Genomic DNA, 50894 nt, shown 5'->3' on the forward strand with positions numbered 1-50894 from the left:
ATTATTGTTTTAAGTCATACAGGTGGAAGTCATATTGTTTAATATTATTTTGACTGTTATGATTCACTTCAATATTTATTATTATTTCCTCTTAGTAATTCGGATTGGCACGAAGGAATTGGAAAATTTGAAAAATAGACAATATTATTAAACAATCAAACATCAACATTACCTAACCTCCAACAGTCAAATAACGCAAAAGAACTACTTCAAACTTAAGAAAAAGATCGTGATAAGAGGATAAAGAAAGAATCAACAACTTTGTACCATGAATATTATTGTTTCAAATTATAAATTAGAGGGTACAACAAATCAGTTCTATTGTCATCTGATTGTTTGCTACAACAATTTGTCATTTATATGTACATTAAAATTGAAACATCAAGATTTATATTCATAAAATTTTCAATTTAACATGTTTTAATATTTTGATTATTAAAAATTTACTTAAATTTGCATTTTTGTGGTCTAAAACTCTTGTGCTTGGCAATATGAAATCGATTCGTTCGTGACAATGCATAGAAATTTCAAATCTAATTGAAAAAAAGCGGATAATACTGGGAATCCGGATAAGTTGAATATTTTAAATACCTCCTTTAAAACTTATCACTCTTGTAATATATACTTTAAAAATATATGTGCATAGTTGCGAGTTGGATTTTGTAAGTCGTTGGATTATAGTTATAAACATTACACAAGTCATATGTATAATGTGTTGTAAACAGGAAAAAAGTTCTACAAATATAAACAAAATTCTATCTATTTATGGTTAAAATTTTGAAACATGATAAATTTAATCAACTGGGCAAATATGGAACGCACGTTGCTCTTGTTAGTATATATATAAAAATATATATATTGATTGTGTCACCTAAAAATGATGTCTCCCAATTAATTAAACCAATGAGAATTAATCCACGCACGCCCGAGTCTAGGTCATGATGTGGGTCGGTCATGCATGCATGCCGGTGATGCATGAATGCCGGCGATGCATGATTTAATCAATTTGAATTAATATTACCCGTTAGTTGGGCCATGCAAATACCACTTCTTCCCTCATCGATTGCGGCCACATGTTTTGACTACACTTGGTCAACTACTGGTTAATTTTGCATGCAGTATTGGAAGGAGTACTACTTCGTTTACCTTCACCAAACCTTTCCACTGCAGCGCTCACTAACCCCCTCGTCCCCTAGCTCTCATCTCCTATATAAGTCCACCGCACCTCAACTTCTTCTTCACCCTCTTCTCATCTCTCGATCTCTCCCATATATATAGCAGTCAAGCTGCGCTTCCTAAGCTTTGCCCTTTTTATCTCCAGATTAGTTCATTATTTCTTGCCGTTGATCACCCCCTTTCTGTCTCTCCTATACACAGATCATTCACTTAAAATCTTAACCATAGCAAATTTTCTGCCTTACTAAGGATAGTAGCTTACATCCATCATGTCGCCTGCAATGATAAATTTGGCAGTTGAAAGCGAAACCAAAGGTGGAGATGATTCGATAGAAATCGAATTCCAAAAAGGAGTGAAACATTTATGCGATAAAGGAATAACAGGAGTTCCAAGCAAGTACATATTGCCGGTCCCTGACCAACCAAAGTCATCGAACGGAACTTGGAGTGTTAGTAACCGGAATTTAAAGTTGCCAGTTATTGATTTTGCAGAGTTGCAAGGCTCCAGTAGATCTCACGCTGTCAATTCCCTCAGAAAAGCCTGCGAAGAATTCGGGTTTTTTCATGTAAGTCTTCACAGATTTATTCCTAATTGGCATGCCAAAAATGAAGCTTTTGTGTTTTGGGGTCTCTCTTAACTTCTTAATAATATTTGGATTGGTGCAGTTAGTAAACCACGACATTCCAAGGGATTTGATTGAAAATATGATTGACGTTAGTAAAAGGTTCTTTGACCTCCCATTCGAGGAGAGATCCAAGTACATGTCAACTGAGATGCGTTCACCGGTCAGGTATGGGACTAGTTTTAACCAGAATAAAGACGAAGTCTTTTGTTGGAGAGACCTCTTAAAGCTAAGCTGCAATCCCTTGTCCGACGTTCTTCCCTTTTGGCCTTCTTCTCCTGCGGACCTAAGGTGATTAGTTCTACTCTGCCTCTCTCTATCTCTCTCTTGCTCTCTCACATACAAAGACACATGCACCAGTTATTGTTTACTTAAACTTCTAGTTGAGCTTGATTTTCTGCCATCGGTTCGATCTGGATCGATTTAGGCTTAGACACGTACGTACGTAAATAAATATGTTAACCAATATATGTTCTTGCAAGAGTCAATTATGTTAATTATCATGCATCAATTAATACCTTGGATTCAAATGTTTGAACAGGCCAGCGGTGGTTAACTACTCAAAGAACACTAAATTATTGTATCTGATGCTAACGGAGGCCATCCTAGAGAGCCTAGGAATATTGGTGGATTCAAAGAAAAATGAGAACGAAAATGATGGGTTAAGAGAATTCGAAAACGGGAGCCAACTCATTGTGTTGAATTGCTACCCAAAATGCCCTGAACCCGATTTGACATTAGGCATGCATCCCCATTCGGACTATGGCTTCCTAACACTGCTTCTCCAGGATGAAGTTGAGGGTCTCCAGATACAACATGAAGGAAGATGGGTAACAGTGGAACCCCTCCCTGGTTCATTTGTTGTCAACGTCGGTGACCATCTTGAGGTTAGTATTTAATCAAAACAATAAAAAGCTGCCATGGATACATCATGTAATTATTCTGCTTAACATAAGAACTTTACGAACAATCTCTTCTTAGAATGTAGATTTCCAGATTTTCTTCAGATTTCTACTAACAATACATGATTAATATTTGGTTCTGTGTTCGTAGGTACAAATTAATTAGATGAAATATTAGTACTAGTTTAAGGCAGATAGATATATAAGGTTAATACACTAATTCATAATTAACACTTGATCCAGAAATTAATTTTCTGTATAAACTGATATATTCCAAAGTGGAACATGGTATGATCAGTCAATCTGGCCAAAATGAAATATTAGGTTTCCTTGAAACGCATGCAACATGATGATCTGCTTCATTTATGTATACATATATGTATAAGAGTTTTTTTATTTAAACTCTATATCTCATACACCCATATCTAACGGGTTTAGATTAGCTAAATCTTATCACTTAAATTAAATGAGTCACAATGCAATTATAATACATCTATATCTAATCACAGTATGACAAAAAGTCTCTAAATTTCATTACGGTCAAAAGTCTATAAATAGTATTGAGGGAATAAAGGGTTTTCATTTACAACATTGTTGTACCTCTAGCTATCGGGAGATACTCAGAGGTAAAATTGTTAGAGCGATTATTTTCTCATATAGATTTAGGTTAGATTCATTATCAAACAGTAATATTAGAGGGAGGTACATTTTTTAATTATTATTATTTATTATCGTAGATAATAAAAAATCAAAGATCCTTATATTTAATATTTTATGTTAAAATATTTAACAGTGTGTGTCTATGTGTGAATGTATGTGTAATGGTCAGGTATTGATGATGATATATATATGTATAGTCAATTTTTAAATTTATATTCTTTGACTTGTTATGCAGATATTTAGCAATGGTCGATACAGTAGCGTACTTCATCGGGTTCTTGTCAATTCCGCGAAAACTCGAATCTCTGTTGCTTCATTGCATAGCCTGCCATTCGAAAGCACGGTTCAGCCATCACCAAAACTAATAGATGAAGCCAATCCGAGGCGTTACAAGGATACAAACTTTGCCAGTTTTCTTGACTATATGTCTTCCCGTGAACACAAGAAAAAGAGTTTCCTTGAGTCTAGGAAATTGACTTGATCGATCGAGCTAGAGCTACCCAGGCATGCAACTATATAGCTAATCAATCGAATAAGAGCATGCATATATATATATATATATATATATTTCAGAAGCACTTTTTTTTTTTTTTTAACTTTTGAATTAACATATAATATATTAATATAAGATTAATTGATCAGGAAAGAATTACTGGCATTAATATTCTAGATTACTATTAAATTTTGAATATCATGGTACGATAAATTAAGCATATTATATTATATAAATTTATGATCCAGTTCGCAAGATCATAAATCAAACAAAAAAAAAAAAAAAACCTTATGAATTGTACTATTTTCTTCATATTTGACCGACCGAATTCATCAAGTCAAAAACTTGACACCGCGTCTTTCTAGATCGATTTTGTTAATAAGCTGGCCGGGGGTTAATTTCGCCATTTTGATAATGACAGCTGTCAAGACATAAGTAGTTGTTACACTCACCAATAGAATATTCTCCTGCGTATTATCGAGCTCGGAAAACACGACTTCCTCCTTAGTTCGGGCTATCAAGTACATGATCATCATCACGGTTAATATCAACGCCATATTTCTCAATTCAACTCAATTTATCATTATAATTTTTTTAAATTTTTATATAAAATAAAATAAATAATTTAATTTTTTAAATTTTAAAATAAAAATAAAATAAATAATTCAATTTTTTTAATTTTAAAATAAAAATAATATTAAAAATATATATTTTAATAATATTTTATTTAATTTTTAAATTTATTCTCAGCTTATCTAAGAAAACAAACGAGGTAGAGGTTGCAGTCATTTAAGTCCGGCATGCATTAGCAAGCACCCTAGTGCAAAGATACTAACATCATGGAAATTTCGTTTTCTAGACGTAGTTCTCTTTGACGAATAAATCAAACCAACCAATTAATTCCCAACTATTTTAGTACCAGCTTAAGTTCTGGCCATTAGAAGTTGTTAATAATTTTGTCTACATTACAAACTAACCTTTGCTGTTGTCGGGAGACCATTGAAAGGTAGCCTTTACGTCTCTAATTTCTATCTCTTTTCATTCATAATTTTGACGATAACTTTTTTGTTTCAGTGCTCCATTTTCGGTCCCCCTAAGCATATGTCCGACTCAGACAAGGCCCTTAATTTATAGAATCCATTAACCCATTCTGGCTATACCGAGTATATATAGTGCTTATTGCCTCTTACCAATTTTAGTTTTTAGGATAATTCACCGCCTAACACTCGCTCTGAGTTCACATATTTATCATTAATACGCATTTTACTAAAAGCCATCAAACGCTGCATGCGGTAGTCATGAGTCATGCATGACTTCCTGAAAGTTGAAGGGAGGGTGCAGGCAGATGTCATTGTATTTTCCACGCGCGTAGTACGATCCAAACCCTCCACTTCACACACAAGATGCTTGTGTGTGTGTGTGTGTGTATCACTGATCTATAGTCAAGGGGTTAAGGTCAATGGTTATCCCACAATTAAGTGTTCTTGCTTGTATTCTTTTCATATGGTTTTCTTCATTTTATTGGTACAGAATCTCATGTGCATATAGTCTTACCAAAAGTCACTGAATGAAGGACATACTTAGCGTCAACCAATTGTCATTCTGAAACAGTCCCAAGTAGAGCCATAACGGAAGGGGAAGGGCCAAAATAATAAACGAATGATAGATATTTTATTTACGGAAGAATGGATGAATCAACAGTGCCATTTGTTATTCCAATTATACAATGCAAGATGTTCAGTATATAATCAGAAAAACATTGGCAACTACTGAATACTCTACTTCTCTACACACAGGACCCTCGGGAGCTTCCATTTGATGCAAGTGATCCACCCCCATATTTCCTCCTCCAGATCTCTACCGCCCACTCTAAACATAATTTTATTTCTTTCTTCTTTTTTCTTTGTTAACACTTCACCTTTTTACAGTATGGAATAAGCTCGGATCACCTCGATGATTGGCGCTCTACACAATGGGCATTTTCCTCCACCACGAACTAACTCATTTGCACATTTTGAACAAGTGCACATGTGCCCGCATCTGCAAAAAGTTCACAGTTTCTGAGGTGAGGAACCCAAACACAAACAATAACAAAATGGCCTGGTACCCCCAAAACAAGAAAGAAAAACTTCAAATTAAAGCAAGTCGTTAAAAGAATATTGAATATACCTGTACAAGAGTGAATCAATGTGGCTATCACAACAAACACAGCAAGTCCCTTTCCTCACGTGGCCCCATTTTGACCCATCTTCTGACGTCTCGGCGCCAAAGCCTGCAACATAGTTGTATTTTTCATGTGAGATTTTATGATAACAAAGACAGAAGCATAAACAAGAAGCTACTTTTTGACTATGAAAAAAAGAAAACCAATGGTGGAGGTAGCTTGAATGGAAGGAGCTGCACTTACATTCTGTTCCTCCAAACAAAAAGAAAAGGCAAAAGGACATTTTTGATACATATAGAACAATGATGAATGCCATTGAAAACATAAAGAAACCTTTTTCACCAGCCGATCGATTCAGAGCTGCAGAGACTTCCTGTCTCACAGAGCGCTGCAACTCTAGTTGCATATCCATGCAGGCCTCCAACATCCTCTGCATGTGGCTCATTCCTTGCTGAAGTCTTGCCATATCTGCTCTCAGATCATTAATCATCTCCCATTCCTGATCCAAAACAATAATCACATTAGATGAAAGCATTAACAGGTTTGAAAAGCAAAAGAGGAATTTATAATCGTAAGCCCACTTCCCACTAATTATTAGTAGAATTTTCCCGGAAAAACATAAAATCATCAGTAGAACAGGTCCTATTGGCAGTAAGAATCAGAACTAAACTCCATTTTATTATAAAACTAGCTCAGATGAAGTCCAGGCAATCACACAATGAAACTGATAAAAGTTTTTTTTTTGGGTAACTTGAAGTTTTTTTTATTGGCACCGGGTATCCAAGAACATCTCATGAAATCAGGACATCTCATGAAATATTAAGTTGCACCCATAATCTTATGTATAAATTTTCTTAAAATCTTTTTTTTATCAAAATCATGTATAAATTCACATTAGTCATTTCCGAAAAAGGTAGTCAACATCACACGTGATCGTAACAATATACTGAGAGATGAAGTCCAAGCCTAAATCCCTAATATTATTGTTAAATCCTCCAATAACCCCACATCTGGAGCTATGAGAGATATTTTGTTTAGTCAGGAAGTGCCTGACATGGGAATGCAGGGGGGAATTTGAGTTATATGCAATGGCAATATTTAGCTCCTCAATTTGTAGAAGAAAGATGGCTCACAATTTCTGAGCGATGCATGCTATGCCTAGACCAGCCAGTGTGCTGCAAGCGCTGGTGCCAAAGTGGCTGTGGAGGGGGCGCCGGTGGAGATGGTAACACAAGTGAAGGTCTGTTAATGGCATCATGTTGATCATTATGCTCATCCCTCTGTCGATCCTGATCCTGGTCAGGTGAAGCAGGAGTTGGTGTAGGCAAGTTTCTATGCAAATCCCAGTCAATGGGAGCACGACCCTGCCTTTCTACATATGACTGTATTAATTGATCCAGACTTTCACGGAAACCACTACGAAGTAGATTAGAAACGCTTCTCCTACAGGATAAGGGAGACAAAAGAATCATTATATGAATGTCAAAAGCAAGGGTCCAACATACATGCGGTTCTTAACCCAAATAAAGCCTTCTAAAAATGATCAAATACCTGCTCAGAAGTTCCCTGAGTTCCATGCTGTACACATTATCATCATCAGGTGGATGAAATCTATTGAATCTTCTAACAGGAATAACACGACGAATTCTTGGAGGAGCAGAAGGCCCCTCTTGCCAATTTTCAACAGCCTCCCGAGAACCATCCTCATGCCAAACCCCCCGGGTTCCTTGGGAATGGCCCTCTTCCCCATTTATGTTCCTCAAAGTTTCTTGGGGCCAATCACTGATCGAATTGTCTTGCCAATTTGCATCCATATCTTCAACATTGCCATCTCTCCACCCATTAAATTGACCAAAGGCTGTCTGTTGCCAGTTACCTCTCTCATCTTCAGTTATTTGTTCTTGCCAATCCCCTCCTTGATTAGCAGTTCCTTGCCAAACTATATTGTCAACAGCTCTGTTGGTTTCCAAGTTCCTTGTTTGATCGGGCAACTGATTGACATCACTATCCAGACGCCTAAATTGGGATTGCTCATGATTTTCAAGTTGGATATTCAGTGAAGCATTTGTTTGAGTCCAATCATTTCTAGGATCGTTGATGTTATTGTTAGATGGTGTATCTGAATGGCTGCCTACTTGGCCACGAACAATGCTTTCCAACCTGGAGCGGAACCCATCCCTAATGAGAAAGTGAACTTGTTATTATGCCAAAAAAGTAAAGCATAACAGCTCCTAACAGCTCCATTTTTGTTTGGACAACAATTCTTATACTTCTTGAAATAAAGGCAATGAGCAGATCGTTTCACTCTTCCCAATACTGAAAGACTACTAATATAGACTATGACCAATATTCACTCTCCGAGTAAGACATTTATATATGCACATATTTTGTCTCTATCAAAAATGGATTTTTCAAGCTCATGTAATGAACATCATTTCTCTATAAAATGTTAAGAGCTTTAGTGTATGTTTGGGGTTACAGTAGGAAATATACCTTATAGTGTTAAGACTTATAGCTTATAGCTTAACTAATAAGCTCTACTCTTAAAAAATTATTTGCTGTTTGGTAACCATGTATTTAAAACACTTTCAAACATGTTACATTTGTTTAAAAAAAATTAAAAAAGTGTTTTCTGACGTAGAAAAGGCGATGATTTGATTTTTAAAGATTATGACCATATCCTTAAAAGTTTAAAAATTGTAATTATCTTAAAGTTGAATGGGTATTTTCGCCCGTTGACAGTCTTTTTAAAATTTGAATTACGTTCCACATTATTCGGAAAAACACGTTTAATGAAAATCACCAAAATCCTCAAAGGTACTTTTTAACTTAATTGAGATTCAAAAGTATTTTAATATGTATCAGCCAGACAACCTAATTTTTCCATGAAGGAGATTTTAAGGCTATTTAAACACTTTTTAAGACTCCTAACGCAACCCCAAACAGGCCCTTAGACTGTATAAGATACTACTTTAACAGAGGTACTAAAAGTTCATTCCAAAATGTTAAAATAGTTATCGTAACCTCGTTCCTCTCATTCTAAACCATTTAAACTATGCTCAATCCTTCCTTCAAGGAACAAGGCTACTAATACAATAGGCTATTCCAAAAATGATAACTTGGTCAATTAAAAAGAAGTGAAAAGAACAAGTTAGAATCATTAAGTATTAGGAAATGAATAAAAAGTTCGTGTACCTTAAACCAGAAACAGTATGTCTTTGTCTTAACTGAACTAACTCACTCGCTGCCATAGAAGGTGGTCTCTCGTCCTCAATAGGTCTTTCATTTCTCAAGAATCTACCTCTGAGTAATGACTGGAAAATATTACTGCATTAGTAGTCAAACCAAGGCTATATATGCAAGAAAAACATCCTGATGACGTATAACAAAACTCGATATCAGTCAGTAAGTATTAAGCTTTACCTCTATGGATTTCTTACCTACCAAGTTAAGAAAATATCATCACATTCTAGGCCACCATTAGCGTGAGATTATTTACAAAAAAGTCTTTAGAAAAACATACATGAAAGAAAACAATATTCTTGAAACTAGTAAAAGTGGATACAATTGGTATTGGAACTATACCCCCACAATATTATTATCATTTGCCTTGCATACAATTGATATTGGAACTCCAAAGAATTGTGCGATTGTTGCAGGTTTTGGTCTTCCCTCCACAATATATAGCACCCAGTATAATTATAACTATTTGATTACATGGGACGTAAATTGAAAGAATTCAAATAGCAATCTTTTTATACAGGTAGAATTACAAAAGAACAAAAAAATTACGCAGCCTTGACTTGGCTTCATGATAGGCAACTGACCTGAATGCGGTTTCTATGAGCAAAATCAGAGACAGCCCGATGCTCCAATAAACCCTGAAGTTCCCTCTGTCTTTCTCTCTCAATCCTCATAAGCAAATCAATCAGAGCTTGTCTTCCACGTAACCTCAACATGTCCCTGCGAATATGCTCAGGTTGGCCTTCATCATTGTCACCAACCAACCCATTACGAATTTGATCCACCTGGTTACCATGTCCAGTAGGTTGATCTTCCCTACGGCTCCCACGAGCTCCTCTCTGCTGACTTGTCATTTGCACCCACTCCCTAACATTTCTCACCCTTTCACGCTCTGTTTCACCGAGCCATTCTGCTCTGGGACTATTGTTTCTTTGAGCAACATTTGAAGAATGATCACTAACGCCACTCTCCATCCAGCCCCGAACAATGTGCCTCACTCTCTCCCTCTCAACTTCGCCAAGATCTGGAGATTGCTCCCTACTAGACCTGTTATTATCCACACGTTCATTCTGCAAACCCATCTGATCATGAGCCCAGCTCCCAAATTCATTTTCACTCTCAATTGTATCCCCCAAACTCCCTTGGTTCTCACTCTCCTGACTATCAGACATGTTTGTAGTTGACACATTGGTGTTCGACTCAACACCTCTTTGCTGCCTCAACCTCCTATTCAGCAAATGCTCATCCTCCAACTCCCGCCACCTTTGCAAGATCGCAGATGCCTGAGTGTTTGGCCTCTCCACAGCCCCTTGCCGCCTTGAGGTTGGGGACTGAGACTCCCTCAGAAAAGATGAGTCAAGCATTGAAACCGTGTGCAAACCGGCGAGAGCCATCAACTCAGACTCGCGATTTCTCCTCTCAATTGTTGTTATCATCTCCTGTGCCTGCCGAGCAGCCCACCTACTCAAAATACGAGAATGGCGACACCGTGCAGCAGATGACTCCGCCAAATCATCACCCTCCAAATCAGACCTCCTCCGCCTCCGAACTAGCTGATCACCCTCATTGTCCTCATCATCCGGAGTGCGCGTAGAGCTACACGAAGCGAATGACATACAATCATCCAAGTGCCCACGCACAAATTCCTCTAACCCGCGCTCAAACTCGGAGCAGGCATCGGTAGATTCAGGCTTCTGTTGCAGCGGTTGAAAATCAGTCATCCTTACCCAATCCCCCACCAGGGCTACACTAAAACCAGCTTCAATCCCCCCACAATGTACCCCAATAAGATTACAATGAGCACTCCATTTCGAAGCCTAAAAATAGAACATTTTCTGCTAAACCACCATTCGATCTCTAAAATAAAAACGAGAAGTAAAACGACAACGAAAACCAGATTTGGGACTCAAAGTCGCACATATAAGCACCCTAATCACAAATGAATTCACCTCCCCGTACATACCACCTGACAAACAGTCACAAAGTCAGAATCAAAATATTCAAACCGAAAACTTACAAAGAAAATATCGAGATTTATGGATCAATTTGGGACGATTAAGATAGAGCTTTAATAAATCGGGGAAACTAGGGTAAGAAAAAATAGAGGATTAAGATTGCAGGAGAAGGAAACGTACCTTTGAAGCTTTCTATGCGCGCGTGTATGTTGCTCGTCAAAGTATGGGGCAAAAATGAAAAAGGAAAAGCCCTAGCTCTTGTGAAAGAGAGGAAACATGAAAATGATGAGAGTGTTAAACAGAAATTTGGTTGAAAACGCAGAGAAGAGAGCGATCAAAGTGGGGTTTGACATGACATTTTATAAATTAAAGAAAAAAGAGAGAGAGAAGAGGGAGGGCTTCCCCTTCTATTGATTTCTTTTCTCTTTTTTTTTTTTTTTTTTTTTTTTTTGTGAGGAGGCAGACATCGTCTCTAAAGGGAAGAGAGAGAGAGAGAAGCCGATCTATTGTGGATTAACGTAGTCGTTTTGTCCTTAATAGATGGGATTATGACACGTCATATATTAGGGGAAAAGCCCTTACGGTCTACGTAGTACGTATTGATGAATATTTACGTTTTAGAACATTAAACATTTTCAATTTCAGTAGATCTTTTAAATTTTATATAAAAAAATTTGTACAATTTTGCAAATAATACATAATAATTAATAATATAGAGTGGGTAGTATTAAAAAAAAAGGGGAAAATTACATTTTATTCTTCAAACTAATATTCCTTTTGCATTAATATAACTATTAAATTATCAAATTTATCATTTCAAATCCTAAATTATCATTCTTTTTACAATTTGTCTCATCATTAAGATGGTCATATTGCAACATAGTAATAGGATAGACATGATTAAGTAAGAACTTTTCAAAGATTAATTTATCAATATTAATTCTAACTAGCTAGCAAATTATCATACAAGTTTTTTTTTGTTAGATGTCGGAAACTTCTTCAAGGTAGGATCATTCGGATCCACTCTGTAGAATAAATTCTGATCTCATTATACCGCAATTTTGAAAGTTTTTCTATAAAAGTTTTGTTAAATCATACAAGTAATGTAATTTGCAGAAACTTGATCCATAAAGTACTAAAGGTAAACAAGATGACCACTCATTTTTGCAATAAAATAAAACAAACTTTAAAACCAAGGAGTGCGAAAAGGAAAGGAGGCTAGTCATTATCTGTTGCAATTTGCTGACACTTTGGTACTGTCGGTTCATATTAATTAATTTATATAATAAGCTTTCATTGGGCGCAAAGGGGAATTGAATATAAATTTATAAACAGAGAAATAAGCATAATTTGGACTTGTCATAATCATATCTACTGACCTAATTTTAGGTGAGACCACACATTTCCGACTTATTCGGGAATTCTTACGAGCTGAGATGTGTACTACTTCACCGATATTGAAACACAATTTCAAACTCGTGTGAAAATGAAATATCCCAATAAGTGAGTCATTTTACCTAGTTTCCCGGCCCTCTATCACCTAATACTAATTATAAAATAAATAAATAAGAGTCAATTTGGAGGATACATCATAAATGGTACTGTCGATGAGGTGTAGACTGAGCAAGAATTGCATATTTGCATGTCACCTAATGTAGTAAAAGGATAAGGACAGTAGTTTATGGAAATTAGTTTGTACGGTAAAAGATGATCGATCATTTTGGCCCTATATATTCATAAACCCATGCAACATGTATAGTTTGATATTGATTGAATTGTAACCTATGAGAATGAAAGAAGAGGCATTATTCATTAAAATATATAATTTTAACGAAATATTATATATTTAAATTTATGTATATATCACTTATATCATTTAAATGGTAAGATTTAATTTAAAATATATAATTTTTAAATTTTATATTTTAAATAAAAAAGAACTGCTACATACATAAACAAATTGTATAAAAATAAATTTGTAAATTCTAATGTATATATTAAATTAAGTTTTAATTTTATTTAATATTTTTAATTTTTTTTTTTTATAAATTTTGATGAGAATCTATTTTAACGAGAATATGTGACGTTGAGGGTATGAAATGACAAAATAAAAATAAAAAGTAATATTATTAAATGATAACACACCATTAAAAAAGATAAAGCAACAGGTGCTGATCAGAAAGCACAATAAAGGTAAAGACTAGGTACTCATGTGGTTCAAAAGTCTGGGTAACAAGTACAGTAACAACGCAGAGACTAGAAAGAATAAAAGAATAACTTGTGGCAGTACCAAAGCAAGCAACTAGAAAGTCAAGAAATATAAATATATTTTAGTATTTTTTTTTTAAGAAATTTATAGGAAAAGGACCAGTGTATCTATGTAAAGGACTTGGCACGAGGGAAATATGGTCCTTGTCTTACTCTTGAAGCTTAATGGGAGTTGAGCATGTATGATTCACGTACGTTGGGCTGCCTTTTTCAACGTTACTGAGTGCTGATGTTGAGAACTGAACTCAAGAAGAAATAAAGAAAAAATAAAATAAAAATGTCTTTGAGAATATATGTAGTACCTCGAGGCTCTGCTTGGACTGCTTCTTGCAGAGTCATAAATCATTATCAGTCTTCTTTCCCTTTTATTTTTTATTTTTTCTTGGGAAGTATATTAGTTATTATTTTAGTTGCAGTTTGTACAATGAGATAATATGAGATTATTTTAAATAAAAATTAAATAAAATATTATTTTTATTTTAAAATTAAAAAAAAAATTAAATTATTTATTATATTTTATATAAAAATTAAAAAAAATTATAATAATAAAATAAGATAAAACACTACTACTATCAAAACAGGATCTAGTGTTTGTATGTAAAAGGTGAATAATATTGTGAGATCATTGGCGATGGTTTAGTCCAAAAGTTGGCTAAAGTCAAAGTTATTAAATATATTAATTCACATTAGATTATCCATTTTAAAGTTAAAATAATAATATAATATTATGTATTTTAATAATAATTTTTTTCAATAATTTTTTTTATATTTTGCAAATACACTCTATATATTAATTAATCATTTAATTTTTACTTAAAATTATTATTTTCTAACTATTTTTTATATCAACCTAATTATCTAATATAATATAACCTTGTTTACAAAAAATATTTAATGGAAAATATGGACATGATATAGCCTTCTTTACTAATGAAATTTTTAAAAATAACTTAATAAAGCCTTATTGATTATTTGTAAATAAAATATGAGTTTGATGGGTGAATAATTATGCTCTAACTTTGAAATTTTCTTTAGAGTTATTATAACTCAAAGTATAAACTGAAAGTTTTTAACTAGTCTGATACAGACTATTTATACGAAACTTAGTTATATTTAGATTTAATTGATATTTAACTAGTCTAATACTACTCTTAGAAGAAGCCCATTCTTTTAATTTTAGTACATGTTTGAGATTAAGGCTGTAAATATATTTTATAACTGTAGAATATATATAGTTTATAATTTAAGTAACAAGTTTTACTATTAAAATTTTATTTATTATTTAGTAATCATATATTTAAAATAATTTCAAAAATATTACGTTTATTTGGAAACAAATTAAAAAAAAATGAATTCTGATGTAGAAATGACGATTATTTGAATTTTTAAAAACTATGATCATTTCCTTGAAAGTTATAATTATCTTAAAATTTTATGGATGTTTTTGTATATTGATAATTTTTTTAAAATTTGAATTACTTTTTGTATTATCAGGAAAAGTACGTTTGAAAAAATAATGCTTTTCACAAACGTACTTTTTAATTAATTTAAAGTTAAAAATACTTTAATATATGACACTCAAACGACATAATTTTATTATTAAAAAATTTTTAAAACTATTTAAACACTTTTTAATATTCCTACCGTAACTCCAAATATGCCCTTAATCTTTTAATCTGTTAAAACAACCGTAGGCACGAGCAAAGGATAAAATTGTTTTAGTGTTTGTAAGTAACAGGTCGATCAAGAATATTGTCAAAAGCAGCCCATCCTTTCAATCTGAATCCTTTAATCTGTTGAGCAATAGTAAATTTACAGTTATAAAATATGTAAATATCACATATTTTAATTAATAAAAAGTAAAATTTATTATTAAAAATAAATTTTATATAAATTTCATACTTATTTATTTTTTTCAACGAGCGACTCTGTGACTGAATCTAAAATTTTTCTAACGATAATTATTCAAATTATCCACTGTAAGAACAAAATCTACTGTACAGGTATACAGCTTACAAACCCTCGTCCTCCATTTTCCCCTCTATTACAAGGTGAAGAAAAAAAAAAAAGGACATATCCAACATGTAGAGGAAGTATATCCCTTTTTTTCTTGCACCAATCTCCAAATTCTACTAGTATATAAAGAAAGTCCAAATTATACTAATATATAAAGAAAGCAAGACTTGTTGACGGTGTCTGTGTTGTTAAAAATTATAATCAGGGGAAATCAATTATAAATATGAAAAAATATACTTTGCCCATCAATTGTTAATGCTCTAGTTGACTGCTCAGCAATTTTTTTTTTTTATATTTAATGATTGAGAAAATAATTTTAAATATATTAATTTATATATATTTTTATTTTTTTAAAATATTTAAATATATTAAAAAAATATAAATTAAAAAATTAAAAAAATAATTAACGGTCTAATAGAGCGATATTACTCCCGCTCCTATAAATATTATCTTTTGTATATTTTATTATACTGGGTCCAACCAATTTTATTTTTTCTCCTTTCTTCTCTTTCTGATCAGATTCTGATGGAAGATTATTTATTCACGTAACCAGCATAGACTAGTGGCCAACTACAATAAATATTAGAAAGAAAACTCTCTCTCTCCTTCTCTCTCTCTATATATATTACATAATTTGTTATCTTCATTTACATATTCTGGATTCACTTTTAGGATGGATTTGAGTGTTGAGAAAAGTTAAGAAAAGTTGTGAATAATAATAAAAAATAATGATAAAATAATAAAAATTAAATAAAATATAAAAAATAATAATAAAAATAAATAATAAATAATAATAAAAAATATTTAAAATATCTCAACATTTAAACACAGTCTTATTTTGCAGCTATCGTATGGCATGCAAAGAGTACTGATCTCCAACATAGATTGCAGAACAAGATTCTTCAAAGATTCTTGTAAACTGCTACTCGCGCGTTGGCCATCTTTTCTATAAAGTCGATAATATCTAAGGGCTAAGATATATAAATATATATATAGTTTTTTTTTTTTGATGAATATATATATAGTTATATCAAGTATATATGTACTGGCTATGGAATGTATTTTGGATCAATTGAATATTTTGAGAGTGATGTGGTGAAAGAGTTATCTTTGAGATAGTAGTTATAACTTAATTAAACAGGACATTTCACAGAAGAAGAGTGACTCATATAGTCACGCTAAAAAAAATTACTACGTTGGTCACTCACACCTTCTCTTTAATTGAGAAAACAAAAATATAAAATATATATGACTATTACTAATAAGTTTGATGTTATGGATATTGAAAAATTATACTTATCATTTTCTATAGTATTGTTGTGTTTGTTTAAATAGAATGATAATAAATTACATGTTAATATATGGTGTATAGATGATAAGTAACATGTTTCTTATAATTATTAATAAATAATCTGTTTCTTATAAATTATTTCTCTTCCGGTCTCGTTGCTCATGTCTGTACTGCATAGGATCCGTCGCGCAGCGAAGTGAAGAATGTTCCTCATGGAGCCCACCTGTGTCTGCAGCTGCATGGCGACATACTCCGTTCCTTCCGCTTGATCAATTTATTCATATGTACCGTAACCCAATCTAATAAGATAAGGATGGGTCTTGAAATATGTGCAATATTTATGATCAAACAACAAGTGGATAAAGGGTAGATCACAGGTTTCCATTTGTCTTATCATGTCTAATTTCTTTATAAGATTTATGGAAATATTAATACATTTTAAAAAATAATCATATATACAGTTATTTTTATATATTTTTTATATATTTTATTGATATAATTAATTATATTAATTTTTTTAATAAATAATCAATTATTTTAATAAAATATACAAAAAAATATGTAAAAATTACTTCTCCTGAAATTTTTATTATTATTTTTCTCTCAGTTAAAACCCTTTAATTTAGATAACACCATATGCAAACATGTGATCATTTTAAGACCACGAGACTACAAATTAAGACTCACTGTCGTTGCAAAAACCAGACCACATCATGTGATGTGGGTACGTATGTGCGTTGAGTGGAAGAGACGTAATCCTAGGACAATTATTCATGTATATCCATTAGTATCCGGACAAATGACTTCGGTATAAGATATATAATAAGATAAAGAAGAGAGTGTACAGGTTAAGTTAGGTAGTGGTCTATCAAACGCATCCTTGATTCATCCCCATGCAATTTGTCTCCTTTGCATGATCACCCACATGATTCTCTAGGGTTTCTGCAAAACGCCATCTCCAACTCTAACGACAAGTCGGATATCATAATTCGATCTTCCTGAATCCTCACATTGATCTGCGCCTTTGGAGCTACATATATGGGGGTTTGGTATTGTATGGATCGAGAACATGAATGGGTCAGAAATGGTGGCCTCTTTAAGAAACAAAATCACATATCCATATGTCTTTGCTGGACTTTGGGGTTTACTTTTTCAAGGCGATATGATATTGTGTACAAGATTAGAATCCTAAGTACGTAGTTATTGATATTATTTTAGGAGGTGTGAAAATGAAACAACATTGTTGGGTCCATGTATCTGACACACACACACATGATATGTATATACATGACACTATTTTGGTAGGGCTTTTACTTCATTTATATATATATAGCTTTTTCAATATCCTCTCATCCACTTGAATAAATGAAAATCTACTCATTTACGACACGTTTACTGATCTTATTCATTGATCTACAGAGAGCACGTCCAACAATTTGTGAACTCTCATGATCTCCAACGACCATGGCTGAGGCCCGTGGGCCGTGTCCTCTGCAGTACTATCATGTCAGAACTGATTGGGACAGCACAAGCACACAGAACAGACTTCCCTCCATAAGTGTGACAATTCAATGTCATTTTCATTTTAGTTTGCACGTCAATTTGGTGTTGAATTTTTTATTTTTTTTCCTTTCCTTTCGATCTTATCAGAATGTTATTAGTGGTAGTGTCGTAGGTGCAAAATAGTTGTCAAAAAAGGGTGTTATCCATCCACCTACCCTATTAAATTAAGGTTGCAAATTCCCCAACTAAATAAATTAATTGCGAGATTATTGAAAATGAAAGATTATATAAAGTACATGTTTTATTTTTCTTATTTTGTTGACCTTTTGGAGTCCTCTACTTGTCTTTATCTCTATAATATTTTGGCATGTACCGATGAAGAGGAAACATCCACAGATTCGCCCAGATTGCCATGGCCTACATAAATTATAATGGAGCAATATCACTGGCTAGTCTGCTACCATCATCCTAATCAGTAATGGAACACTCACGAGCTGTTTCATATTTATTTATTATTATTATTGCTTTTACCCATCTCAAAAGATATATACTTCGGCTGTCATACAGGACAGGACATCCATGTTTTGTCATAAGAAATTAATCTTATGCTTGGGCTTGCTAATGACAAGTGTGGTGATGGGCATGCACTGCCTTCGAGTCCTCACAAGATTAAAGAAATTGGTCGTATAGGGGGCATACTCTTGGGCCTTGGCCTGTGATTAAAGAAAGTGAATCTTAATTTTTATGGTCAAAATGAATCTCTATTATCTATTTATAAAGGTCGTGGAGGCTGGAGCACCCAAAACGAAGCAGAGGAAAATATGAAAATATCCAAAGAACCATACACATCAACATGATTAAATTATTACAACCACACAAGCCAAGAGCCTAATGGTTTAATGGCGTATGATCCGATTTTCTATTTAAAAAATCTGAGTTTGAAATCCCCACCCCCTGTATCAAAAAAATATACCACAAACAATATTTTGAATCAAGTTGGGTTTACACCAATCTAAGCAACCTGGGCCTTTTCAAGAGGGACGATGATATCAAAAACAATGCGACAGGCCCTTTACCACTACCAACAGACAGTATGAATAGGTCCGATTTCAGAGTGATCTAGGACTTTCTATTATGGACCCCCAACTCACCTATGGGCCACACTAAAAAAACAGATACGAATTCACCATGTCCAACTTATTTATTAAAATATTTTTTTTATATACATTTTTTTGATAGGTAGGTAAAGAATTTTTTTATGGGCAGAGACTGCTTACTACAATACTTCCTATCCCTACCCATTTACTACTTATAAAGTATTAAGAATTTTTTTTTTATCATTTTTTAAGTATTTTTTTTAACATCCTTAGCCATTAAAAAAAAATTAAAAATATATATAATTTTACTAATAGCACTTTCTTAACCATTAAGTAAAATAAAAAATTAAAAAAAAATCCAAAAAGAGTAGTAAATTGGTAGTAAAATGATAGTAACCCTATCATTTTCCTTTTTTTTAATATATATATACATAACATTTATTTGCATCTTATTCTATGGAATATGAATATCTTAATACTTTTATCTAATCATATCTTATCACAAAGTATCATATCATTAAAATTACTTATTAATATTATAATTTTTAATCATATGGCCCACTACAATTGAATGAGTTTCACGTCTATAATCCGGTACTACCTAATAATTATTTGAACTTATTGAATAGTGTGTGATATTTTTCCTCCTCAATATGAATTCCTCAATCTCTTGTTCTGTCTTGAAATTCATAAAGATATGCTTAGCTAAAGATTCAATGATAATCTCAGCAGGCACAGTTCCTACAACCTTAGAGAGCAAAGTAATGAATTAATTGCGTGCGAACTAAGCCCACAGAAAAGTCATTCAGATGAAATGGTAACAGTCTACAGCAACACGGAGTTTGTTAATTCTTTCCTTTCACAATGCAATCCAGGGGTCACAGAAAATGGTATATAGTCTAACCATGTCCGGGGCAGTGGCAAGGGCTGTGATGTATAATCTCAAATCTGACCTGTCCCAAGAGGCTGCCTAGAGGTATCACCAGATGCCCATGCTTGATAGTCCTTCACAAGCTGACAACCAAGAATGAAAATGCAACATCAAATAAGATGAACGCGACCGTACATGAACCAGATATTATTTGCCTTGAGCAGACAATTACCAAAAATTTTAAATGCTAATGTGAGGACCAGAGAGAATGACAATGGAAGGTCATCTAACAGACTTCCACTGAATATAAGATGATCTGCATTTAATTAACATTTGAAATATTACACTGTATTGCTGTTTTTATTTTATTCTGCATAGTTACATTATATGTTCTATTACATATGGGCTCGTAGTTTATTGCTAAGTACAATCTATGAACAACCAGAAGATAGCAAAATTTGTTATATTAAAAGGTGAGGTAGAAGACACCCAATCTAATGGTGAATAAGCTTTCTCCGAAACTAAGATGATGGTTCCACATTCAAATGCTCAACAACACGATAGAGCAATTTTATTTGCATGGGACACAAACAACAAAATATATCCGATGCTAGCTGTTAATTTCCACTAGCAAATCTGAGAGAGCATGTCTCAGCCCAAGCTGTGGTAGTCTAGTAGTAGTTGGAAAACAAGTTTACATTTCTACCCACAAAATCTAAAATATATTATAACAGCAGTAGTTACCTTTTGAAAAGTTACTAGGCCTCAAGCATAAAAAGGACAAGTGGGAGATCAGCAGGATTCATGCGACCAATTCAGCACCATTCAGCCTATCTATAGTAAGAATTTACCTTTATTTCCAAGAGATCAGGTGCAAGAATTTTGGGAAGTTACTAGGTCTCAAGCATAAAACGGACAAGTGGCAGATAGGTAGCATTCATGTGACCGGTTCCGCACCCTTCAGCCTATCTATTGTAAGAATGTTAAATCAAATAGGCTTGGGTGCATTTGGTTTTTAGGCAGTACCGTTTGTTAAAAAGAAAAACTAAGGGAGGCCTGGAGCACCAAAATAGGTAGGTCTAAGCAACAGAAAATTTCCACATGGAAGCTTCAGTTGTACAACTCAAGGAGGAATTGTCGTTGATGTTGTTGAATACCAAAAGTGCTATATGGTTGTCACATCAAAAATTACAACATGCTCCAAACACGCAGCTAAATTTAAGCAGAGTGAATTATTTGAAAGTAGCAAACTGCAACTTTCCTATTTGATTTGGTAAATTGAAAGCTAACTAAAATTTCAAGAAACCTGTGCCATAAACCGGGGTAGCATAAGCCTCAGTATTTGCTCGAGAACTTGGGTGCCAGTTGATTCAATTGCTTGCACCGGAATTACACGAAATGCAAGAGGAATCTCAATGCTAACCTGGATGCCACATAATTATCCCAACACAAGCTTTAGATTCCTACAATTACTTTAAAACCTCGTATTATGAATAGAAAAGATCACTTAAAACTTGTAACCTCAATCACAGCATCTGAGGTTAGTCGTTGAGCCAATGAGTTGATTTGGTTGCTCCCACATGATATTCGGTTCACCATAGAAGCTGCATTCCCATACCAAATTCAATGTCAAAGCAGTCCTGAAAAAAGGCATAAACCAAATAACTCGACATGATAAAGATTTTTCTAGGTGACTTCTATGTCCACCTCTCCATTGTTAAATAAATAAACAAATAAAACTATTGCAAGGTTTTCATTTTTTCACCCAAAGTTTTGATCATATCAACAGTGAAAGGTTATCAGAAAACTGATAGCAGGTATTTGACACCCTGCCTCCTGTTATTGCATAGCATCAAGGTTATTGAAAGTGACAGCAGTTTACCTCTATGCCCATCCATCTCTGTGTGGGGGAAATTCCATATGTAGTTTAAGAGTACAAGTGTTAACCCTCGGTAATGCCAGCCATTAGCAATATGCTTGTCATTGGGGAAGCTGGATTAGTTGTGACAGTCTTTGATGTTGATTACAGCATTTTTGCTACTTGACTCCCTAGTTCAATTAAATCTTCTGGCCACCCCTTTTTTTCCTGGAACACACTCTCTTACAGCTTTTCTAACCAGATCCGATATATATGTTCATGCCATGTAAAATGTAGGAAGTTATTTGTTTTGACTGTACGGAAAGCTGGTAAGCCAAAATTTTGATGACCATGGGAATGTCATCCGTGTGTGGCGGAATTTGAATCAATAATCTTTTTAATTAACATGGTTCAAATGCCATAAATAGCCACTCATCCTGTTCTACAACGTACAAACTACAAAGCAAGAACCGACCATATAATTATGTCCCATTACAAATCTCACTCCATTTTATGCCAAGAATATTAAGTCATAAACTAAATACAAAATACTCACTAACCGTCAAATTTGTCATTCTGTGCAGCAACAATCGGCGAACCCTCGAGCTGCACCAACAAACCATCATCAGAACAAAAAGAGTACCACCACAAGCACGCTGCAAGATGAAAAGGGAAAATTCAGACCTTGCATGACAAGAGCCTAATGCAACACCCATTGGGCTGCTCCTCCACTCTGACAAGCAAAACAGGGCAAACCTCAAAAGCAAAGAACTTAATACTATATACATAACACCTAAACGTGTTTTCATCCACCCTCTCGATCCGTTCTGCATCCAGCACCGAGTACTGACTCGCCGGCAAGCTCATGTACTCAACTGCAACAACAAAGCCCCCCAAATCACAACCCCAATTACTTCGAATGTTAACTAAACATTAAAATACATTCGCATCCTATTATTATTACTTAGTGGCCGTTGGAGTTGCCGAACCGAAACGGACTCTCTACGCCGAGCAACGAATCGGGCTCTCTGTGTTGAATTCGCCGAGATGCGAAGCAAGGGTCTGGGAGATTTCTCAGCTGAGGAAGCTAAACCCAACTGACCATGCCTGAGGCAGAGAGATTTACCAGTGTTCGTGCCTGGATATGAAGGGGGAATCCATCCAGCCTTACAATAACAGTAAGAGCCCATAGCCATCTACCCACAAGTTAATTTCTACAAAAATGATATATATACAAAACTATTATTTCTTATCTGGAGGACCTTGAAGATTTGCGAGGGTTGGGCTTCGTGTAAGCGCGTACAGAGCGTAATTTGGATAAGCGGCGAGGGATACGAGGACGCAGGTTGCTACTCCAACCCCTCCATTATAGTGCTGGAAAGGCGCAAGTAATGAGTCACGTGATTATCTTTTCCTACTTCGGCCTGGCGCATGGCCCAATGGCAAATGCTTCCAAATGCTGATTATGAGTCACGTGATTATCTTTTTATTCAGCTTGCTGCTAAATGCTGAGATTTTACGAAGGAGTACATTAAAATTAAACTGAAGGCGCAGGTTACTCAAAATCGTAGTCGCTCTTCATCCAAAACCATGAACCTGTCACCTTCTTCCAGTCCTTCGCCAAAATGCGCCGCAGTGATTCAATTCATTATCAACTAAAATGTAATGAACTTAATCAAGTGAACGTTCGAATGAAAGGAGAAAAGTATGTATTCCGTTCATTAATGTCATCGAAGTACAACGAGAGATGCTAATAACCCAAAAAATCTTTACATTCAGGAACCATTTAACCAATTCCGAAAGTACCAAAACAATCCACTAGAACCTGAATGTTTCCCTGAAATGCTAAAACCCTAAGAGCTAGTGAACTTTGTGACCGCCTTAGTGCCCTCCGACACGGCGTGCTTGGCAAGCTCGCCTGGCAAGACCAGCCGCACCGCCGTTTGGATCTCGCGCGAAGTAATTGTCGGCTTCTTGTTGTAGCGTGCGAGTCTGGAGGACTCCTGGGCGAGCTTCTCGAAGATATCGTTGATGAAGCTGTTCATGATCCCCATGGCCTTACCGGAGATCCCGATGTCCGGGTGGACCTGCTTCAACACCTTGAATATGTACATCTTGTACGTCTCCACGCTTCTCTTGGCCTTCTTCTTCTTCTTGTCTACGCCCGACGAGGCTGTTTCTTTAGGGAGCTTCTTCTCTGCCCTTGGCTTCTTCTCAGCTGCCGCCGCCGCTGCCGGCGCTTTCTCTGCCGGCTTCTTCTCGGCTGGCTTCTTCTCTGCCTTGGGCGCCATTCGAAATGCTAGAGAAAGAAAGAGCGCTTGATTTGTTCCGAGTTTGTAAATTGAAAGAGATGAGGAGTAAGGCATGGAGGTTTGTTTATATAGAGGCCCCAGATGAAAGCTGATTGGTGTATTTTGAGTGACGCGGATACATGAGGTGGACGGTTGGATTTTTATCAGCAACAGTTGATGATAGAGATTTCATTTTAGAGGGTGGGATTTCATAAAAAAATTGAATTCTAGAGCGCGTATTTTCATGCATATTTAAGGGTCCTTACACTATTATTTATTATTTATTTATTTTTATTATTTAATATTTTATTATTATTTAAAATATATCAAAAATTATTTTATTATCCACACACAACTTTAATCTTAAATAATAGAGAAAACCTTCGAGCCGATCTGGCTGTTTTTATTCAATAAACAGCCCTCTAATAGCAGCTATCCACGTAAGTTTTCAATTTTACATATTATACGTTTGCCTACACCTGATCAACAACCCTCCATCACAGTTTCGCATCCCCAAGTACTAATATGTTGCCTTCACTCTCGTCTCTTTCATGGTTACCAAGTACTGATCAAGCTCCTCTATCTCCATCTCATCGATCAGCTCGTCCCACAAGAACTTAATATTGTTTTCCATCTTCTTCTTCTACGTCAGATTCTCATCCATATTTGCTTCCTGGCATGGGTTTCAGCTTAGAGATGTTGGTCGGGCAGTTTATTGGCTGGTAAAGAATACTGGGTTCTTTCTTAGCTGGGATAATGGTAGTTGGTTGAGCAAAATTTGTGGGAAACTGAGTGATTCCTTCATTTGGAGCTTTAATCATGATCCATACATTCGGTTGTTCTATCTGCAAGTGTTTTTACATTTGTTATCTGATTTTGAGAAAATAAAGAAAGAGAAGAAGTTTGGTTGTTAAAAAAAAATTAAGGGTGGTTTCAAGCAAAGAGTTAACAACAATTTTGAGGTTGATGATCTCCGCAAATAAAATTTTGAGGTTGATGAGCTGGGACATAGTGTTGAACATGGCGTGATGTGAGAAAGATTTTGATACTGTTTTTTTACTGCAGGGGAGGGCGAGGGGGAGGGGTACATTGGCAGGGGAGGGGAAATTCATTTGTTATGGATTTTGATATAGTGTATACTTCTGTAAGGTGTATTTAGACTACATTCTGACGTGTCTAATTATCATTGGAGGGCTGTTATTCTACCACTAACAGATTGACCGTTCGGAAGCGTTTCTCTAAAGAATATAAAAGAAAGGATAGTGTGAGCGGCAAATGAGTTGATGGGTATTATTAATCAGAAAATGATATTTAGAAGTTTCCTCCTTTAGTTATACAAATGAAATAATCTCATTTTATTTAATTATTATAATCTTTGTAAACTCTTATATAAAATATAATAAATAATTAAATTTTTTAAAATTTTAAGATAAAATTAATATTTTATTTCACTTTTAACTTTTATCCCATCTCTTCTATTTGATCAAACGAACAATTGACTAATACTTTTAGGAAAATGATAAATGCAAGCGCCTAATACAATCGGCGCGCAGCCGGCTTGTCCACGTCACTCCCATTTCATTTTAAAAATATATAAAAAATGATTGAAAGAAAATATTAAAAAAAGAAAAAAAAAAGTGCATTGAACTTGTGGACCAGTAGCTTCAGTAAAGCATTGGTCTCAATAGCAATCCCAACAAACAAATACTGGGTTTCTCGCTTCGTCTTCATTGTCTTGGTCATTCTCTCCTTCACGATCGTCCCCTATTTTCAGGTAAATTTATTTATTTGTGATTATGTTCTTTTTTTTTTTTCCCTTCCTCGTTCTCTATTTTCTTGGAAATCGAAATTGGTCTGTGTAAATCTACAGAAGTGCCACGCAGAAATTCAAGTGAATGAGCTGAGCTTCAAACCCTCATCGCCGTTTTCGATTGTGCTCGAAGCCCTTCAAAAGCAAATTGGGTTTGCCTTTTTCTTTCCCTGATTCTGTCTTTTTCCGACTTCTAATTTATTATCTTCGCTTGGTTGCTCGGATTACGTATGACAAGAATCGGCTCTTGAGACCAACTTTGTAAAGGAACGGCTCCTCTCTAACACCGTTGGTTGGCCCTTAGAGCCCCTGACGACAGCCATCTCCCCTTAGAAAGTCCTAGCGAAACCAGAGCAAGAGGAAATCTTTGGCTCCATAGTTGTTGGTCTCCTAATCCAAACCAAATCAGACGAAGACGAAGAAGAAAACCCAGCTAAAAACTAAAACCCAGCTCTGTTTTTGCTTTCATCTGTAGCTCCATAGTTGCTTTCATCTTCGACAAAACGATGCGTTTTTATTTTATTTAACCACGTCAGCCGCGCTTACATGGCGCTTACATGGGACGACTGTCCCTAGCATAATTGATACTTTTATAATTATAAACAAAAGTTATTTTTTCATTCTTTCAAATTATATTTTCTTTACTCAAAGGTTATTTTAAAATATGTTGTATATTGGAGTTTCGTGGAAATGCTATTTTCCAACTAATATTAAAACTTTTGACATAATATTAAAAAGTTATTATAGCAATATTTTAAGAATAATGCTAGTTATCCTGAAGATGGATTTTGGTAATTATTATTTTTTACTTAGTAATTAGATAAATATTTTTTAATGATATTGTGAATCTCTCTTTTTTTTTTTTTTAATTTAAGGGCATAAAAATGAATGAAAAACTCAAAAAATAATAAAAAAGCCAAATGGCCTTCTGGGGACCCATCCTCGGTGAGTGTAGCACGATTCATATTTTAACTTTATAATAATTTTGTTTAATTTGTTATCTTGTATTTTCTAAAACCTCACAAAATCTCTTAACTCTAATAATTTCATTACTATTCACAAAATATTTTACTACTATTTACAAATCATTTTATTTCATCTCATTGTCCAAATAAGACCTAAAGTAGGAATGGGCAAAAACTCCACCCACTGATTCCGTCAGAGCTCCAACAACACTCAGACTCTGTTAGTACCCTGACTCCCCTAATCAGAGTCTTGAAGCCCATATTGTCTTTGAACTCTGACTTTGAACTCCAACGATTTTTATTTTTTTTTTAATTTTCACATAAGCAAAACGACATTGTTCCATTTTAAGAAGAATGACGTCATTTTGTTTATAAGGGAGTCCAAAACGCAAACCCTTACTAAAGTAACTGTTGCCCAGATGACTAACACAAGATGATGGGTGAATTGAGTTGTATTAAAAAAAAAATAACAATTATAAATCAAATATATAATATAAAATATAAACAAAATATGAAATAACAATAAATATAAAGAGTAAGGGTAAGAGAGAAGCAAACTCAGTATGTTAACGAGGTTCGGCCTCACTGCTTACGTCCTCGCCTCAATCTACCACTTGAGGATTCCCAAATTCACTATTCAACCTCCTTCAGGTGGAGATAGAAACCTATTATACCTTTGAACAACACCGCTACAAAGGATCCGTGTAGAACACCCTCTACACTTGCAATCACCTTACACGTGGTGATTCAACTATTCTCCGTGTAGAATACTTTCTACACGCACAAGGGTTATACACACCATTTTTCTGATACAAGAGCTGATAGTGGGTAGGTTATCAGAAAACACTCCTCAATGAGTGAAATAAGAACAATAAAGCGCAAACTATATCTCTCAAAATGAACAAGGATTAAGACTCAATGCTTAGAGAAGAGAGAATGAAAGCTTTGAATGAATGTTGTATGCTCTTGGTGTTGTGAATGTGAAACTCTCAAATGATCTATTTATAGGCATATGAGACTTCATATTCAAATTTAAAAAGATTCACATGTCAAAGACAACATCATTCATTTTTTCAAAAAAATCAAACCTAATCTTTTACTTTTGGCATATAACAAAAAGAGCACACTTTCCTTTTCAAAAAATTCAAACCTAATCTTTTACTTTTTGCATATGACAAAATGAGCACACTTTACTTTTCAAATTTTTCAAACAAAATCATCTACCTTTTGTATAAGTCTAAAAAAGCATCAACTTTTGAAAATATTCAAATAAAACATGCACATGTGAAAGATGACAATCAATCATCTTTACATCTTTAATATTTTCAAAGTTCAACCCTTTAATCAATACATGCACATGTAAAAGATGACAATCAATCATCTTTCAAAATTTTCAAATTTAATTTTCAAAAATATTCATGCACATGTGGAAAATGTATTTTAATGCTTTATGATAAAATATTAATTTTGAGCATTAATCATAATTTCGAATTTTAAGAGATTTACAACATTACTCTATGACTTTAATGTGAACTTGTTCCCTTATTGCTCATACTTGTTTCCTTAATGTGCTTGACTCCATTGTGTAGACAACTTGAACTTGAGACTTCTTTATTTTTTGAATTCATTTGTTATCATCAAAATCCATGTGTAGATTTATAATCATATGAAACTTGAAACCTTGAGTTCAATAATCTCCCCTTTTTGATGATGACAAATACTTGATAGAACTTGAAACCTGTATTAATACTTAAACTCCCCCTGAAAATATGCGTTAGTTTTTCAAGCAAAAGTATAAATATAATTCCAAACATATATAACAAGTTTAGCAATTTAAACAATGTTAATATTCTAATCTAAAACTTCTCCCCCTTTTGGCATCATTAAAAAGGATCGGCAGCAAGTAAATAGACCTGAGGAAAACGGTGCGTTAGTAGACACTGTAGATAGTTAAAAATAAATAAATAAATAAATAAATTTCATCCGTCCGTGACTCGACAAGTGCGGCTGGAGATTTGAAAAAATTGCCTGATGTTGTTGACAAACGAGATTGAAGGCTCCGAATTTCTAAAAATGTCATTTTCACCGATCAGAAAAAAAAAAATACATTGTTCTTTGTCTTGGATGATAACTTGTCTTATTCTTTATGCTATCTCTATAAAATCAGTCCTGAAATTCATCCAATCCGCATCAAGTTTTCTTCTCATCTCTATAACTCATCTGCATTCTTTCAACATTCTCGTTTTAAGCCTTCTATTTTTTTTTTCAATGGCTCATTCTTCTAACATTTCTCTAGATCCATCCATGAGGCATTCTGCATCTCAACCTCCTGTTCTTTCTGCAGCTGTCATTGGTGTCATGTTGCAGCAGGAAAATAATAATCTGACTAATAAGTCAGATTCTGATACTATTTATGACTTGATGAGTCTTGAGACTCGCTACTCTTCCTCTATTGTTGCTTTTTCTCAACGGCTACAAGCCAAAAATCATGAAGTTGAAAAACTCAAAGAACAAATTATTGTACTTCAACGAATTGTTCAAGAGTCTCACACAAGGGAATGAATCATTCGGCAGAAGAATAAACAGTTGAAATTTTTATTAGATTCTTCATTCCGCTTGCCGGTTCCTATGGATAAGAATGACATGATATTGTATGAAGAGAATGAGCGTCTCAAACATGAGGCTAAGAATCTCAAGTTTATGTAAAAGTATTTAAAAAATCTATCTCTATTTTTATTGACTCTAGTCTATCTTTTAAGAGATATTCATAGCATGCATCATACCTATTTCTCTTCTAATCATACATAATCTATCTTCTAGTAAAGACTTTGTGAAAATATCTGCTAACTGATTGTGTGTGTTTGTGAATTCTAGTACTATATCGTCTTTCTGCACATGATCTCAAAGAAAATGATATCTTATTTCAATATGTTTAGTTCTAGAATGATGTATTGGGTTCTTTGAAAGATTTATAGCACTTGTATTATCACATTTGATTGGAATGTGATTATACATGAGTTTAAAATCTTCAAGTTGTTGCTTCATGTAGAGAACTTGAGCACAACAACTACCCGTAACAACATATTCTGCCTCAGCAGTAGATAGTGCAACAGAATTTTGTTTTTTACTAAACCAGGAAACTAATGCATAATCTAAGAAATGACATGCTCCACTAGTGCTTTTTCGATCTATTTTATAGCCAGCATAATCTGCATCTGTGTAACTGATTAGATCGAAAGATGTGTGCTTAGGGTACCATAACCCTAGGTTAATTGTACCACTAAGATATCTAAAAATGCGCTTAACTGCAATTAAATGTGATTCTTTTGGAGATGATTGAAAGCGTGCACATAAGCACACGCTAAACATAATATCTGGTCTACTGGCTGTTAAATATAATAAGCTACCAATCATACCTCGATATATCTTCGAGTCAACTGGCTTACCGGATTCATCTTTATCAAGTTTAGTTGATGGGCTCATTGGTGTTCCAATTTCCTTAGTATTTTCCATCCCAAACTTTTTCAGTAATTCCTTAATATATTTTGATTGATTAATGAATGTCCCACTTTTTGCTTGCTTAATTTGTAATCCAAGAAAGAATGTAAGTTCTCCCATCATGCTCATCTCAAATTCTTCTTGCATAGTCTTAGCAAAAACTTGACACATATTTTCATCAGTAGCACCGAATATTATATCATCAATATAAATCTGAATCAAAAGAATATCATCATTTTCATATTTAATGAAAAGAGTCGTGTCGATTTTTCCTCTTGAAAAACATTTTTCAATCAAGAAACCACTGAGTCTCTCGTACCAAGATCTAGGAGCTTGTTTAAGTCCATATAATGCTTTTGTGAGTTTGAAAACATGATTTGGGGAAATATGATTTTCAAAACCTGGAGGTTACTCAACATATACCTCTTCATTTATAAAACCATTTAAGAAAGCACTTTTAACATCCATTTGAAAAAGTTTGAAATCTTTATAACAAGCATATGCAAGTAGCATTCGAATAGCTTCTAATCTTGCGACAGGTGCATATGTCTCATCATAATCGATTCCTTCTTCTTGATTAAAACCTTGGGCTACAAGTCGAGCCTTATTTCTAGTAATGACTCCGGACTCATCTTTCTTGTTTCTAAAAACCCATTTTGTTCCAATAATAGTATGATTTTTGGGTCTAGGAACAAGTGTCCAAACATCATTTCTTTCAAATTAATTCAACTCTTCTTGCATAGCTAGAATCCAAGATTCATCAAGAAGTGCGTCATCAATATTTTTGGATTCAATTTGAGATAGAAAAGCAGTATGATTGCAAATATTTATAAGAGATGATCGAGTACTTACACCTTGTGAAGGTTCTCCCAAAATTTGTTCCACTGGATGATCTTTCACAAATTTCCACTGTTTGGTTGCATCTTGTATTAAATTTTGATGATCTTTCCTGATGGCTCCATGTTGAACTTCTTCTATTGTTTTCTCTTTGTTGAGATTGAGACTTTCCGTATTATTTATACTTTTTGTTTCTTCATCAATAGATTTCTTGGAGAGTGGAGAATTAGATTCATTAAATACTACATGCATAGATTCTTGTACAGTCAAAGTCTTTTTATTGAATACTCTATAAGCTTTACTATTAGTAGAATACTTGAGAAAGATACCTTCATCAGATTTTGCATTAAACTTGCCTAAATTATCCCTGTCATTCAAAATAAAACATTTGCATCCAAATACATGAAAGTAACCAATGTTGGACTTTTTCTCATTCCAAAGCTCATAGGGAGTTTTATCTAATTTAGACCTTAGCATAACTCTATTTATAACATAACATGCAGTACTTACCACTTCGGCCCAAAAATAACTAGGCAAGTTATTCTCATTGAGCATTGTTCTTGCCATCTTTTGAAGAAATCTATTTTTCCTCTCTACTACCCCATTTTGCTGAGGAGTTCGAGGAGCAGAAAAATTATGCACAAAACCGTTTTCATCACAAAATGTTTCAATATTTTTATTAACAAACTCTTTTCCCCTATCATTTCGGATACTTGAAATAGTATAGCCCTTTTCATTTTGAATTCTCTTGCATAACTTGGTAAAGACATTATGTGCCTCATCTTTATGAGCAAGAAAGATGACCCAAGTATATTTAGAGAAATCATCAACAATAACAAATGCATAATATTTTCCTCCTAGACTTGCAACTCTATTTGGTCCAAAAAGATCCATGTGTATCAGTTGCAATGGTCTAGTAGTGAAAATATATTTCTTAGTTTTAAAAGAAGTTTTTGTTTGTTTACCAAATTGACATGCATCACAAATTTTGTCTTTAAGAAAATTTGTTTTTGGTAAACCTCTCACAAGATCATTTTTTGAAAGTTTGGAAATAAGTTCCATGTTGGCATGACCTAATCTTCTATGCCATAATTAACTAGTTTCATTTTGAGCTGAAAAGCAAATAACATCTTGTGAGGTAATTTCTTTAAAATCAATTGTATAAACATTATTGTTTCTAAAAGCAATAAAACAAATATTACAATCATGATCATTCAAAATAATGCATTTATCCATTTTGAAAGTAACTGTGAATCCTTTATCACATAATTGACTTATGCTCAAAAGATTATGTTTTAAACCTTCAACAAGTAGAACATCTTCAATTATGAGAGAAGATTCATTACCAATTTTATCTATTCCCACGATCTTCCCTTTCGGGTTGTCTCCAAATGTCACGTGTCCTTCTTCTTTATATTTAAGATCAAAGAACTTAGTTTTGTCTCCCGTCATGTGTTTTGAACATCCACTATCTAAAAACCATTTGTTTTTGCTTGTGGAAGACTTCATGCATACCTCAATGTTATCTTTAGCCATAAGACAAAGATTTGTTGATTCTCCATTGCTTGCTTCACTATCTGAACTACTTGAATCATCATCCCATGTAGCTTTCATTGCTTTCTTGCTCTTGTTTCGATCTTTCTTTAGCAGAGGACAATCTGGTTTGATATGACCAGATTTATTGCATTTATAACAAATTAAAGTGTCATTTTTACCTGAATCTTTCTTGGAAAACTTTTTGAAAGATTTCCTTGGAGGAGTTCTATTTTTCTTCAAGAACCTTTGAATTCTTCTTGTTATCATCGCAACTTCTTCATCTTTATCTTCATTTTCCTCATCTTCATCACTTTCACTTTCATGAGGAACAACTTTAAGTGCTAAGCTCTTCTTTGGCTTTCCTTATTCTTCTCCTCTTTTCAATGTGTACTCATGGGTGATAAGTGACCCGATGAGTTCATTGACTTCGAGCTTCTTGAGGTCTCTAGCTTCAAGAATCGCTGTCACTTTTGATTCCCAGCGTTTTGGTAGAGAGTTGAGAATTTTTCTTACTATCTCCACCTTGGAATAAACTTTGCCAAGAGCTGTCAAGCTGTTTATGATATTAGTAAAACGAGTGTGCATACTAAAAATAGATTCATCATCATTCATCTTAAACATTTCATATTCATGAGTAAGAATATAAATTTTTGATTCCTTGACTTGCGAAGTTCCTTCATAAGTAACTTCCAAGTTATCCCAAATTTTTTTTGCCGTAGCGCAATTCATTATTCTACTAAATTCATTTCCATTAAGAGCATTATATAATAAATTCATAGCAGTTAAATTTAAAGTATAAAGTCTATCGTCTTCACGATCAAACTCTTCTTCTTCCTTTTTGACCTTTATTCCATCAACCACTTTTGTTGGAATATAAGGTCCATTTATAATATATTTCCAGATTTCTCTACCTTGAGCTTGAAGAAATATTCTCATTCTAACTTTCCAGAATGAGTAATTATCTCCACAAAAGAGTGGAGGCCGACTGCTAGATTGACCTTCACCAAATGAAGCTGCAATGTTAGCCATAAGATCTTAACTCAAAAGATAGTTAATCTTATAATAGATCTTTTAACTCTGATACCAATTGTTGCCCAGATGACTAACACAAGAGGGGGGTGAATTAAGTTGTATTAAAAAAAAATAACAATTATAAATCAAATATATAATATAAAATATAAACAAAATATGAAATAACAATAAATATAAAGAGTAAGGGTAAGAGAGAAGCAAACTCAGTATGTTAACGAGGTTCGGCCCCACTGCCTACGTCCTCGCCTTAAGCTACCCCTTGAGGATTCCCAAATTCACTATTCAACCTCCTTCAGGTGGAGATAGAAACCTATTACACCTTTGAACAACACCGCTACAAAGGATCCGTGTAGAACACCCTCTACACTTGCAATCACCTTACACATGGTGATTCAACTATTCCCCGTGTATAATACTTTCTACACGCACAAGGGTTATACACACCCTTTTTTTGATACAAGAGCTGATAGTGGGTAGGTTATCAGAAAATACTCCTCAATGCGTGAAATAAGAACAATACAGCGCAAACTATATCTCTCAAAATGAACAAGGATTAAGGCTCAATGCTTATAAAAGAGAGAATGAAAGCTTTGAATGAATGTTGTATGCTCTTGGTATTGTGAATGTGAAGCTCTCAAATGATCTATTTATAGGCATATGAGACTTTATATTCAAATTTAAAAAGATTCACATGTCAAAGACAACATCATTCACTTTTTCAAAAAATTCAAATAAAAGGTTCTTCTTTTTCAATTGTTAAAGACAATATCATTCACTTTTTCAAAAAAATCAAACCTAATCTTTTACTTTTGGCAAATGACAAAATGAGCACACTTTCCTTTTCAAAGAATTCAAACCTAATCTTTTACTTTTTGCATATGACAAAATGAGCACACTTTACTTTTCAAAATTTTCAAACAAAATCATCTACCTTTTGTATAAGTCTAAAAAAGCATCAATCACTTTTGAAAATATTCAAATAAAACATGCACATGTGAAAGATGACAATCAATCATCTTTAATATTTTCAAAGTTCAATCCTTTAATCAAGGCATGCACATGTAAAAGATGACAATCAATCATCTTTCAAAATTTTCAAATTTAATTTTCAAAAATATTCATGCACACGTGGAAAATGTATTTTAATGCTTTATGATAAAATATTAATTTTGAGCATTAATCATAATTTCGAATTTTAAGAGATTTACAACATTACTCTATGACTTTAATGTGAACTTGTTCCCTTATTGCTCATACTTGTTTCCTTAATGTGCTTGACTCCATTGTGTAGACAACTTGAACTTGAGACTTCTTTATTCTTTGAATTTATTTATTATCATCAAAATCCATGTATAGATTTATAATCACATGAAACTTGAAACCTTGGGTTCAACAGTAACTAAACTACATTGTAATATGGAAAATGGGTCCAAAATGCAAGATCCCATTTTCCCCCCACTTTCGCTATCTACACCTTGCACCTCTCATCTCCACAACACCTTGCACCTCTATTGTCCACACTATACCCACGTCATCTGCCATCACTTGAGGTTGCCGCAAGCCATTTTTCGGAGTTCATCAAATTATAATTATTTGTAAATTCACTCGGTCAGTTAGGTTTTTTTTTTTTTTTTTTTCAATTTGACGATTCCAAAATCCTTTAATTATCATATTGTATTTAAAATTTATGAAATGTGTATGATTTGATTTTTACATTTCATTGATTTCCAAATTTTAAGGTGTTAAATTTAAGAATATGGGGATTTAAGTTTTGAAAAAATTGAGATTTTTACTTTCAGATAATATTCGCTCAAGTGTCGCTCAAGCGAACGTTTAATTGTTGTGTTTTATTTATTTTTAAAACCACAAATATAGTTAGACACATACGTTTTTCTTTTTCAATATTTTTTCAATGTGTAGATAATTTTCATAGCATGTTAAATGATGATTGTTTGTTAATTGTTTTATATAATTTTAAACTAAAGCTTCGCAAAGCAAACTATAAATGTTATACCATTTGGTCGTGATTCTCTATAAGAGAATGACACAATTGTTGGCATCAATGACAGGTACTCATTAGAAACTCAATATCACGATCATCATCATGCAAAAATATCAAAGTTAGAGATGGAGGTGAGTTCATAACTTCATAATATGTCTTATTTTATGTCATGTATCAATTGACTGATGATTTAGAAGTCTATAGTTAAGTGGTTAAAGAAAAAAGATAATGCATATGATCAAGAAAACTTCATGCAAGAAATCACTATCGAGTCATTGACTAAAATACATGGACTATGCGGGAGACTTGGCTATTTGAATGAAATGACATTATTTATATTTAGTGCTGTAAATTTAAATTTATTACAAATTTATAGTTTAAATTAAAATTTGTTGCTTGTGCACATTAAATCACCTATTTGTATTATAAATGATTTCGTTATTGTATTAAAAATTTTGCTTTTTAACTTTTTTTTTTGTTTTTACAGTATTTTAGATTTTTTAATTACTGTTTCACATTATGTTGTCTTTTTTATATATACATATAGGGATGAGTTAATCTGAGTAAGGCAAATCCACTTCAAATTCGATTCCAAAGAATCGAAGCTCTGAACTCCGATTACAAAGAATCGGAATCAAGTGACATTTTGATTCCTTACCAAACCTGCTCTAAATCTAATCGAAATGAGAGGAAAAGGGTAGGCATTATGACTTTATTGGAGTCCTAGCTCTACCTAAAAGTTTCACAATAACTCAAATTTAAAACTTCAACAGTAACTCAAGAAAAGTTGCATTATAGTATTATATAATTTAATGTTTGAAATATACATACGACTCATAATCTACGGTTCTTCACTTCTTCCCCCGACACATTCCACGTTGCATTATTGAAGGATCGTAAAGGAAAAAAAATATAATAGCAACAATTCCGTTAAAAAAGAAAATACAATTACAAACTTAGTTTTGAATTAGGTTGGATTTTATTTCGGGAATTTATGGACCCCAGTTCAAATCTCATTTGCTAAGAATAATTAATACTCTTCATCTTGAATTTCTTAATTTTAATCAAGAAATTGATATGATGCAATTTGGATCAATTCAAAGAGTAGAGAAACAAGCTTCTTTCTCACGTGATACAATAGATTCAACTGTAGAGTTTTAAAAAACATGTCCATTTTGTAAGTTCGAAAAAAATAACATAAATTTATTGTCTATTTTACGTTCTTATTTTGCCCATGTGGTATGAAAAAAAATGTTAAAAATACTCACAAAACACTTTAACTTATTCACGTTAATTTTTATAATTTTTTATTTAAGTAATATTACGTATAATTAATTTAGCATATTTTTTGTGTACTCTATTAATATAACGCAATTTAACATTTATTTGATATGAAAAAAAGTAATATAGCCAATCATATCAGTGGAATGTATAATAAATATATAAAAATTACTATACATAAAATTTTTGTTTTCATTTTCTTATATTTTATTTTATTTTATTTTTAATTAAAATGATGAGAAAATCACGTGGACATATAAACTCTTTGTGAATACAAACAGCATTGCCCATGGTATGAAAACCAAACCTTGGCCACTAGTTTCCTATAAGTTAGCCTATGAAAACATTAAATTGATTAAAAGTTAAAACCGCCCTATATCGAACCCATACTCTACTCTTAACATTCGATTGTAATTAGAAACTCACAACTTTCATAATTAAAATCTCATTATCTTTCTTCAATTCAGAATAATTGAAACTAATGTTGAATCTTTGGCTAACGTTGAATGCCAAAGTTCATTGGTATCTGTTAATGTTGTTGTTAAAGAAGATTCTCCAAGTGTCATACTCGTACTATTCAACGAATATCTTATAAAAAGCCTATAATATTTATTTTTGTAGTTTAAAAATTTAAATGCTAATGTAGATGTTAGTTGTTTTTTTGTTGTTGTTGTTATCTTCGTGCGAATTTAATAAATTTAATCAAAATTAAGACGTGCACGCATAACTTAACAAAAACGTGCGGTTGATATCGGGAGGTATTCCTATACAAAAAGAATTAAACAACAGAGACCCAGCCTCATCAAATACCAAACAAAATTGATTTGGAAAATGAGCAGATCAAATACGTTATTAATTTATTTAAAATACAGGACTGATGTGGAATTATAATGAATCGAAAATGATAAAGAGATCTATAGAGAACTTTGTCGAGTGGCATTGTTTATTTGAAATTTTTTCTTTTTCGGCCTAGTTTCAAAGACGGCTATTGATATGAGTTTTAAGAGTTTTACTATTTATAATCTTGTACATCACACTTATTTTTATTTATTTAATTTAATTTTTAGTTTTTCTAAATTAATTATTATTTTTTACTTATTATGCATACACTATATTTTTAATAAAACAAAAAAATTTAAAAATTATGTATAGTATATAATATGAAAATAATAAATAGAATTTTTCAAATTTTAATCGTACTGAATACCAAATTATCCACTTATTCGCATTAGCCATTAGAGGTGATACAGAGACGGTTACTTGCTATTCAAGTTTACTTAAAAAAAAAAAAAATTATACCCAACACAAATATTCAAATTTAAGGATTTCAAAAATCTAAATTATTTTAAGAAAAATATTTTAAATATAAAAAGATTACACAAAAATAAATTTATAAAATTATGTGATTTAATATGATATATCATATTATAAAATTATTTTTATTATAAAATATATATAATGAATTTTATAAAATCACATCAATTTATATATTTATTTTTTGTAATTTTTATATATCTATAATAATTTTTTTATTTTAAACATCGAGGAGTTATGATTCCTATTAATGAAAAGCGGGTATCCAGATCGGATATACGCTCGAATTTGGATCTAAACATGTTCGGGTGTCCAAATCTATACCGGATGAACAGTATCATACATGAGAGGGGTGCGAATTTCACCTCCAGTGGAGATGACCAATTGAAGCAGGAGGAACTCACCTACCCCACCACAATTCTATGGCCGATTTTCTACAGTGTGATAAAAAAGTTTAGGACTTAGTTATAAAACTCGAGGATACCCGGAACGGTACAATTTTGAATTTACTTACACGCCTAGTAGACAAATTTACATGCTATAGTAGTAGTATCTATTTTTTTCAGTGACATTTATATCCAAAGACAAGAAAAAAAGAACGCCTAGAAGTGACAAAAAGGTTACCAGCCTACCAGGGTGAAGGTCAACGTTTGATAATTTAAGCCTTATACGGTAATTCACTTCGCAGATCGGTCTTATTCGTCATTTCATTTCATTCAACACCGTCGCACGGCACATGTAGCCCTTGTTCGCATACGAAACTCTGGTTGGCTCCAAATCAAACGCTACCTAAAGGGCTGCAGCAGCTCCCCTACCCCCTCCCCCAACCCAAACCCAAACCCACTATTTTTCCCCTAATAGGCTATAACGCTCCCCAATCAATCGGGTCTTGTTCCTCTCTCCCTCACGCATCCTCTTCAACTTCAGCTTGTCTTCCTCTCCAAAAAGCCATTCCAATTGCTTTCCAGTATCTCTCTCCGTGAAATTGCTGCCTTTTCTAGCGGTGGCACAAGGAGAAGGAGGATTTAAAGCAATGGAGTCAACTGAGTCTTCGTACATGTCGTCGCCGGAGGCACCGCGTAAGAGATCTCCACCGCCTCCCAAGTCTCCTACCTCAGGTCTCTCGGATCTGATCCCCCTTCTCTCTCTCTCTCTCTCTCTAAAAGTCTGATTCTCTCTCTTGACCTTTCTGTAATTCGTTGCAGCAATTCGTTCTGATCATTACTCTGTTTTAGAATCATTGTTCGTGAACGTTTATGCCGCAGGTGGAAGGTGACGATGTATAGTTGTCAAATCTGCATTTCTCTTTCTGTCAAAACTGAAACCCTAACCCTAACCTACTGAGAAAATAGAGGAAAAGGGAAAGAATCTTATGGTTTATACTGTTAGGCATTGTTTGCTTTCCGAGTAACCGTGGAAAGAAGCATAATCAGTTACATTGAGGTGTCCCGATAGGGATAGTTAAGTAGTTCTGCGAGGCTCTTTTTTGCATCAAATAATTTGCGGTATTGCACACACAATACAATGTTACAAGTCCATGATATTTTGGTTGGTGGTGGCGAGGATGCACTCTTGACAAAGCGGTAGATGCATGTAACGTGACATTACAATAGCACTTTCATTTGGTATTTTTTTCTATTATTCTGATTGTTGAAATTCGCCCTGAATTGGTTACTTTTGCTCATTGATCGTCTTCTGTGATGCTTGATCTCACAGATTCTATGGAGAAGCCCACACACATCAAGTTTCTCGTGTCAAATGCTGCAGCTGGTTCTGTTATTGGAAAGGGCGGCTCAACAATAACTGATTTCCAGTCGCAGTCTGGAGCTCGAATTCAGTTGTCACGCAACCATGAGTTTTTCCCGGGGACCACTGACAGGATTATTATGATATCTGGAACAATTAATGACGTACTTAAGGCTGTAGAGCTGATTCTTGCCAAATTGTTGAGTGAGGTAATTCTGTTTATTTTTCGGTCAATACTTCTGAACAATTGTTCTGCATATATCCCGTACTAAGTGAAATTTTCTTTGGTTGGTTAGCTTCATGCTGAAGGAGGTGATGATGTTGAACCGAAAACAAAAGTCAGGCTTGTTGTTCCAAATAGCTCATGTGGTGGCATAATCGGGAAGGGTGGTTCCACCATAAAGTAGCAATCTGATCCTTTTATCCTTCTCAGTTGTAAAACTTGCTTAAGATCCGTGCTCTTTAAAACTTTACTGATAGATAGAGTGTTTTATAGGCTGTGACATAAACATGCTTTTGTGATTGAATGTTTCTTTTACCAACAAAAAAAGGTTGGAATGTTTCTCTTATCCTGTTCCTTTTCTGAATAGTTGATCAAATATTGGGCTTCTTATGTTGAATTTCTTCATAGTACTCATTTGAATGTTATGTTTATGAGCAATTAATTGTGTATGTCTTGTATGTCAATTTAGCTGTCTTAGATTATCCATAGATAGAAGATGTTTGAATTCTTTATCTCAGTTATGCCATTTCCTTTTCAGTGAGAAAATGAATTAGCGTTATGGTATTTAAATTCTCTTTTTTGAAAATGAACATTATAGAGTATGTTTTTAATGTTACTTTAAAGCTTGATACAGCACTTCAACTATGACTATGCCAGTTACCAATCCTTGAAGTGCAATTAAGAGTGGCGTAAACCTGCTTGGGATAATCCCGTGCATATGTGCACCTTTGGGAGTTAAAATTAATGGAAATAACTTAGATATGAATGGCTAGGTTAGAGGTGAAGACATTTGTTAAAAGGAACACGTGCATATGGTGAGGTATGGCCTTTGTTTTTGCTTAGAAAACCATATTTTATAGTATACTTAATGCACCCAAAGAAAATGGCGGGTTGAATGTTTTGTAATGATTAGGTCTTTAAATGAAACAACTTGGGGCAGATTTGAAGTTAACGAGTTCGAATCTTGTTCAATGAGTAAGGGGGAGATAATATTTTTGATAGGCTTTATTGATGATTCTCTGAAGTTCCGCAAATATATGTTGGAGTTAGAAAAAGACATTGGGTAAAGAATTAGTGATAAAATTGCAAGCCAGGGGTAAGTCCTAACCTTTTACAAGGTGATTTTTGAGTCACCTACAAGTTTAATTGAAGTGAGGGAGCTGATAAGATAACGAGGAATCATCTTTGTTCCAGGGGATAAAATCTTTGACCAGACACTTATATCCTCCTTTGAATCCTTCACATTTGAGTGTTAAAACGTCAAATCCCTATGTAACTGTCTGTGGATGTGGTTTTCTTTATCTTATGTCGGAGTTCCTTCCCACAATCGGTACCTATCTGTTGGAAAGATGCACAGTATCCATTATCTCCAAGAGAACTTCTGAGGAGATCTTGGAATTTTTCTCAAAGAGTGTGTTTGTACCCATTTTTTTAAATGTTTCTGTCTTATCTCCCTGGCTGTTGGAGACTGCATATAATCTAACCTAGTATATGATTGTAAAGACTCTTCAGATGTGGTTTCTGATATGAAAGGGCTGTAAAGATGGTGAGGTTTCTGCTTACGTGGCAGCTAGTTACCAATTTCATTGTGGTGTTGTTTATTATGATTGTTCAACAGTATAGTGACCATCCTTAAATTTTAACTTTGTAACTCTATAGTGACCATCGTTAAATTTTAACTTTGTAACCCCAAGGGGTTGGCCCAAGTGGTGAAGGCCTTGGTCTTGGGGTATTACTCCATTCAAGGTCCAAGATTTAACACCTCATGGGTGCAAACAATCGTTTAGGGCCACGCTTCCTTGTGAAAAGCCAGCAATTTAACCAGTTCCGTGTAGGGAAACTTCTAAGGGTGCAGTGCACGGGACTGGAGTTTACTCCACAAGGGTGGGTCAGAAGGGCCCTGCCTTGGAGAGGTTCCATGAACAAAAAAAAAAAAAACTTTGTAACCTGATTTCCCTAATTTGTTGATTGTAAGATAAACTAGTACTTGATTTCGTATTGCAGGTCCCTGTTTATGTCTTGGCGGCCTAAAAGTGGCTATTGCTGATATCTGGTTTTGCATTGAGCAGGTCCTTTATTGAAGAATCACATGCTGGAATTAAGATATCTCCTCAGGACAATAGCTACTATGGGTTGAATGATAGGCTAGTGACATTGACAGGAACTCTCGACGAACAGATGATGGCTATTGATCTGATTCTTTCTAAGCTGTCTGAAGACCCCCATTACTCCCAGTCCATGAATGCCCCATTTTCATATCCAGGTGCGGCTTCTGTTATCAGATTATCGAGTTAATGATGCTACTATTATACTTAGAGTAGCTTGTAGTTTTCCCACATTTCCATATTTTTCCTTTATCTTCTCGGGTCTTATGGTTTAAGTAATGTTCTTGATTCCATGTTGCCAATTTTTAATGTTCTTTCTATAAGTAGCACGTAGTTTGTAATTAGGCTTTTTCTTATATACTCCCTGTATACTCCGGCTTTGCCTTTTTATGTGGATCAATAAAATTTCTTTTACCTATCAAAAATTTTTTTTTTTTAATGTTCTGCACTTTTTCATGTTTTTTGGCTCTGCTGTGAAGTGTTTACATTTTGGTTAATGCATATTTAAAAGATGGTCTGGGTTTTGCGGTAAGAATGTGGTAAATTTGTGAATGAGTATATCTAGATTTCTCTAGTTGTGGAAGACCATAATCACATTATTCTGAGGCCATGAGATTTGGCCGGAGTTGAGAACATATTCCTCTTCTTCCCTCCCCAAGCCTATCCCAGGCAGACGGTTCTTCTCTCTCATCTTTCCACATTTTCTGCATGCCTGTTGCACTGAAGAGTGAGGAAGGGAGAATGCAACCACGTAGGAGTTTTATAAATGAAGTTGATGTGTGTTTAAAGATAAGTTAAATTGATTAAAGCCGGTACGATAGGCTTAGGGACCCACTTGAGTAATCAATTTAGTATGTTTCTTGGGAACGTGGTTTTGGAAATATCAGAATAGAAAAAGGCTTAGAGCTGATTACATTTTGATTCTCCAACTACTGAGTGGCAAGTGCAAAAGCTCTATTCATGGCGATAGTTAAAATTAACCTTTTTATTTTTATTCCAGTTTTTCTTACCGTATTACTTATATTAATTTTTTTCCCTTAATGCACTGTTCAATCTAACAAAGGAAACTTCTCTTGCAATGAAAGTTAAGCTTGGTTTTTAAGCAGTTTCCAAAATTTTTATTTTTGTTTTTTATGAAGCGGTGATTGAAAATGAGTTATTTTCTTATTATCTAAAATTTCATAGAACTTCACGCCCATGTGTTGTTTGCTTGAGATATGATGGCTGATGAAGGTCATGGGAAGAGACTACAAACCCAAAGGAAGATTTAAAAGCTTTGATTATTTAGTGAACCTTTTGCCTTGCTTCACCCACATTGTTGTTGCCTCACAATGTCTAATATATAGCCTTTAATAGATAGAAATAACGTTCTTATAGCACAGTTACTCCCTTTTCTTTTTTGGATAAAAAGGCAGAAAGCCGTCTGATAGCATAGTGTTGCTTATATTATATTTTGTCTAGAATTATAGTGGTGAAGTTTGATATGTAGTAAGTCCCCTTCGGCTTCAATCTTAGGTGTTTTCTTCTCCGGTTTTCATGGTACTCCATATACATATGTGCTTCCTTCTGTTGCAACAGCACCCCAGAATGCAATGAGCTATGGAACAAATGGAGCTGGAGGGAAGTTTCCGAGCAACAAGGTTGGTTGTGTTCTGTAATGTTTTGGTTATGTTGATGTCTCCTGAAGTTAATTGCACTTATGATATTAATTCTGATTTTCTAAGATTCTATTATATCACTTGCGTATCCCTTTACTAGAGCCCAATTGCATGCATGGGCTCAGAGGTCCCAATCTTTGTGTGACCTAAATGAAAGACTTGGTTCTGTGCCACATGTTTTCCAGATTGATTCGGCCTTTTTTATACAGTTAAATTGGGATGATCTAGATTGGAAGTATGTTACAGTAGACATGTTTCTGTTTTCAAGCATTTGGCTTGAAGGATGCCGGCCATGCCATATTGTTTGTGGTGAATAAGTCAATTTAATTATTCTCAGTTGTATGTCATGTCCTGCCTGTAGACCGTCCTATTGGAACTGCAATTTGAAGGGACTTTGTTCTAGATTTTTCTACTGCTTAGTTTTTACAGTGAGAAAATATATCCGTGAGAGTTGTGTGGCTTGAAAAATGTAATTTATGGTAATGTGTAATTACATATTCTGGCTGTGTCAGATTCATGGATCTTAAAGTTGATGTACCCGAAGGGGTTGGCCCAAGTGGTGAAGGCCTTGGTCTTGGGTTATCACTCCCCTCAAGGTCCAAGGCTCAACACTTCACGGGTGCAAACAATCTTTCGGGGTCACACTCTCTAGTGAAAAGCCAGCGATTTAATGTAGGAAAACTTCCGAGGGTGTGGTGCACGGGACTGGGGTTTACTCTGCATGGGTGGATCCGAAGGGCCCTGAACCTCTGACATTTAAAAAAAAAATGGTTGATGTGAAATACTTGGTGCTGAGAAATGGTATGCATGGGCTTGAGTCCTGTGGATGTTTCTCATCTTTCACTTCTTTTAAGACATTAAGAGGTTAAGATGGTCAGTAAATTTGAGGTGATGTGGTGTTTTCTGATGCAAGTCTATCCAAGGTGTGATGCTGAGGAATCATAGGTGTGACACATAGGTTTATCTATTTTTTCTCCTCTTTGTTTTCATTTGAAATTTCTAAGAATTTCCCATCAAACTCCAGCGAACATTTATATCACAATTTGCATGTATTTTCCCCCCAAAATCCTAATCTTTAAAACGCTATACCATCCATCAATCAAATAACCATAAAATCCAAATCACTATTCCCGAGTTTTTGTTCACAGTCCAGGAACAGCTACTCACTGCCCAAGGTTTTATCTTTTTTCACATTCAATTGTACCATTCCCTTATACCATTAGAAACCCTACCTTTCCTTATATCTTCCAGCCTTTTCACACCAAAACCCCAGACCTAGCTATCTCAAACCCTACAAACCTCTGCTGACAAATAAACTCTTTGTAGCCTGGGGTCCTTCATTTCTACTATCCTACATCACTTTCGCCCGATTTGTCCCTTCCTATTGTGAATATTGACAACCAGAAAATTGGTATGCATGGTCTGTAATGTGACTGAGGAAAATAGGTCTCATAATTTTGGGCGAGAACCCAAGTTGTGATGTTCCTACTTGTCTGTTGCTCCAAATGCAGTATCTCAGTGAGTGCATACCTGTCTGTACTTCTAAATTTCATTGGGCATTATTCTTGTTTTGTTTTGAGATGTTTTGAATAATATTCGTGCTATGTATTTTTGGATTGCAATTTACAGAAACTTTTGATATTTTCCAGGAGGATCGAAGTAACTCTGTGACTATTGGCGTTGCAGATGGACATATTGGGTTTGTTGTTGGTCGTGGTGGAAGAAACATAATGGAAATTGGCCAGGTACATAAGTAGCAAATGGTGTCATTTTTTGCATAGTGCATGAGCACAAAATTAGAACACATTATTTTCTTGCAGGTTACTGGGGCCAGAATAAAGATATCAGATAGAGGTGATTTTGTGGCTGGGACGACTAATAGGTAAAAAGGATTCATGAAGGTTATCAGTCTGGTTGCCAATAGGATGAGTTTTTTGGCAATAAATTATTAACGGTTCGTCAGTCTTGTACCCTGTTCTGCAGGAAAGTCACAATTACAGGGTCACACAGAGCAATTCGTGCAGCCGAGTCCATGATAATGCAGAAAGTGGCCTATGCTTCCGAGAGGGTGATTGATTAGTTTTGAAATGTCCGCATTCAAAATTCACGTTGAGAATGTTCGGGGGGAGATCTACCTGTAATTTGCTTATACGTTTGATCATTAAGAAAGGGGAAAAAAGAAGAGCCATTGACATATGTTGGCACATGATAGATGTAAGTTGGAAGAAATTTGCATAATCTAGTAGGGGCAAGAGCGGGAAATTTTCTTGTTGTCGAGAGAGATATAATTGTGCTAGGAATTTGTTTGAGATTAAGTTTATTCCAAAAGAAAACGTTGGAAAAAAAAGCCATTATTCATCGACCATATAGAATGATTCGCTTTACTTCATTCACGGTTGTAACCTGCTAATTTAGCAAGTACGTACACTGTCTGATCGTTATCTTAATTCGTTCGATTCTTAGTTCAAAATGTGAAGATTTTTCTAATGGAGCATTTATACTGCAATTCATGATAACAAACTCTTGATATTGATTCAGTTTTTCTGTCGTAGTCATCGTTATTTATGCTGGTTGCTTCCCGTCGTTGGCTTTGTCGCTCCTTGTATTTTTTTAAACGGTTCTTATATAGGTCCTATTGGGGCGAAGTTGTGGCCTGTAACGATGCCCCAGTTTATAGGTTGTCATTGGAATTGAGATAAAAGTTAAATAAAATATTATTAAATTATTATTTTTTAATATTATTAGTATTTTAAGATTTAAAAAATTTAAATTATTTATTATTTTTTGTGTTAAAAATTAAAAAAGTTATAATGATTAGACGTGAGTTTAAGAGAGGATGAGTAACCATTTATTATTTTGGCTCATAGGAGCAGGCAACAATTATTTTTGTGCCCCCTATCTCCAGGGCAGCTTTAGGCTAAATAAGTAAACTATTTCTTACCTATGAAAAAAAAATATTTATTATTATTATTATAATTATCATCTTTTTATCATATCTTTATGTTGCGTTCAATTATTTTTAAATATCTAAAAACAAGAAATAAATTTTTTAGTGATAATCACATGATAATAAAGTCGCTTTGCAGGGCAATCGAAGCCATTGAGCACGATAATGGTATATTTGATTCGACTTGAAATTTCTAGCTGGACATACCCATGTTGTGAGGATGCACTAAATTCAAATAGCACATCAATTGCGAAAGCGAAAACCTTAAAGTTATATCACTCTCGAGTTAACGATATCAACAAAGTCACTTTTATTCTATAGAGTACGTAGTAGTATATATAATAACACTAGCAACCGTGTCTCGGTAGTGTATATGGTGCAAGTGCGCTGACATTTCATGCAGTGCTTGCAACGTACGTCCACCAACACATAACATGCATTGCATGCGGGGTGAATTCCGCTGCAATTTATTCTATAGTTCCAAACGCCAAAAGATCAAGAAACTAGCTAGTGTACATACATAAATACATATGTATGTATGTATGTATACTCATGGGAAATCATCATCCCCATTGCCATAGCCTTCACCATAGCCTTCACCATATCCATAGCCAGATCCATTTCCAGAACCGCCACCACCACCTTGCCCGCCTCCACCTCCGCCACCTCCTCCACGGCCACCACCATGACCTCCTTGACCATCCCCACCTCCATATCCTTCTCCATGACCAAACCCACTTCCATTTCCTAAGCCTCCACCTCCTCCACCGCCTTGCCCACCTCCACCTCCGCCACCTCCTCCTTGTCCGACCCCATGACCTGATCCATATCCTTCGCCATGCCCAGAACCGCTTCCAAATCCTGAACCACCCCCGGATCCTCCTCCACCACCTCCACCTCCTCCACCACCTCCACCTCCTCCCTTACCATAACCACCTAGTCCTCCTCCTTCACCAAATCCAGAACCACCCCCTGACCCAAACCCAGAACCAAGCCCACCTCCTCCTCCTCGCCCTCCTCCACCGCCACCACCACCGCCTCTTCCTCCTCCACCGCCACCACTCTTACGATCTAAGGCCTTTGGTGATGATCTCGCGGCAAAGGTAAGGTCCACAAGGAGCAAAACCAAGAATGCAGCACCAACCAGCCTAGAGCTGGACATTTTTGAAGTACGAAGGCTCGACGTAGGTTGACTAAGATACGTATTGAGTTTGAAACTCCTCTCTGTGTTTCAGTACTCACTATGAGAAATCAATATTTTGTGAGTGAAAAAGAGTTGAAGTAGGGCCTTTATATATAGGCATCGTGAATGCTACATTTTCCAAACATTCCTAACGTTCTAGACGCATGTCTACTGGCTTCTTTTAATGATCTGGCTTGGTGTGTTGATTAAAAAAGGTAATCGGAAACGTGTGTGGACGTTTAGTTTGTTTAGTGGTGATGGTGGCGGGTGGGGGCCATGGCGATGGTGCAGCAATTGTGCGTGATCGTGGTGGACTTTACGTCTTCTTGTCGGCATGCAAGTTCTGATCTCCATATACCATAATATTTCCGGTCTTCCACTCTGGACTAACGACGAGATGGATCCTGGAAAGTATGCTACGGGGATGTGACCAATTAGTTAGATGCAATTCCACTTCGTCAATCTGTTCATATCTTGAAGCGACTGCACTGTCTGCCCACAGGCGCGCGGAGGCAGGTATTATTTTTGGGGTGTTTCTAAGAAAATGTGCGTGATCTTGCATTAAAGTTGGATTAATTTGGGCGGTGGAGTGTTAGAATATACTATTATTTATTATTTTTTTATTATTTTGTAATACTATTAATTATTATTTAATATATTATTATTATTTTTTCATTATTTTTATTTAGAGAATATCGAAAATAATCTCAGTACCCAACGCAACTTACTAGATATTTGCTGGCTGGGATATGTATGTTGTTGTGGATTCAAAAGACATTAACAGAATGAACATGACAATTATTTCGAATTTTAAATATAAGTTTACACACTAAATATTACATTTTTTTTTTCTTTTGTCAAATGTTTAAAATATAGATAATAAGTAAACGAATTTAATTAATTTAAAAAGAATAAATTCAAAACAAAATTTTAAAAAATTATAAAAGAAAATATAGCACGTGATATATAAAAATGATGAGTAATATCCCTGGATGCATGCCTTGATCAATACCTTAATTGGATGTCCGTATGGAATATTGAGTTTCGTATTCCATCTATGTCATACAGTAGAATCAAATTACTAGTTTTTTGTTTAAATTTTGTAACCATCATCGTTTTTTTTTTTCTGTTTTTAACACGGTATAAAATAAAAAGTGAAGAATTACAAATAATTTCTGATAATTTAAAATCATGTATAACAAAATTATTAAAAAAAAAAATTAACTAGCTTATAATTAATCTCTAAAAGTATTTTAATTGTTTATAAAAATCCGTAAATACTTTAGACAAAGTTAAAGAGTGAGATGAGAATTTTATGAATAATAGTAAGATAATTTATAAATAATAATAAGATAGTTTGAGTAATAATATTTTATGAAATTTTGAAAAAAGAGAAATAAAAAATTAAATAAAAAATATTATAAAGTTAAAAATATTGTTAGAATATTATTTTTATTTAAATATTTAAAAATTTTAAATTATTTTTTATTTAAAAATTTAAAAAATTATAATAATTAATTTAAAAGTATTTATATTTAAATAATATTTTATCAACAGTTGAGAAATTACGTAAAATAAAAAAAATAAAATAAAATGAGATAAATTTTTTTACAGATAAGCTTAATCATCACGATTCTGACTATAACAGTACGGATATTAATGCGATCCTTCGTGTCATCACGTTGAACCAACAGCTTCTCCTCCTTTTTTGACTATCCACTCGAATTTACGGGGATACTATAATATATAATTTCTCACAGACATTCGTCGAGCCATCTACTACCAATTCATATAATATTCGTCAAACCACTCGATCGATCTGTGACTCACAGGCATATATTACATATATTATATTATGTACAAGAAAAATGAGACCTTTTAATGAATTGTAGGCTTGAACCGAGCCTACATTTATCTACCCTTCTTCCAATACATATATAGTGGTGCTACCCCCATTATATAATATAACATCATATATACGTATACATATATATAAATATAAATAAATAATTAACTTAAATTGTAGGAACAAATGATAACTTTAATAAAAAATTTATATACAATCACTTGTGTGTATTTTTTACACATTTTATTAATGTAAAATAATAATTATTTTTTTAAAATATAAAATAACTGTTTCGACTAATTATATAAATAAAATATATAAAAAATATATAAAAATCACTATATATATATAAAATAATTTTTTCATTCAAATACTATCGCTAGTAATACTCATGATGATGGTCAAATCTCCAATACGTTACTGGGATGCGTTCCATTTTCCAAGTGTATGCATATAGAACGACATGTGGCAGCTGGCTTTCTTGCACTTTGCCTTGCCTT

The 50894-nt window shown here is 34.1% G+C and overlaps 6 protein-coding genes across 10 annotated transcripts; 2 read left to right on the top strand and 4 right to left on the bottom strand.

Moving 5' to 3' along the window:
- Positions 1-1167: 1167 nt before the first annotated feature.
- On the top strand, positions 1168-4198 carry LOC122303596 (probable 2-oxoglutarate-dependent dioxygenase SLC1). Its single transcript, XM_043115437.1, has 4 exons — positions 1168-1742; positions 1843-2090; positions 2341-2686; positions 3597-4198. The coding sequence occupies exons 1-4, from the start codon at positions 1446-1448 to the stop codon at positions 3840-3842; spliced, it is 1137 nt and encodes a 378-aa protein (XP_042971371.1). The 5' UTR covers positions 1168-1445; the 3' UTR covers positions 3843-4198.
- Positions 4199-5503: 1305 nt separating this feature from the next.
- LOC122287866 lies at positions 5504-11664 on the bottom strand. Of its 2 annotated transcripts, none has more exons than XM_043095527.1 (8): positions 11397-11664; positions 9846-11227; positions 9214-9332; positions 7570-8178; positions 7152-7461; positions 6352-6517; positions 6024-6126; positions 5504-5894 (listed from the first exon to the last, which is right to left on the bottom strand). In XM_043095527.1, exons 2-8 carry the CDS (start codon positions 10980-10982, stop codon positions 5777-5779), a joined length of 2562 nt encoding a protein of 853 aa, XP_042951461.1. In that variant the 5' UTR covers positions 10983-11227; positions 11397-11664; the 3' UTR covers positions 5504-5776. The 2 variants fall into 2 exon arrangements, with proteins under 2 accessions (XP_042951461.1, XP_042951460.1); XM_043095526.1 differs by having other exon boundaries at positions 7570-8196; positions 11397-11663.
- An 8353-nt stretch (positions 11665-20017) lies between these two features.
- On the bottom strand, positions 20018-23660 carry LOC122287892 (uncharacterized protein SYNPCC7002_A1590-like). Its single transcript, XM_043095529.1, has 6 exons — positions 23085-23660; positions 22805-22995; positions 22681-22726; positions 21784-21866; positions 21569-21685; positions 20018-20405 (listed from the first exon to the last, which is right to left on the bottom strand). Exons 1-6 carry the CDS (start codon positions 23314-23316, stop codon positions 20334-20336), a joined length of 741 nt encoding a protein of 246 aa, XP_042951463.1. The 5' UTR covers positions 23317-23660; the 3' UTR covers positions 20018-20333.
- Positions 23661-23812: 152 nt separating this feature from the next.
- LOC122287908 (histone H2B.2) lies at positions 23813-24478 on the bottom strand. The gene has a single exon (XM_043095530.1). It carries the CDS (start codon positions 24409-24411, stop codon positions 23974-23976), a length of 438 nt encoding a protein of 145 aa, XP_042951464.1. The 5' UTR covers positions 24412-24478; the 3' UTR covers positions 23813-23973.
- A 14920-nt stretch (positions 24479-39398) lies between these two features.
- On the top strand, positions 39399-46888 carry LOC122287924 (protein BTR1-like). Of its 4 annotated transcripts, XM_043095534.1 has the most exons (9): positions 39402-39804; positions 39952-40279; positions 40403-40641; positions 40729-40835; positions 42725-42918; positions 44276-44400; positions 46068-46163; positions 46239-46300; positions 46402-46888. In XM_043095534.1, exons 3-9 carry the CDS (start codon positions 40408-40410, stop codon positions 46496-46498), a joined length of 915 nt encoding a protein of 304 aa, XP_042951468.1. In that variant the 5' UTR covers positions 39402-39804; positions 39952-40279; positions 40403-40407; the 3' UTR covers positions 46499-46888. The 4 variants fall into 4 exon arrangements, with proteins under 4 accessions (XP_042951466.1, XP_042951468.1, XP_042951465.1 ...); XM_043095532.1 differs by lacking the exon at positions 39952-40279 and having other exon boundaries at positions 39399-39804; positions 46382-46888; XM_043095531.1 differs by lacking the exon at positions 39952-40279 and having other exon boundaries at positions 39404-39804.
- Positions 46889-47651: 763 nt separating this feature from the next.
- Positions 47652-48710, bottom strand: LOC122287970 (glycine-rich cell wall structural protein 2-like). The gene has a single exon (XM_043095535.1). It carries the CDS (start codon positions 48525-48527, stop codon positions 47916-47918), a length of 612 nt encoding a protein of 203 aa, XP_042951469.1. The 5' UTR covers positions 48528-48710; the 3' UTR covers positions 47652-47915.
- Positions 48711-50894: the final 2184 nt, after the last annotated feature.

The sequence above is a fragment of the Carya illinoinensis genome, chromosome 1 (assembly GCF_018687715.1).
Source record: "Carya illinoinensis cultivar Pawnee chromosome 1, C.illinoinensisPawnee_v1, whole genome shotgun sequence".
Lineage (NCBI taxonomy): Eukaryota > Viridiplantae > Streptophyta > Magnoliopsida > Fagales > Juglandaceae > Carya > Carya illinoinensis.

What these genes read in the sequence shown, in the direction of transcription:
- LOC122303596 (XM_043115437.1), top strand. Translation starts at nt 1,446, where the DNA reads ATGTCGCCTGCAATGATAAATTTGGCAGTTGAAAGCGAAACCAAAGGT. An exon ending in AAGAATTCGGGTTTTTTCAT is followed by an intron (nt 1,743 to 1,842) that starts GTAAGTCTTCAC and finishes GGATTGGTGCAG; the next exon opens with TTAGTAAACCACGACATTCC. An exon ending in ACGTCGGTGACCATCTTGAG is followed by an intron (nt 2,687 to 3,596) that starts GTTAGTATTTAA and finishes CTTGTTATGCAG; the next exon opens with ATATTTAGCAATGGTCGATA.
- LOC122287866 (XM_043095526.1), bottom strand. Translation starts at nt 10,982, where the DNA reads ATGACTGATTTTCAACCGCTGCAACAGAAGCCTGAATCTACCGATGCC. An exon ending in CTCATAGAAACCGCATTCAG is followed by an intron (nt 9,333 to 9,845) that starts GTCAGTTGCCTA and finishes AATATTTTCCAG; the next exon opens with TCATTACTCAGAGGTAGATT. An exon ending in TCGATCGGCTGGTGAAAAAG is followed by an intron (nt 6,127 to 6,351) that starts GTTTCTTTATGT and finishes ACTATGTTGCAG; the next exon opens with GCTTTGGCGCCGAGACGTCA.
- LOC122287892 (XM_043095529.1), bottom strand. Translation starts at nt 23,316, where the DNA reads ATGGCTATGGGCTCTTACTGTTATTGTAAGGCTGGATGGATTCCCCCT. An exon ending in GCAACTCCAACGGCCACTAA is followed by an intron (nt 22,996 to 23,084) that starts GTAATAATAATA and finishes TTGTTGTTGCAG; the next exon opens with TTGAGTACATGAGCTTGCCG. An exon ending in ACAGAATGACAAATTTGACG is followed by an intron (nt 21,867 to 22,680) that starts GTTAGTGAGTAT and finishes ATGGGAATGCAG; the next exon opens with CTTCTATGGTGAACCGAATA.
- LOC122287908 (XM_043095530.1), bottom strand. Translation starts at nt 24,411, where the DNA reads ATGGCGCCCAAGGCAGAGAAGAAGCCAGCCGAGAAGAAGCCGGCAGAG.
- LOC122287924 (XM_043095531.1), top strand. Translation starts at nt 39,720, where the DNA reads ATGGAGTCAACTGAGTCTTCGTACATGTCGTCGCCGGAGGCACCGCGT. An exon ending in TTGCCAAATTGTTGAGTGAG is followed by an intron (nt 40,642 to 40,728) that starts GTAATTCTGTTT and finishes TTGGTTGGTTAG; the next exon opens with CTTCATGCTGAAGGAGGTGA. An exon ending in TGCCCCATTTTCATATCCAG is followed by an intron (nt 42,919 to 44,275) that starts GTGCGGCTTCTG and finishes CTTCAATCTTAG; the next exon opens with GTGTTTTCTTCTCCGGTTTT.
- LOC122287970 (XM_043095535.1), bottom strand. Translation starts at nt 48,527, where the DNA reads ATGTCCAGCTCTAGGCTGGTTGGTGCTGCATTCTTGGTTTTGCTCCTT.